The sequence below is a fragment of the Schistocerca gregaria genome, chromosome 11, assembly GCF_023897955.1.
Source record: "Schistocerca gregaria isolate iqSchGreg1 chromosome 11, iqSchGreg1.2, whole genome shotgun sequence".
In the NCBI taxonomy this organism is placed as follows: Eukaryota; Metazoa; Arthropoda; class Insecta; order Orthoptera; family Acrididae; genus Schistocerca; species Schistocerca gregaria.
Window position 1 is genome coordinate 99,066,378 of NC_064930.1, and position 72,089 is coordinate 99,138,466.

Genomic DNA, 72,089 nt, shown 5'->3' on the forward strand with positions numbered 1-72,089 from the left:
ACGATTTGTTCTTTTCTGGACAAATGCTTCTAGGCCCTTTTTTCCTAGATTTCCAGTCAGTAATCTGTCCCTGCAGTTTGTCCACTGTAGTGTGTATTTTTCAATTCTCGTTGACTGCTACAAAGTTTAGCCTATAGTCGCATTTGAAACATTTTTTACTGAGAGACAAGTTGCCTCTTCATACTTAAATTAGTGTGAAAATTACCGAACTATCAGTTTAATAAGTCAAAACTGCAAAATACTAACGCGAATTCCTTAAAGACGAATGGAAAAACTGGTAGAAGCCGACCTCAGAGAAGGTCAGTTTGGATTCTGTAGAAATATTGGAACATGTGAGGCAATACTGACCTTACGATTTATCTTAGAAGGTAGATTAAGAAAAGACAAACCTACGTTTCTAGCATTTGTAGACTTAGAGAAAGCTTTTCACAATATTGGCTGGAATACTCTCTATCAAATTCTGAAGGTGGCAGGGGTAAAATACAGGGAGCGAAAGGCTATTTACAATTTGTACAGAAACCAGATGACAGTTATAAGAGTCAAGGGGCATGAAAGGGAAGAAGTGGTTGGGAAGGGATTGAGACAGGGTTGTAGCCTCTCCCCAATCTTATTCAATCTGTATATTGAGCAAGCAGTAAAGGAAACAAAAGAAAAATTCGGAGTAGTTATTAAAATCTCTGGAGAAGAAACAAAAACTTTGAGGTTCGCCGATGACTTTGTAGTTCTGTCAGAGACAGCAAAGGACCAGGAAGAGCAGTTGAACGGAATGGACAGTGTCTTGAAAGGAGGATATAAGATGAACATCAACAAAAGAATAATGGAGAATGTAGTCGAATTAAGTCGGGTGATGCTGAGGGAATTAGATTAGGAAATGAGACACTTGAAGTAGTAAAGGAGTTTTGCTATTTGGGGAGCAAAATAACTGATGATGGTCGAGATAGAGAGGATATAAAACGTAGACTGGTAATCTCAAGGAAAGCGTTTCTGAAGAAGAGAAATTTGTTAACATCGGGTATAGATTTAAGTGTCAGGAAGTCGTTTCTGAAACTATTTGTATGGACTGTAGCCACATGTGGAAGTGAAATATTGAGGACAAATAGTTTGGATTAGAAGAGAATAGAAGCTTTTGAAATGTGATGCTACAGAAGAATTCTGAAGATCAGTTGGGTAGATCACATAACTAATGAGGAAGTACTGAATAGAATTGGGGAGAAGAGGAGTTTCTGGGACAACTTGACAAGAAGAAGGGACCAGTTGGCAGGACATGTTCTGAGGCATCAAGCGATCACAAATTTTACATTGGAGAGCAGTGTGAAGGGTAAAAAATCGTAGAGGGAGATGGTTCAAATGGCTCTGAGCACTATGCGACTTAACTTCTGAGGTCATCAGTCGCCTAGAACTTAGAACTAATTAAACCTATCTAACCTAAGGACATCACACGACTCCATGCCCAAGGCAGTTCCGGACTGCGTGCCTAGAACCGCTAGACCACCGCGGCCGGCCCGTAGAGGGAGACCAAGAGATGAGTACACTAAGTAGATTCAGAAGGATGTAGGTCGGAGTAAGTGCTGGGAGATGCAGAAGCTTGCACAGGATAGAGTATCATGGAGAGCTGCATCAAACCAGTCTCAGGACTGAAGGCCACAACAACAACTTAAATTAGTTTACTCATATTTAATGTTGCTTTAATTCTGACACAAAATTTACATATAACTGCTTATATAAACTACAGTTAAAGCTTTATTGAAAAACATCAGAAAGAGCTGTTAAGGAACTGTTTAAATGTAAATACACAAACATTCGTTGGAACACAGGCTTTATGTCAACATCTCTATCAGCTGGTCCCTGTTGTTCCGCCTGGCGAGGTCCAGTGGGGTACTCCAGTTGTCAGCTCTGGCCCTCCTGTCAGCTCCCGCCTGCAGCAGCACAGCCACTATGTCTGCGTGGCCACGCTCCGCCGCATCGTGGAGCGGTGTCCTCCTCCACTGGTTCCTGGCGTTGGGGTCAGCCGCAGACGCCAGCAGCAGCCGCACCACAGCTGCGCGGCCACGGTAGGCGGCCGAGTGCAGAGGCGTGCACTGCATGCTGTCCCTGGCGTCCACCTCTGCCCCGGCCTCTACCAGACACCTCACTGCCTGCACCTGGCCCCTGGAAGCTGCCCAGTGCAGGGCTGTCATGTTGTAAAAGTCTACATCCCTCACTCCTACGTCCACCCCTGCTTTCAGCAGTGCACGCAGTTCCTCCTCTTCCCCCTGCTGAGCTAAATAGATCAGCTTCATGCCACACTCTTCCCCAGGAAGTCTCCTGTACGAAACATAAAAGTTCTCTCACTTCACTATGGACACACACATCTAATAGAGAAAACTATCTCACAAGAAAACCAAACATCTCTGAAAGCGCACCTCGTCAGAAACAAATCTAATATGTGTGATCTTAGGCTTTCCCGGCGAATAAAGGGCGGCATAGGATGTTAAACGGGCCGACTTGGAGCAGGAGAGGCACCACTGAACATTTTAATTTCCACTGTCTATACTCTTACAAGAAAATTCATAAAACTTTGTCAGCATGACCAGAAAGGTTTCAGAATTCACACTCTCAGCAGTGGAAGTTCGAAAACATACGAAATAATTTTTTTTACATGTAAAATTTCTTCATTTTTTTCACTTACTAATGGCAGCATTTGTTGCTGTAGGTACACTTTACTTCATACGTAAGAGAGAGTCTTCGATGAATTTTGCACAGCATACAAACCATACTTAAAGGCGTATGAAACTCTAGAATTTTCCAAATCTATTAAAAACTGTGGTAAAATATGAGGTAATTAACTATAAAATTTGTGTTTTTTCTAAAGATGAAGTTTAAAATATAACAGATTATTCGTTTTTTTCATAAATTAAATAAATTCTAGTGTTTCATACACCTGTGAGTATGGTATGTATGCTGTGCAAAATTCATCGAAGAATCTAACTTATGAAGAAAAGTGTACCTATACCAACAAATGCTGCCATTAGTAAATCAAAGAAAGCTTGAAATATCACATATAAAAAAATATTTTATTATGTTTTCGAACTTCCACTGCAATCGACGTGAATCCTGAATCCTTCCTGGTGATGCTTACAAAGTTTGATGAATTTATTTGTAAAAGTTTAGACACTGGAAATTAAAATTTCCTGTGATGCCTCTCCTGCTCCAAGTCGGTCCGTTTGACGTCATACCACACTTAACTATTTCTACTGTTCTCGGGTCTCCAACCGGGTGCAGTCGCTTTCACACCACGATATTTCGACAGCATTTCTTGCCGTCATCTTCAGGTAATACCTGCAGACTGAGCGTCTAAGCTGAATCTCCTCCACTTTATACCCTCATCGCTCCCCACCAGTGCCCATGCGGCGTTGCGTGGAGACGTGGTGGGGAATGTCGGGCTGCTGGTTGCGAACTCTGGACCATCAGATGTCCTGCGACCTTCGTCGGGCGCGGAAGTCGCTTTGGGTCGGCGCTGTGCCTTTACTTGGCTGAGTGCTGGGCCCCTGGCTTTGCTGAGGTTCAACCAGGCGTCTCTGTTGATCAGCCCATCAGCTACACGTATTTCAATCCCCTCCTTCAGAATACAGTCCCAAAAACGCGAGGCCTGCCGCAAAACCTCCGTTTCCGCGTACTCCATAGTATCTCCAGTAGCCATGTAATGTTCCGCAACGGCAGATTTTGTAGGCTGCTTCAGTGGGCTGCTTTCAGGCAGAATGCACAAGCCCAGCAGAGAGAGAACGAAGAGGACGAGAAAACAATAGCGTACCTGCCTTACGCCGGCAAAGTATCCACCAAAATCGGTAGAATTCTTGCTCGCTGTAACATGAAATGTGTCTTCCGCCCATCTCCGAAAACGTGTACCCCGCTAGGTCCAGTAAAAGATGACCTGGGGCTCTGCAAACCGGGTGTTTACTGTATTCCGTGTAATTGCGGTAAGGCATACATCGGGCAAACTGTACGGACAATCGATGAAAAATGCCAGGAACATAGAAGGGACACTGAACTTAAGCAGCCTACAAAATCTGCAGTTTCGGAACATTACATGGATACTGGAGATAATATGGAGTACGCGAAAACGGAGGTTTTACGGCAGGCTTCATATTTTTGGGACTGTGTTCTGAAGGAGGCGATTGAAATACGTGTAGCTGATGGGCTGATCAACAGAGACGCTGGGTTCAACCTCAGAAACGTTTCGAAAAAAAAAGCAGGAGCATGAGGACCACCTCCATAAATATGTGTTGGAAGTCAGTCAGATTCAGGCACACCATCGTCATGGGAAAAAATATGGAGTTGTGATAGCTTCTCCTACTTTTGATCCAGAAGTAGCAGCAATTATCAGTCTCTTTTTGGGTACCACAATTGAAGATGTGTTGGTTTTCATTGATGATGTTACAGATACTGCTGCATTCAGTGGCTTGTCAGATCCAATAAGCCTTTGTGTGGCTAACATGCTTTTAATAGGGGAAGCCATACGTATGTCATTCATCATGAGACCTTCAGTAAAGCCCAGGTGTTTCAGCAGTTGGTCACTGGACATCGCCAGCGTTGCCAAAAACAAACTAGCACACACTATCTTGTGTGAAAAGCTCAGTACTTTGACTCTGAAGCGTGGGTGTATTTTCAGACAGGATTTGCAGAGTCAGTTGTTGTACCTGTGTACCTACCCAGATTGCGGAGGCCAATAAGGTCGTCGCATAAAACAGGGCGCTAAATGTTTTCTTGCTCGTAATTCCCTCAGAAATGTCACAAAGCGTTTGAATTGAGAAACTGAGTGATTTAAAAGCAACTCTTAGAACGGCAGCACAAATGGAGGAAACAGATTTTGCCAAGAAGTAATAGGTACATAGCTGTGTATTCGCTTCAGAGATGAGACTAATAGGTGTGCACATAAGATCCATATGCAAACCAGTGTAAGCAACCAGTGCGTCACTCACGTGGCAAAGAGGGTCACCAAGCGCCTGTCAGAAAAAGAACAACGGGAAGCTCTACTAGGGGAAACAGTCAAACGAGAATGCTGCAACCATCAGAAAGCATTTGTGGTAGACCCTTACACTGCACAAGTAAGTGCACGGACGAAATGGTGCTTAGTGAGTGGTGTGGACTCAGCACTCAGCCAACTAAAAGCACAGCGCCGGCCCAAAGCGACTTCCGCGCCCGACGAAGGCCGCAGGACATCTGATGGTCCACGGTTCGCATCCAGCACACAGCGGCCCGTCCCACCCCACCACCACTCCAACACAGCGCCGAGTGCAGCATGACGCGGGGGAAGGGGTGGGGAGCGATCAGAGGATAAAGGGGAGGAGATTCAGCGGAAACACTCAGTCTGCAGGTATCATCTGAAGACGACAGCAAGGAACGCTGTCGAAATATCGTGGTTTATAAACGACTGCACCCGGCTGGAGACTCGAGAACAGAAGAAACAAATCTACTACTCTACTGCCCATTAAAATTGCTACACCAAGAAAAAATGCAGATGATAAACGGGTATTCATTGGACAAATATATTATGCTAGAACTGACATGTCATTACTTTTCACGAAATTTGGGTGCATATATCCTGAGAAATCAGTACCCACAACAACCACCTCTGGCAGTAATAACGGTCTTGATACACCTGGGCATTGAGTCAAAGAGAGCTTAGATGGCGTGTACAGGTACAACTGCCCATGCAGCTTCAACACGATACCACAGTTCATCAAGAATAGTGAGTGGCGTATTGTGACAAGCCAGTTGCTCGGCCACCATTGACCAGTCGTTTTCAATTGGTGAGAGATCTGGAGAACATGCTGGCCAGGGCAGCAATCGAACATTTTCCGTATCCAGAAAGGCCCGTACAGGACCTGCAACATGCGGTCATGCATTATCCTGCTGAAATGTAACGTCCAGTGTTCAAAGTGCCGTCAATGCGAAGAGGAGGTGACCAAGACATGTAACCAATTTCACCTCATACCAAATACTCCAGGTGATACGCCAATATGGCGATGACGAATACTCGTTTCCAATTTGCGTTTACTGCGATGTCACCAAAATGGATTAGACGATCGTGATGCTGTGAACAGAACATTCATGCAAAAAATTGACATTTTGCCATTCGTGCACCCAGGGGGGAGATAGGGGGGGGTCAGAGGTGGGGGGGGGGTGAGAGATGGGGGGGTGAGAGATGAGGGAGTTGATTGGGGGGGAGAGATGGGGGGAAAATTTTGTATAACATGTTTCCTCATCTTTTCTATCGAATGGCGAGACTGAAAACTTGAGTTTTCAACCACTCTGCATTATTTAACAATCACAGAGTTGTTTTGAACCCCACAGTGCTTTATCACGTGTGGCTGTAGTGAATGTGAAGTGCCTATGCCGTCCTCTGGTGTGTCTACTGGTTCACATGGCCCTACAGACTGACACAGATTACTAGCAATCATAATACTTCAGGATTAGGACAAACACAGTGCCGACAAATGTGAAAAACTAGTTAAAACATTCTTGGAGTGTGTATTAATCAAATCCTAGCATGTGGAATCCAAAACTGATATGGAGCAATCAGCAGTTATGTTGCCTCTTATACAGACTTGTGTGTGTGTGTGTGTGTGTGTGTGTGTGTGTGTGTGTGTGTGTGTGTGTGTGTGTGTGTGTGTGTGTGTGTGTGTGTGTGTGTTGTGTTTTCATGTTTACAGCTGTAGTATGTTAATGGACAGACAACTGGTAACGATCAACGACGTTTTATGACATTTAGCTTACCATGTACTCTTACTAGTTGCTCTTTAATTAGCAGCTGGCCCACTGTCGACACCACTCCCTGTAGCACGAACGCCCTGCTCCATTCCAACACAAGTTCTGGATGGTAGAGTTACTACAACTATACTTTCTGTGTATGTTGTGATATTTGTACAAATGCATCTGTGCCTCAGTGTTTCTGGCTTTTCAGAGGAGAGGCTTAAATTCTACTCTAAAATCAAGAGCTTGCCCATCAGCGTCCCCCACTAAAAAAGTAAATACATGACAATAAATATGGAGTGCCACTGTGCTGCCACATTTTTGTTGGGCGTTACAGCAGAACTAGCAATTCAGGTGCACCAGTGAACACAGCCTGTTGGCGCGAAGGGGTCAACATGCCGAGTGCAGCAACCGGTCTGTTAATACATCACAAAGTGGAGTAGGCCAGGCATTGCAACACTGAAAATTTATTGCTAAGATGGAGCCACTGTACAATGAGACAAGCAGTACCCACAGAGCCAGGCCACAGATTTTTTTTTTGTTCTGAATGCAAGTGGAAACAACATGTCAGTGTAGCAAGTAGGCTGCAAGCCAGTATAAGTATCCATTAATTTTAGCTCAGGCATCTGCAGTCAGTCAGCACCTGCAGGAATGAGAGGGCTATGCCAGGCAACCAAGCAGTATGGGACAGCTTGCATGCATCCCAAGTTTGGACCTCCACCACCACACCATCTTCTGGTGCCAAGATGATGACCTTGTACTAAGAGCTTCCTCATTCTTGTCACTGTGGACAACAACAAAGTCAGGGCGATTCGACTGCTCACCATTCCATGTTTGTGTAAGTGTTTGGATGCTATGTGCTGTCAGTTACAGCGGCGATATCCACCACGTGAATCTGCCATCCCCTGCGAGCACCCCTACAGACATCCACACTGCTGGCTCCATCTGGGAGTGGCTGTGGTGCACCAACAGGGTAACACGCTGCTGCATAAATTCCTGCAGCCACCATTCTTGGCATCAATCTCACGGTCTGCTGGCAGTCAGTTCACTGCCACCAGGCCATAAGATGCCTTCCTCACCACATGCTGTGAGGACTTGTGGCCATTGCCAGCACCAGGATGCTACGACTGAAGCTGCGGGAGGTTTAATAAAATGCTTTTACTTTCGATGCAGTTTGTCTGTGCAGCCATGGGCCTGTACCTGGGTGACAACCCACCTCCCTAACTCAACCTTGCACAGATGTGGCCCTGTACCCTGAGTACCTCTCAGTCTCTGTCGGAAGAGTGTAGGTCCACGCAGCAGGAGGTCATAATTGCAGCTCTCAATGCTATTAAACATTTGGGTGAATGAACGAACCATGATTTTTACTTTCGTGAACAGAGGAGTGGGGCTAGGCACAATATTCGTCGCTCAGGTCTTCCCAGTGTAATTTGTTTGGTCATCCTGCCCCATGTGCCCAGTGGCAGTAGTGTATTTTATTTGTGATGGCTACTGACTAAATAATCCACATGACCAGAGAGCTCATGATGAGGCTCAGAGTGTAAGACAATGTCTTGTAATTGTGTGTATGTGAGCTAGAGTAATCTGATACTTCGGTCTACCTTTTTGTGTATTAGGGATTAAGGTTCTATAACGGAGTTCCATAACGGAGTTCCGTAACGGAGTTCCACAATGGAGTTTTGTGTAGCAGGATACGATGCAGCGTTTACTTAATGAGGTAGCACATTTAATGGAAGATTATTCAAATGGTTCAAATGGCTCTGAGCACTATGGGACTCAACTTCTGAGGTCATTAGTCCCCTAACACTTAGAACTAGTTAAACCTAACTACCTAAAGACATCACACACATCCACTCCCGAGGCAGAATTCGAACCTGCGACCATAGGAGTCTTGCGGTTCCAGATTACAGCGCCCAGAAGCGCACAGACACTGCGGCTGGCTGGAAGATGAGATGGTATGTCAGATCAGTTATGAAAACTTGGCTCTTCCATGATTTTTTGCTAGCCAACTTACCTGCTTATAAACACAGTTCAATTTAGAGATGCATCATGAATAGGCAATGAAAGCATTGTGAGCTACTAGTGAATGGTTTTTGTAGTCAGCAATGAAGGTGTATCTCCTAGCACAATGCATCTGAAGCAACTCAGTGGCAAACATTGTCAGCCTGAAATAAAAACACACACACACACACACACACACACACACACACACACACACACACACACACACACACACACACTTGGAAAAGACAAGTGTCTCGTCTTGTGCTTACCTGGTGTCTGCAGGTGGCTGACCAAGCAGGCGACTGACTTCGACCACATCTTTGGGCAGGATGTGGACCGCCTCAGCCCAACCCTGAGTGGCCAGCACTTGCTGGTTGGCCTTTATAAAGGCGACAGCAGCCTCCATGAGGCTGGCACAGGAGTACCTCAACGCAAGCACTGCCGTGGCCGCCGCGTTGTCCACTGACAGCTGAGATGCCAGCTGCTGCTCACACAGAGCTTTCAACCCCGACACGCCATATTTATCTGCAGCTGCCAGCAGCTCGGGCGTGATGCTGGGCTGGTGGGTGGCCTGAAGGGAATACATGTAGCCGAGCAACTCGCGCAGCACCGGGCCCTCCACATCGGTGATGGTGACGTGCCCACTGCTGGCCTCCAGTGTATCGTGCCGGAACATGCCGGCAAACACGGGGCTCCTGTCTGCCAGGATGGCCCTGTGCACCACCAGCCGTGTGTTGCCGGCCACCAGTGTCACCATAGCGCCATCACCTGCATCTAGGAGGGCGCCCACGTTCACAGCTGCAGTCTCCTGCTTGTCCCTGGTGGCTGCCATCGCGGATGATTCTGAAACACGGTGTCACTGAATAGTCCTCTGCCCTCACACGGGACCCTCAGTACTTGTGTACTCTGAGGATAGCGATATCCACACACACAGCACACAATAGTATCGCATACGCATGGTACAAAAGGGCAGTGCATTGCCGGAGCTGTCATTTGTGCTCAGGTGATTCACGTGAAAAGTTTCCAATGTGATTACGGTCACACGACAGGCATTAACAGACGTCGGATGTGGAAAAGTACTTGCAGGCAGACACAAGAGACTTTCCATTTCAGAACGTTAAGGAATCCAATATTGCAACATCATGTCAAGAGAGTGCCAAGAATCACAAATTTCAGGCAATACCTCTCATTACAGACAACGCAGTGGTCAACATCCTTTACCAAACGACCGAGTGGAACAGCATTTGCTGAGACTTGTCAATGCCAACAGAAAGGAACACTGCAAGAAATAACTGCACAAATCAATTTGGGACATATGGTGAATCAATCCATTACACAATGTAGTGAAATTTGACGTTAATGGGGTATGGCAGCAAGCGACCGATGTGGGTGCCTTTGCTAGTAGCATGGTATCGCCTGCAGCGCCTCGCCTGGGCTTGTGATCATATCAGTTGGATCCTAGATGTCCAGAAAACGGTGGCTTTGGAAGATGAGCCCCAATTTTGATTGTTAAGATCTGATGGGAGCCTTCGAGTGTCATGCAGATTCAATGAACTCATTACACCCAAGCTGTCAAAGAGGCACTGTTCAAGGCGATAGTAGCTCCATAATCGTGTGGGTTGTGTTTACTTTGGAAGGATTGAGTCCCGTTGTCCCAATCAATTACTGACTGGAAAATATTATGTTCGGCTACTTCAAGAACGAAACTTCCTGGCAGATTAAATCTGTGTCCCGGACTGAGACTCGAGCTCGGGTCCTTTGCCTTTTGCGGGCAAGTGCTCTACCATCTGAGCTACCCAAGCACGACTCACGCCCCGTCCTCACAGCTTTACTTCCACCAGTACCTCGTCTCCTACTTTCCAAACTTCACAGAAGCTCTCCTGCGGACCTTCCTGAACTAGAACTCATGGAAAAAAGGGAAATGGCTTAGCCACAGGCTGGGGGATGTTCCCAGAATGAGAAAGCCGAAGGTCCTGAGTTCGACTCTCGGTTCGGCACACAGTTTTAATCTGCCAGGAAGTTTCATATCAGCGCACACTCTGCTGCAGAGTGAAAATCTCGTTCTGGATACATCGAGAACATTTGTAGCCATTCGTGAACTATGTTCCCAAGCACCATACCACAATTATTCGTGATTGGATTGAAGAACATTCTGGACAACTAGCATGATAGTTTGGCCACCCAGATCGCCAGACATGAATCCATCAAAAATTTATGGGACATAATGGAGAGGTCAGTTTGTGCACAAAATTCTGCACCGGCAATACTTTCACAGTTACGCATGGCTATAGAGCTGGCACGACTCAATACTTGTGTAGGCGACTTCTGACAACTTGTTGAGTCAATGCCACGTCGAGTTTCTGCACAACGCAGGACGAAAGGTGACCGAACATGATACTAGGAGGTACCCCATGACTTATCATCTCAGTGTAAAGGCACAAGCTAAGCTGTGTAACGGTACAGTTCGTAAATGTTGTGCATCACAAGCCATTATGGTATCCTTGCTCGTTACAACAGGTGCAGCGAGCGAATAGATGTAGAGCTTCAACAGTACATTATGAAAGACCATTATTTTACTCACATCCACATGAAGGGTGGAAACATTCTGTAATTTCTCCTTACAATGCTGGTCAAACGATCATAACGCCTTTCAAAATAGTGATGTAGTGCACAACAAACAAGGGCAAAGGAAATGCAGTAGCCGGCCGCGGTGGTCTCGCGGTTCTAGGCGCGCAGTGCGGAACCGTGCGACCGCTACGGTCGCAGGTTCGAATCCTGTTGCGGGCATGGATGTGTGTGATGTCCTTAGGTTAGTTAGGTTTAAGTAGTTCTAAGTTCTAGGGGACTGATGACCACAGCAGTTGAATCCCATAGTGCTCAGAGCCATTTGAACCATTTTTGAAATGCAGTGACATTTTACTGAGTGACTTACCCTCCTAATCTCCCAGGTATTCAGGAAAACGATATATTACAGGAAACTAAATTACTCTCTTTTAATAACTAGATCTGTGTGTTGTCATGCAGCAATTGGTTCACATAATCAACTGATCATCTGCTACCAAAGTGTGGGGCGTACCATTAGTCAACTCAGGGAAACTGCCACTGTGACTGCAACATCTCAACCAACATGGCATACTCCAATAGGACAACGCCTAACTTTGCATAGCAAGCAATGTTCAGGCAGTAATAGTGAATATGCCATCCCTTCATCTAATGTGCTATCGTCTTGAAACTGACCTCACTATATCACTGCATTGGAGATGATGATGATGATGACAAAACAGTTCTCACTGATTGTACTTCCTCATTACTGGGTCTAAGTTGGGCTCGAAAAACTCTTAATTACAGTTTGTACAACGAGAGAGGGCAATCAGTCTTCGTTTATTGCTCATTCAGCTACAAGGAACTTCAAAACAAAAATAAACCACGGTACAGTGCCTCAAAATATGTGGTACTCATAGAATGACCACTCAACATATTCACTACATTACGACAGCACGTACGAAAAAAAAATGAAGTCCCATGCTTCTTTACAGAGCACAGGGGAACGATGCGGGAGACCCTCACCGCCTTACTAGGCAAGGTCCTAGTGGAGGTGGTTTGCCGTTGCCTTTCTCCGACCGTAATGGGGATGAATGATGATGATGACGACACAACAACACCCAGTCATCAAAAGGCAGGTGAAAATCCCAGACCCCACCAGATATCGAACCCGGGACCCCGTGCTCGGGAAGTGAGAACTCTACCGCGAGACCACGAGAGGCGGATGACAGCACCTACAGAAACCTATAAAACAATTCTTTGTTTAACATTGATGTTTATAGCAACTTTTAAATACTAATACTGAATACCTATTTTTTTATGTTCATAGTGCACAGACTTTCCAGTTAAGGATTGCATTATGGCAGTCCATCACATCTCTTCACATACACTCCTGGAAATTGAAATAAGAACACCGTGAATTCATTGTCCCAGGAAGGGGAAACTTTAGTGGCACATTCCTGGGGTCAGATACATCACATGATCACACTGACAGAACCACAGGCACATAGACACTGGCAACAGAGCATGCACAATGTCGGCACTAGTACAGTGTATATCCACCTTTCGGAGCAATGCAGGCTGCTATTCTCCCATGGAGACGATCAAAGAGATGCTGGATGTAGTCCTGTGGAACGGCTTGCCATGCCATTTCCACCTGGCGCCTCAGTTGGACCAGCGTTCGTGCTGGAAGTGCAGACCGCGTGAGACGACGCTTCATCCAGTCCCAAACATGCTCAATGGGGGACAGATCCGGAGATCTTGCTGGCCAGGGTAGTTGACTTACACCTTCTAGAGCACGTTGGGTGGCACGGAATACATGCGGACGTGCATTGTCCTGTTGGAACAGCAAGTTCCCTTGCCGGTCTAGGAATGGTAGAATGATGGGTTCGATGACGGTTTGGATGTACCGTGCACTATTCAGTGTCCCCTCGACGATCACCAGAGGTGTACGGCCAGTGTAGGAGATCGCTCCCCACACCATGATGCCGGGTGTTGGCCCTGTGTGCCTCGGTCGTATGCAGTCCTGATTGTGGCGCTCACCTGCACGGCGCCAAAGAGGCATACGACCATCAATGGCACCAAGGCAGAAGCGACTCTCATCGCTGAAGACGACACGTCTCCATTCGTCCTTCCATTCACGCCTGTCGCGACACCACTGGAGGCGGGCTGCACGGTGTTGGGGCGTGAGCAGAAGACGGCCTAACGGTGTGCGGGACCGTAGCCCAGCTTCATGGAGACGGTTACGAATGGTCCTCGCCGATACCCCAGGCGCAACAGTGTCCCTAATTTGCTGGGAAGTGGCGGTGCGGTCCCCTACAGCACTGCGTAGGATCCTACGGTCTTGGCGTGCATCCGTGCATCGCTGCGGTCCGGTCCCAGGTCGACGGGCACGTGCACCTTCCGCCGACCACTGGCGACAACATCGATGTACTGTGGAGAGCTCACGCCCCACGTGTTGAGCAATTCGGCGGTACGTCCACCCGGCCTCCCGCATGCCCACTATATGCCCTCGCTCAAAGTCCGTCAACTGCACATACGGTTCACGTCCACGCTGTCGCAGCATGCTAGCAGTGTTAAGGACTGCGATGGAGCTCCGTATGCCACGGCAAACTGGCTGACACTGACGGCAGCGGTGCACAAATGCTGCGCAGCTAGCGCCATTCGACGGCCAACACCGCGGTTCCTGGTGTGTCCGCTGTGCCGTGCGTGTGATCATTGCTTGTACAGCCCTCTCGCAGTGTCCGGAGCAAGTATGGTGGGTGTGACACACCGGTGTCAATGTGTTCTTTTTTCCATTTCCAGGAGTGTATCATTGTGAAATATATTTTTAGGGTTCCTTACCTTAATTGGTAAAAACGGAAACACTATAGAACCACCTTTTTCTCTGTCTATGTGCCCGTTCGTTACGACTCCTTTTTCTCAGGAACGAGTAGAAGTATCAAACTGAAGTTTATGTAAAGTACTAAGATGTATGGTGCTTTGGTGGTGTAAAAAGTCGAAGCTTCTAGATCAATGCAATCAATAGGTATGGTCACACAAACTCCCACATTAAAACCTCTTGAAGAAATATTTCTACATATGTCGGACCTGGTGGGATAGCGGGAAAGCATATACTTGCAAACCGGAAAGTCATGGGATCGAATATCAGTAATACCATGAATATTTCAGGCTTTGTTTTACCTACCCTTCTCCTCTCAACGTTGTGAGGAGTCTCCAGAAACAACACATGGTTCGGATTTCACATTAAAGTGTAGATACCATTTCCCCGGCCGTGTAATCAGCATAGATGAGGGATACACAAGTCACTGAGGGGGTGTCCAATAGGCAGACCTGCACCAGGCGATTGAGCCACACCAAATAATAATAATAATAATAATAATAATAAACCCGTGGAGGCCCAGGAAAAAAATAGTCCTCCGTTATGATCTGCCAGTCGTAAAGGAGACGAAAAGAAGAAACCACTAACAGGGCTAACCCCCCTTTTAGTGTGATTAGTTGGTTCAGGACAGAAATAAAGACAAGCGCCGTCATGGTTGGGGACGACACTTGAACCCTATGCCCGTCCACAATGGTAACGACACTGCTAGCCACACGGAAAATGATTTAAATCCAAATAGAGGTGTTTTGCAGGATATGCTTCCTGCAACCACCCTAGAAGGAAAACAAAGACAGAGGATGAGATGGTCAGATGAAGCTAATCGACACCTCATGTTCTGTTATTACCAAGCAACAAACCTAGGAACCAACACAACTGGATACAGATCACAAGTATACACAACATTTATTACCAGATACCCTGAATCAAAATTTTTAACAGAACAACGACTAGCTGATCATATCCGTGTAATAATAAAAAATAACAGGATACTCCAGTCAGAATTAGAAAACATCAAACAACAAGCACAACAAATACTAGAACAAAATAATGTACAATCAGAAGAAGAAAATACAGTAATGGACTCAAACATCCCAGAGCAAACAAACAAAGAACAACATGCCTCAATTAAACAATCAGAGGAATACGAAATCTTAAGACAGCCTCCAGAACAAGCACAAATAGAACACGAAGTGACACACATGTTAGATATAGAAGAAAAATTTCAGCTAACATATATAGAATGCAAAGACACAAATATCGACATTAGACCATTCTTGCATAGACCGCCAAATAACCCACAAGTCGAAACATCAATAAAAACTATCAACACAGTCATGCACAACAAAATAAATGATAACACAACTATGGAAGAGTTACAACAACTGGTTTATATAGGAGCACTCAATTCACTAAATACACACACTAGGCAGAGATCAGAACCAACCAACACACAGAAGAAACCCACAAAACCAACATGGCAACACAGGCTACAGATCAGAATAGAAAAACTAAGAAAAGACATCGGACAGCTAACACAATTTATGAGAAATGAAATGCCAGAAAAAAAAACGAAAAAGGTTAGGTAATATCTCACAACAAGAAGCGATAGAGCAAATTGGATGAAAAGAAGCAGAAATTACAAGCATTGGCCAAACGACTTAGAAGACACAAAAAAGTGAAAATAGAAGGAAACAAAATCAAACATTCAACACAAACCGAAAAAATTTTACTGGACAATAGATAACACACACATTAAAATAGACAATCCACCAAACATAACAGACATGTAACACTCCTGGAACAACGTATGGTCAAACCCGGTACAACATAACAGGCATGCACAGTGGATACAAGCAGAAACAGACACATACAAGATGATACCACAAATGCCTGAAGTGATAATTTTGCAACATGAAGTCACCCGAGCAATTAATTCTACTCACAACTGGAAAGCCCCTGGAAAAGATAAAATAGCAAATTTCTGGCTAAAACAGTTCACCTCAACACATTCACATCTAACTAAATTATTTAAGTTACATTGCAGTCCCATACACATTCGCTGATGCACTTACACATGGAATAACTTATCCGAAACCTAAAGATCAAGCAGACACAGAAAACCCAGCAAAATATCGCCCCATAACATGCCTACTAACAATATACAAAATATTAACTTGAGCCATTACACAGAAATTAATTACACATACAACACAGAACAAAATTATAAATGAAGAAAAAAAGTCTGTTGCAAAGGAGCACGAGGATGTAGAGAGCAACTGATAATAGATGCAGAGGTGACATATCAAGCTAAAACTAAACAAAGGTCGCTACACTACGCATACATTGATTACCAAAAAGCTTTTGATAGTGTATCCCACTCATGGTTACTATGAATATTGGAAATATACAAAGTGGATCCTAAATTGATACAGTTCCTAAACAAAGTAATGAAAAATTGGAAAACCACACTTAATATCCAGACAAATTCAAATAATATCACATCACAGCCAATACAGATTAAGTGTGGAATATACCAACGAGACTCATTAAGTCCTTTCTGGTTCTGCCTTGCTCTGAACCCACTGTCCAAAATGCTAAAAAATACAAATTATGGATACAATATTACTGGAACATACCCACACAAAATCACACATTTGCTATACATGGATGATCTAAAACTACTGGCAGCAACAAATCAACAACTCAACCAATTACTAAAGATAACAGAAGTATTCAGCAATGATATAAATATGGCTTTTGGAACAGACAAATGTAAGAAAAATAGCATAGTCAAGGGAAAACACACTAAACAAGAAGATTACATATTGGATAACCACAGCGACAGCATAGACCCAATGGAAAAAACAGATGCCTATAAATATCTAGGATACAGACGAAAAATAGGAATAGATAATACAAATATTAAAGAAGAACTAAGAGAAAAATATAGACGACTAACGAAAATACTGAAAACAGAATTGACAGCAAGAAGCAAGACAAAAGCTATAAATACTTATACTACACCAATATTTACCTACTCATTTGGAGTACTGAAATGGAGTAACAGGGAACTAGAAGCACTCAATACACTTACACGATCACAATGGCACAAATATAGAATACATCACATACATTCAGCAACAGAAAGATTCGCATTAAGCAGAAAGTAAGGAGGAAGGGGATTTATCGACATAAAAATTCTACATTATGGACAGGTAGACAATTTAAGAAAATTCTTTCTAGAACGAGCAGAAACTAGCAAAATACACAAAGCAATCACTCATATAAATACATCGGCTACACCATTGCAATTTCATAACCACTTCTACAACCCTTTAGATCACATAACATCAACAGATACGAAGGAAGTAAATTGGAAAAAGAAAACATTACATGGCAAGCACCCGTATCATCTAACACAACCACACATCGATCAAGACACATCCAATACATGGCTAAGAAAAGGTAATATATACAGTGAGACGGAAGGATTCACAATTGCAATACAGGATCAAACAATAAACACCAGATATTGCAGCAAGCACATTATTAAAGATACCAGTACAACAACAGATAAATGCAGACTTTGCAAACAACAAATAGAAACAGTAAACCACATCACAAGCGGATGTACAATACTAGCAAATACAGAATACCCCAGAAGATATGACAATGTAGCAAAAATAATAATGTATCAACAACTTGCCAAACAACATAAACTAATAAAACACGTTCCCACATACAAGTATGCACCACAAAATGTACTGGAGAATGATGAATACAAATTATTCTGGAACAGAACTATTATAACAGATAAAACAACACCACATAACAAACCTAACATCATACTCACTAATAAAAAGAAAAAATTAACAACTAATCGAAATATCCATACCCAATACAACAAATATACACAAGAAAACAGGGGAAAAAATTAAAAATACATCCTCAGCGAGGAAGACAAGGACATGTGGCATCAGGATAAAGTTGACATACCAATTATACTATCAACTACAGGAGTCATACCACACAATATCCACAAGTACATCAACGCAGTGCAGTTACGTCCAAACGTATATATACAACTACAGAACCTATAATTATTGATACATTTTCAGTTACCCGAAAGTTCCTAAATACAATGTAACATATACCGTACAGTTAAAAGGAAGTCACGCTAGATCAAGGTCCGCGTCACTTTCCATTTTTAACCAGACATAACGTCTGAGAAAGGAAACAAATAATAATAATAATAATAATAATAATAATAATAATAATAATAATAATAATAATAATCTACATCTACATTTATACTCCGCAAGCCACCCAACGGTGTGTGGCGGAGGGCACTTTACGTGCCACTATCATTACCTCACTTTTTTGTTCCAGTCGCGTATGGTTCGCGGGAAGAACGACTACCGGAAAGCCTCTGTGCGCGCTCGAATCTCTCTAATTTTACATTCGTGATCTCCTCGGGTGGTGTAAGTAGAGGGAAGCAATATATTCGATACCTCATCCAGAAACGCATCCTCTCGAAACCTGGCCAGCAAGCTACACCGCGATGCAGAGCGCCTCTCTTGCAGAGTCTGCCGCTTGAGTTTCCTAAATATCTCCGTAACGCTGTCACGGTTACCAAATAACCCTGTGACGAAACGCGCCGCTCTTCTTTGGATCTTCTCTATTTCCTCCGTCAACCCGACCTGGTACGGATCCCACACTGATGAGCAATACTCGAGTATAGGTCGAACGAGTGTTTTGTAAGCCACCTCCTTTGTTGATGGACTACATTTTCTAAGGACTCTCCCAATGAATCTCAACCTGGTACCTGCCTTACCAACAATTAATTTTATATGATCATTCCACTTCAAATCGTTCCGCACGCATACTCCCAGATATTTTACAGAAGTAACTGCTACCAGTGTTTGTTCCACTATCATATAATTATACAATAAAGGATCCTTCTTTCTATGTATTCGCAATACATTACATTTGTCTGTTTAAGGGTCAGTTGCCATTCCCTGCACCAAGTGCCTATCCGCTGCAGATCTTCCTGCATTTCGCTGCAATTTTCTAATGCTGCAACTTCTCTGTACACTACAGCATCATCCACGAAAAGCCACATGGAACTTCCGACACTATCTACTAGGTCATTTATATATACTGTGAAAAGCAATGGTCTCATAACACTCCACTGTGGCACGCCAGAGGTTACTTTAACGTCTGTAAACGTCTCTCCATTGATAACAACATGCTGTGTTCTGTTTGGAAAAAACTCTTCGATCCAGCCACACAGCTGGTCTGATATTCCGTAGGCTCTTACTTTGTTTATCAGGCGACAGTGCGGAACTGTATCGAACGCCTTCCGGAAGTCAAGGAAAATAGCACCTACCTGGGAACCTGTATCTAATATTTTCTGGGTCTCATGAACAAATAAAGCGAGTTGGGTCTCACACGATCGCTGTTTCCGGAATCCATGTTGATTCCTACAGAGTAGATTCTGGGTTTCCAAAAACGACATGATACTCTAGCAAAAAACATGTTATAAAATTCTACAACAGATCGACGTCAAAGATATAGGTCTATAGTTTTGCGCATCTGCTCGACGACCCTTCTTGAAGACTGGGACTACCTGTGCTCTTTTCCAATCATTTGGAACCTTCCGTTCCTCTAGAGACTTGCGGTACACAGCTGTTAGAAGGGGGGCAAGTTCTTTTGCGTACTCTGTGTAAAAACGAATTGGTATCCCTTCAGGTCCAGTGGGCTTTCCTCTGTTGACTGATTCCAGTTGCTTTTCTATTCCTTGGACACTTATTTCGATGTCAGCCATTTTTTCGTTTGTGCGAGGATTTAGAGAAGGAACTGCAGTGCGGTCTTCCTCTGTGAAACAGCTTTGGAAAAAGGTGTTTAGTATTTCAGCTTTAGGCGTGTCATCCTTTGCTTCAATGCCATCATCATCACGGAGTGTCTGGATATGCTGTTTCGAGCCACTTACTGATTTAACGTAAGACCAGTACTTCCTAGGATTTTCTGTCAAGTCGCTTCATAGAATTTTACTTTCGAATTCACTGAACGCTTCACGCATAGCCCTCCTTACGCTAACTTTGACGTCGTTTAGCTTCTGTTTGTCTGAGAGGTTTTGGCTGCGTTTAAACGTGGAGTGAAGCTCTCTTTGCTTTCGCAGTAGTTTCCTAACTTTGTTGTTGAACCACGGTGGGTTGTTCCCGTCCCTCACAGTTTTACTCGGCACGTACCTGCCTAAAACGCATTTTAAAATTGCCTTAAACTTTTCCCATAAACACTCCACATTGTCAGTGTCGGAACAGAAATTTTCGCTTTGATCTGTTAGGTAGTCTGAAATCTGCCTTCTCTTACTCTTGCTAAACAGATAAACCTTCCTCCTTTTTTTTATATTCCTATTAATTTCCATATTCAGGGATGCTGCAACGGCCTTATGATCACTGATTCCCTGTTCTGCACTTACAGAGTCGAAAAGTTCGGGTCTGTTTGTTATCAGTAGGTCCAAGATGTTATCTCCACGAGTCGGTTCTCTGTTTAATTGCTCGAGGTAATTTTCGGATAGTGCACTCAGTATAATGTCACTCGATGCTCTGTCCCTACCACCCGTCCTAAACATAATATGTCACACTTGTCTGATAAAAGAAAGACACGCCATTTCGGAATTTTGCCGTTTGTGAGTAAGTAGAGTTTAGAGCAAGAACGAAAATTTTTAAGCTTTCGCTAGTTTCCGTTTCACATTTTTGGATAAGTGAGGGTTTTCGTGTTTTGTTCTTGTTTTTTACATGTGTACAAGATCTATAACACCTATGTTAGTCCAGGAATTGACTTCCGAACTGAAAAATCAGACATTCTTACGTTGCACCTACACAACAACTTCCGTTTATTGCACACTTCTTCGTTAAATATTCGCTTCTAACTATGCTGCTTTGATTTCGTCACTTTCTCAGTCAACGGATTTGGTCTGGGAGGCCCTAGTTCCGTTGTGACTAACTTTTCCTAGTAATTTATTTTTGTTAGCAATTAAAACAGGTTCAACAGATGTCCATTTTGATTATCCGGGCTGTTATGCCGTGGTCGGTTGATGAATTCTGTGTCAAATGCAACGTTTCGTCAGTTAATTAGACTGTTCGGCATTTAGACGTTTCTCGGACCGTTATCAATTTATCCAAACGTTCGTTATCTGACGGCGAGACATCTGTGCTTGCCAAGGGAGGAAATTTTGCAGTTAGTCCGCGTTTTGTGCCCACGGAAGAAATTATAGCCAGTGTAGAAGCAGGAATTCGCAGTGTGGATTCTGTAACTGGTGAAGAAATCCGTATAGAAGCAGTGAGAATATTAGCCAATGCAAAACCGCCGAAGAGAAATATAACTGAGGGTGAGAGAAGAGCTTTAAAACTCCTGAATGACGAAGACAGTATTTTGATTCTCCGAGCTGACAAAGGAAGCGCAAGGGTGGTTATGGATGTGGCCGACCATCGGAGTAAAATTACTGGTCTACTGGATCCGCAAGCATATAGGAAGATGAATAAGGACCCCACTAACAACGTTCTTAGAACTGGGTCGCGGTTAATAAAAAAAGTCCTCCATTGAAGTGAGTGTACAAAAAGGTCTCTGCAATTTGGTTGCGCTACCACCGAGGCTTTATGGATTGCCCAAAATTCATAAAGAAAATGTGCCGTTAAGACCGATACTAAGTGCCATTGGTTCGCCCACCTACTTGTTAGCCAAGTTGTTGACTACGCTGTTAAAACCACATGTGGGCCGTTCGGACTCTTATATAAAGAATTCGACACATTTCATCAGCAGATTGAATGGCATAGTGGTCCAGCCGGAGACATATTGGTCAGCTTCGATGTGGTATCGCTGTGTACCATGGCTCCACTTAATGATGTATTGGAACAATTGGATCGAATTTTTCCTGCCGATATTTCAGAACTGTCTAAGTGTTGTTTGACGACCACATACTTCAAGTGGAATGAACAGTTTTATGAGCAAATGGATGGTGTGGCTATGGGAAGCCCCCCAAGTCCCGTAATTGCAAACTTCTTTATGGAGAAATTGGAAGAACAGGCCTTAGGTACTGCCGGGAAAAAACCAAATGTATGGGTCCGATACGTGGATGACACGTTTGTGCTGTGGAGACATGGTAGGGAGGAACTAAGCCGGTTGCACGAACATCTGAGTAGTTCAAATGGTTCAAATGGCTCTGAGCACTATGGGACTTAACTTCTGAGGTCATGAGTCGCCTAGAACTTAGAACTACTTAAACCTAACTAACCTAGGGACATCACACACATCCATGCCCGAGGCAGGATTCGAACCTGCGGCCGTAGCGGTCGCTCGGCTCCAGACTGTAGCGCCTTGAACCGCTCGGCCACTCCGGCCGGCTGAATAGTATAAACTCGAGAATTCAGTTTACAATGGAGGATGAGGTAGACGGCAAATTACATTTCCGCGATGTGCTGGTTTTTAGAAACGAAAATGGTAGTTTGGGCCACTCAGTATACCGAAAACCCACGCACACGGACCGTTATTTGCACCGGGAATCGAACCACCACCCACAACAGAAGCGGGGTGTTATCAAGACGTTAGCGGACAGAGCTACAAATATTTGTGAACCTGAGTTGCTCGACGCTGAGATGGAGCATCTCCAGAATGCACTGATGAAGAACGGATATTCGTCCGCCGAAATAAAACGTGCATTGAAACAGCCACGCAGAAATCATAGTGACGTACAGGCTACTGTGAAATCTAAGGTTTTCCTGCCGTTTGTTAAAAATGTAACGGTAAGAATAGGGAAGATCTCGACGAAGCGGAATATTACCGTAATTTACAAGCCCACCAGGAAGATACAGGAAAACCTTAAGCCTGCCAAGGACGCTCGCAAACCACTGGAAAGAGCTGAAGTGTATAGGATCCCGTGCAGCTGTGGAGATGTTTGTGTGGGTACCACTAAAAGAACTATTTCTAAACGTTTGGAAGAGGACAGGGGCAATTGTAGAAGAGGAGAAACTGGACGATCAGCTGTTGCGGTGCATGCTTTCCAGCCAGGGAACCTCCATATTCGTTTCGAGGAGACGCAAGTGTTAGCGGCCACAAACGGATATTACGAAAGTCTCTACAGGGAGGCAATCGAAATCGCCAAACACCCTAATAATTTCAACCGAAAGAAGGAGGGCGTGAAATTAAACGATATATGGATGCCGGTGTTGAAGAAGATGTGTACCACCCGTCCACTACTGGGTGATGGCGACGGCGATCAACGGCAGCAGACAGCGGCCAATTAGACTGACGTTTTCAAAACACGTGACGTCACGCCTCGGCGCTGGAGAGCGCGGACACGGAATTTGGCGGCAGTCAGTAGTGAGCCACCGGGTGTGTTGGACCTTCCTTCGAGCTACAGACCCCCTTGAAGATGTCTCCCGCACTCGGGGGCGAAACGTTGGGAATTGACACAGAATTCATCAACCGACTACGGCATAACAGCCCGGATAATTATAATGGACATGGCATTTCAACATTTTAGTAGGTTCAACACAGTTCATGTCGACACTGCACACGAGAGCTCATTCCTGTGCAATAAACGACCAAATCTACACACAAACTGCCGTTTGTGGAAAAGATTAAATCCTGTCAGTACTGTCTACGAACACGGTCACTTGACCAGAATACAAATGAGATGCTGAGAGCCATAAAGGTCAAGAGCACACCCTCGTCGATCCCGCATTTACGTGTGTATGTGCTATTCAGATTAAAGTGCCTGCCAGAGGGGTCAATGAACCACATTCAAGCTCTATGTCGTTCCACTTTCGAATGGCGCGGGAGAAACGAGCACATAATTTTCCTGTGCCAGCTCTGATTTCTCTGATTTTATCGTGATGATCATTTCTCCCTATGTAGGCGGGTGCCAACAGCGTGTTTTCGCAATCGGAGGAGAAACTAGTGATTGAAATTTCATGAGGAGATACTGTAGCGAAGAAAATTGCCTTTGTTTTAATGATAGCCACTCCAATTCACGTATCATGTCTGTGACACTATCTCTCCTATTTCGGTATAATACAAAACGAGCTGCCCTTCTTTGTACTTTTTCGATGTCATCCGTCAGTCCCACCTGATGCGCATCCCACACCGCACAGCAGTACTCCAGAATAGGGCGGACAAGCGTGGTGTAAGCAGTCTCTTTATCAGATCTGTTGCACGTTCTTAAGTGTTCTACCAATGAATCGCAGTCTTTGGTTTGCTCTACCCACAACATTATCTATGTGATAGTTCCAATTTAGGGTATTTGTAATTGTAATCCGTAGGTATTTAGTTGAATTTACAGCCTTACGATTTGTGTTACTTATCGCGTAATCGAAATTTAGCAGATTTCTTTTAGCACTCATGTGAATAACTTCACACTTCTTTATTCAGGGTCAACTGCCACTTTAGGCACCATACAGATATCTTATCCAAAAAGTTTTGCAGTTCATTTTGGTCATCTGATGACTTTACAAGACGGTAAATGACAGCATCATAAGCAAACAATCAAATAGGGCTACTCAGATTGTTTCCTATGTCGTTAATGTAGATCAGGAACAACAGAGGGCGCATAACTCTTCTTTGGGGAACGCCGGATATTGCATCTGTTTTACTGAATGACTTTCCGTCTATTACTACATAATGTGACCTTTCTCACGGGAAATCACGAATCCAGTCGCACAACTGCGATACTCCGTAGGCACGCAGTTCGGTTAGAAGACGCTTGTGAGGAACGGTGTCGAAAGCCTTCCGGAAATCTAAAAATATGGAATCAATTTGACATCCTCTGTCGATAGCACTCATTACTTCATGAGTATAAAGAGCTAGTTGTGTTTAACAAGAACGATATTTTCTGAAACCGTGATGACTATGTGTCAATAAACGGTTTTCTTCAAGGTACTTCATAATGTTCGAATACAGTATATGATCCAAAACCCTACTGCAAATCTACGTTAGTGATATGGGCCTGTAATTCAGCGGATTACTCCCATTTCCCTTTGTGGATATTGGTGTGACTTGAGCAATTTTGCAGTCTTTAGGCACGGAAATTTCTGGGAGCAAGCGGTTGTATATAATTGCTAAATATGGAGCTATTTTATCAGCATACTGTGAGAGAAACCTGACTGGTATACAAACTGGACCGGAGGCCTTGCATTTATTAAGTGATTAAGCTGCTTCGTTACACCGAGGATGTCTGCTATGTATCTTGGCAGTTGTTCTTGACTGGAATTCAGGAATATTTACTTCGTCTTCTTTGGTGAAGGAGTTTCGGGAAACCGTGTTTAATAAAGCTGCTTTAGTGGCAGTGTCATCAGTGACTTCAGAGAAACAGACAGCTTTTCGTGAATGGTCATACATGCAATGTGGACCTACAGCACAGATAAACCTGACTCAGAGTAGGATCAACGGATGTCAGAAGCGCGAACAAAAGCTGCAATCTCACAATCTGCCATGATGTGTCTTATGGTTCTCAGTGCCTCTATGGATTACTGTATGATAAAATCCAGAATTGAATGTTTTATTTCTGATTCGGAAACCCACAAAATAGGTTTTTCTATCAGTACATCTATGGCATATACTGACGTCCGATCTATACAGTGAGCGAATTCGAGTATACGACGAGTGAGGTACGGCCTATCGAGATTTACGCCAAGCGAACAGGGATGAAAGACTGCTGCAGAGTTCCTACCATCTCGTGGCACTGACGTAAACTTGTAGCTGTGTGGTAAGGGCTAGCTGTGCACGCCATAAATCGTCCACGTTGTTTGTCATATCTGTTTGCATTTGCGCCATAAAAGGCTAAGCGCAAACTGACACGCGTACAGCACGTGAGATGCGAAATTACGTTCCGTACAGGTCGCGCGGGTGGAACGCATATTGAAACTCTTGCGCTGACTGAAACGAAAAGCGCGTACACTGTCATCTTTCTCAAACGATTTTACACAAACTACTCAGTTAAAATATTTCATATTTACGTTGCTTGTAGTGTTACGCGTCAGCTTCGTGAGGAAGTGCCCTTCATCTCGCTGATGGTCATACTTCTTGCGATATACACATTTTAGTATGACGCTACGCAAAATTCGAAACGTTTGCAATGAAAAACAGGGGATGCTATGATTTTTGCGTTTGCTGCGCATTACACCTTATGTTTCTGCGTATGAGACTTAGCTAACATGTTCAATTTTTGTTTCGACTTGGGAGGACGTCTCTATCTGACTCCGATCTCGAGAAAATGGATCCCATGCAGCTCGCTCACTCTCGATCTCACGCCCGCAAGAATGAAATACTCGCAACGTCTCTCACATCTCCTAAACCGCTCGAGACATCGAAACGAGAGTTCGGCGAGTGACAGCACACAAGGAGGAGAGTATTTTGCGAATTCGTAAACACACAACACAAATGCAAACGATGAATGGGTGTTCATTGGACAAATTTACTAGAATAGAGTTGTGATTACATTTTCACGCAATTTGGGTGCATAGATCCTGAGAAACCAGTACCCAGAACAAGCATCTATGGCAGCAATAACGGCCTTGATACGCCTGGGCATTGAGTCAAACGTGTCCAGGTACAGCTGCCCATGCAGCTTCAACACGATACCACAATTCATCAAGAGTAGTGACTGGCGTATTGTGACGAGCCAGTTGCTCGGCCACCACTGAAAATACGTTTGCAATTGGTGAGAGGAGAATGAGCTGGCCAGCCGGCCGTTGTGACCGAGCGGTTCTATGCGCTTCAGTCTGGAACCGCGTGACCGCTACGGTCGCAGGTTCGAATTCTGCCTCGGGCGTGGATGTGTGTGACGTCTTTAGGTTAGTTAGGTTTACGTAGTTCCAAGGGGACTGATGACCACAGATGTTAAGTCCCATAGTGCTCAGAGCCATTTGAACCATTTTTGTGCTGGCCAGGGCAGCAGCCGAACATTTTCTGTACCCAGAAAGGCCCGTACTGGACCTGCAACATGCGGTCGTCAATTATCCTGCTGAAATGTAGGGTTTCGCAAGGATCCAATGAAGGGTAGAGCCACGGGTCGTAAACACATCTGAAATGTAACGTCCACTGTTCAAAGTGCCGTCAATGCGAACAAGAGGTGACCGAGACGTGTAACCGATGGCACCCCATACCATCACGTTCACCGCGATGTCGCCAAACAAGGATGCGACCATCATGATGCTGTAAACAGAACCTCGATTCATCCGAAAAAATGACGTTTTGCCATTCGTGCACCCAGGTTCGTTGTCGAGTACACCATCGCAGATGCTCCTGTCTGTGATCATCTGCTGTCTCAGGGATCGAGATGTGGCTGCACGATCCGTTACAGCCATGTGGATAAGATTCCTGTCATGTCGACTGCTAGTGATACGAGGCCTTTGGGATCCAGCATGGCGTTCCGTGTTACCCTCCTGAACCCACCGATTCCATATTCTGCCAACAGTGATTGGATCTCGACCAAAGGGAGCAGCAATGTCGCGATACGATTAACCGCAATCGCGATAGGCTACAATCCGACCTTTATCAAAGTCGGAAACGTGATGGTAGGCATTTCTTCTCCTTACACGAGGCATCACAACAACTTTTCACATCAGTGTATTGTCAGCAGCGGAGGATAATGCGAGAGACAGGAATGCAGAAGCTAACCATATGCACCTTGGGAGCTGGATTTCGAAAAACATTGTCATGAAAGTAGATCTGCCTTTATCAGTAGTACATTTCAACAAATGAAATATATCTATTCACCACACCCTTTTAGGATATTCCTACTTTCGTAATAATACCATTTTTGTATTTGTGTAGCATGTTGAATAATTAATTAATGCTGATAATCTACATTCAACAATTGAAATGCTTTCTCTCATCATGGCGAGCCAATTTCAACTTTGTTATTTCTAACTGCTTTTCGACTGTTTCTAGCTTGCAGTGGAAATGTGATGTCCACATGTACATAGTATAATGTGTCTTATTATTTCCACGTCTCAGTAACGATAGTGAAACTTATGTACTTCATGTGTTGTTGTTGTTGTTGTTGTCTTTAGTCCTGAGACTGGTCTGATGCAGCTCTCCATGCTACTCTATCCTGTGCAAGCTTCTTCATCTCCCAGTACCTACTGCAACCTACATCCTTCTGAATCTGCTTAGTGTATTCATCTCTTGGTCTCCCTCTACGATTTTTACCCTCCTCCCTGCCCTCCAATACTAAATTGGTGACCCCTTGATGCCCCAGAAGATGTCCTACCAACCGATCCCTTCTTCTGGTCAAGTTGTGCCACAAACTTCTCTTCTCTCCAATCCTATTCAATACTTCCTCATTAGTTACGAGATCTACCCACCTAAACTTCAACATTCTTCTGTAGCACCACATTTCGAAAGCTTCTATTCTCTTCTTGTCCAAACTATTTATCGTCCATGTTTCACTTCCATACATGGCTACACTCCATACAAATACTTTCAGAAATGACTTCCTGACACTAAAATCTATACTCGATGTTAACAAATTTCTCTTCTTCAGAAACGCTTTCCTTGTCTTTGCCAGTCTACATTTTATATCCTCTCTACTTCGACCATCATCAGTTATTTTGCTCCCCAAATAGCAAAACTCCTTTACTACTTTATGTACCTCATTTCCTAATCTAATTCCCTCAGCATCACCCGACTTAATTCGACTACATTCCATTATTCTCGTTTTGCTTTTGTTGATGTTCATCTTATATCCTCCTTTCAAGACACTGTCCATTCCGTTCAAATGTTCTTCCAAGTCCTTTGCTGTCTCTGACAGAATTACAATGTCATCGGCGAACCTCAAAGTTTTTATTTCTTCTCCATGGATTTTGATACCTACTCCGAATTTTTCTTTTGTTTCCTTTACTGCTTGCTCAATATACAGATTGAATAACATCGGGGAGAGGCTACAACCCTGTCTTACTCCCTTCCCAACAACTGTGTCCCTTTCATGTCCCTCGACTCTTATAACTGCCATCTGGTTTCTGTACAAATTGTAAATAGCCTTTCGCTCCCTGTATGTTACCCCTGCCACCTTTAGAATTTGAAAGAGAGTATTCCAGTCAACATTGTCAAAAGCTTTCTCTAAGTCTACAAATGCTACAAACGTAGGTTTGCCTTTCCTTAATCTTTCTTCTAAGATAAGTCGTAAGGTCAGTATTGCCTCACGTGTTCCAGTATTTCTACAGAATGCAAACTGATCTTCCCCGAGGTCGGCTTCTACTAGTTTTTCCATTCGTCTGTAAAGAATTCGTGTTAGTATTTTGCAGCGACGCTTTTTACCAGACGCACAAACGGGTCACATCTGTGGAAATTACGCCTTTTCGACTTTTTGAAACAGATCGTAGAGATATACATCAGCATAAAAGGCAGCAAGCAGATAACCTTGTTTTACTTTCTTGCCTTGCTTATACATCGTGTGACTCTATAACTACTCCTTACTTTCTTATTCGCTGCCCTCAAGTTGAATGGTCTGTCCCTTCTTACGATCTGATAACATGGTGGAGGCAGAAGATGTAATCCCTGTGGCTAATGGGTCACCAGTTACAGAACTGTGCATTGTTCTTGACAAAAGAAGAAATGAAAGAAAAGAACTGTACATACATTTGCAACCACAACGCCGCGCGACCTGGCGCAGACGCGAGTCGCGTCCCAGTCGCGTCGCGTCGCAGTTTGCGCCGCGGCCCCATTTGACCCTGTGTGAAGTTACAAAAACGCCCGCTGGCTGCGCTGCGTCGCGCCACACGCGTTCCATTAATCACGTGACGCGGGTTGCACATGCGCGAAAACCCCTTGAAACGTTCACAACTGAAGGTGTGCTCGCGACCCTGTTGCCAAGTTTCATGGGGTCTAGAGGAGCAGTAGTATCGTAGATAAAAGTGCCGTATGTTTCAAATTGCAGCATCCATGTTACGTTTAACATTATTCAAAGAGAAACAGCCAATAAATCCGCAAGCTGTCTAAAGTGTACGTGTTGGGCTTCTACGCAGCAGCCACCACTGATTACAAAGTATGACGAAGCCGTCGCTGCAGTGTTCACGGTTCCTTTTTGTCACAACTAGGTTAGCGTCCGCTGCTTCGTTCGCGGGCACTGTGTGGTCTGCACATATTTTTTTTTCTTTTTTCTTTAATCGAATTTATGTCGTTCACAAATTGCAACACATGAACTTCTCACGCTAACTAAAGCCATTTTCCGAATTTACGTCTGACCAGAAGGCTATTGTGGTAGCAACATTTTTGTGACTCACACCTTCTGTGTTCTTGTGGTGATATTTCCACACAATCTTTCCTGCCCTAACACATACTTCTTTACATCTAACCAAGAAGTGTAATACCTACTTTCGTAGCTGTAGCGATAATTTTGTAATTCAACAAATAATTTTATTAAAATTTTCATCCTCTATTTCACCCCTTATGGGTTGAATTTCCAAGAACACAAACATTTTTTGTTGTAACTTCCAAATCAAATACCAATTTTTACAGATGTAGCTTCACAAATACTTTAGTAATTCTTTAATCATTTGTTTTCAAAGAAATTTTCACCTATGGCACCCCCACAGAAATTAAATTTCTAAAAATGTCGAAACAGTTGTTTATTTCTGACCGAGAAACCAAATAGCAGTTTCCGTAGGTCTAGCTTCAAACCTGCCTCAATAGCGACATATTTCCAAAAAAAAAAACTTCGATCCTCTGTTTCACCCATTTAGCGTGGAATATCGAAAAATATCTTCTAAAACGAGGACTACAGTATAACCCCCTCTGCAAATTTCCTTAGCGGTTTGGGCTGGGCAATGATAAGTCAGTCAGCTGAGACATTGCCTTTCATATCTACATCTACTTTGCGAATCACATTTAAGTGCGTGGAAGAAGATTCATCGAACTACCTTCATAATTGTGTATTATTCCAATCACGTATAGCACGCCGAAAGAACGTACACCTATATCTTTCCGTATGCGCTCTGATTTCCCTTATTTTATCGTAGTGATCGTTTCTCCTTGTGTAGGTCGGTGTCAATACAATATTTTCGCATTCGGAGGAGAAAGTTGGTGATTGGTATTTCGTGGGAAGATTCGTCCCCAAAGGAAAACGCCATTGTTTTAATTATGTCCATAGCAAATACTGTATCATTTCAGGGACACTCTCTTCTCTATTTTTCGATAATACAAAACGTGTTCCATTTCTATGAACTCTTTCCATGTGTTCCGTCGGTCCTATCGGGTAAAGATCCCAGACAGCGCAGCAGTATTCTAACAAGGGAACCTCCCCGTCGCACCCCCCTCAGATTTAGTTATAAGTTGGCACAGTGGATAGGCCTTAAAAAACTGAACACAGATGAATCGAGGAAACAGGAAGAAGTTGTGTGGAACTATGAAAAAAAAAGCAAAATATACAAACTTAGTAGTAAATCCGCAAGATATGCAATATCAAGGATTATGTGAACTCGGCAGCGCCGTGGTCCCGTGGTTAGCTGTCGTTCGAGGAGGTCCATGGTTCAAGTGTCCCCTCGAGTGAAAAGTTTATTTTTTTTATTTTCAGACAATTATTATCTGTCTGTCCGATGCGAGGTAACTGCGCCGTAGTATGGGGACGCTACACCTAAACAAACATCGAAACACACGACGTCAGTCGACTACAGCGCAAAAACGTTAAAAACGTGTGTTTTGACAGAGTACAGGGAAAACTGAGCGACTGTGAAACTGTTGCATTCATTTGTAGCAGTTTAGGTGACAAACTCTTATGTTTTCATCACTTTCTTAGCAGTGATTATCACATCCACAAGAAAACCTAAATCGGGCAAGGTAAAACCCATTCACCAAGTGTACAAGTTAGGTGGATCGACAACATATTGCTGTCATGTTCTGCACATGCCGTCGCCAGTGTCGTATAGAATACATCAGACGTGTTTTCCTGTGGAGCAATCGGTTGACCTATGACCTTGCGATCAAATGTTTTCGGAACGCATTGGAGAGGCACGTCCTTTCGTCTACTAATCGCATGGTTTTGCGGTGCGGTCGCAAAACACAGACACTAAACTTATTACAGTGAACAGAGACATCAATGAACGAACGAGCAGATCATAACTTAGCGAAAATAAAGAAAGTAAACTTTCTCTCGAGGGAAGATTTGAACCAAGGGCCTCTCGTTCCGCAGCTGCTCACACTAACCACGGCCCTTCTGAGCTCACACTGTCCTCGATGTTGCCTATCTTGCGGATGGACTAGTCAGTTTGTATTTTTTGCTTATTTTTTTCATAGTTCCACACAACTTCTTCCTGTTTTCCGATTAATCTGTGTTCAGTTTTTCAAGGCCTATCCACTGTGCCAACTTATAACTAAATCTGAGAGGGGTGCGATGGAGAGGTTCCCTTGTAAGTATTCTAGAAGAGGAATAACGCCACGTGCTATACCGCGCCGCTGACGGCGTTTCTATGGCAACCGCTGCCGCGCCCTTATTACACCGTGTGCTATGTGAGTGGTCAAATGGGAAACGCGGTGCGTTGCCAGGGCGCAGGAGAGCGAAGCGGTGCTATTCAGGAGTTATGTCTGTCCTATGTGAGCTGTCAGCTGCGCGGCGCATGTCACCAGTTCAGGAGGAAAAAGTGTTTTTATTGCAGTAAAAAATACTGCTTGTTAATGAAGCAAAGCTACATAAACTCATCTACACTCCTAGAAAAGGAAAAAAGAACACATTGACACCAGTGTGTCAGACCCACCATACTTGCTCCGGACACTGCGAGAGGGCTGTACAAGCAATGATCACACGCACGGCACAGCGGACAAACCAGGAACCGCGGTGTTGGCCGTCGAATGGCGCTAGCTGCACAGCATTTGTGCACCGCCGACGTCAGTGTCAGCCACTTTGCCGTGGCATACGGAGCTCCATCGCAGTCTTTCACACTGGTAGCATGCCGCGACAGAGTGGACGTGAACCGTATGTGCAGTTGACGGACTTTGAGCGAGGGCGTATAGTGGGCATGCGGGAGGCCGGGTGGACGTACTGCCGAATTGCTCAACATGTGGGGCGTGAGGTCTCCACAGCACATCGATGTTGTCGCCAGTGGTCGGCGGAAGGTGCACGTGCCCGTCGACCTGGGACTGGACCGCAGTGACGCACGGATGCACGCCAAGACCGTAGGATCCTACGCAGTGCCGTAGGGGACCGCACCGCCACTTCCCAGCAAATTAGGGACACTGTTGCTCCTGGGGTATCGGCGAGGACCATTCGCAACCGTCTCCATGAAGCTGGGCTACGGTCCCGCACACCATTAGGCCGTCTTCCGCTCACACCCCAACATCGTGCAGCCCGCCTCCAGTGGTGTCGAGACAGGCGTGAATGGAGGGACGAATGGAGACGTGTCGTCTTGAGCGATGAGAGTCGCTTCTGCCTTGGTGCCAATGATGGTCGTATGCGTGTTTGGCTCCGTGCTGGTGAGCGCCACAATCAGGACTGCATACGACCGAGGCACACAGGGCCAACACCCGGCATCATGGTGTGGGGAGCGATCTCCTACACTGGCCGTACACCTCTGGTGATCGTCGAGGGGACACTGAATAGTGCACGGTACATCCAAACCGTCATCGAACCCATCGTTCTACCATTCCTAGACCGGCAAGGGAACTTGCTGTTCCAACAGGACAATGCACGTCCGCATGTATCCCGTGCCACCCAACGTGCTCTAGAAGGTGTAAGTCAACTACCCTGGCCAGCAAGTTCTCCGGATCTGTCCCCCATTGAGCATGTTTGGGACTGGATGAAGTGTCGTCTCACGCGGTGTGCACGTCCAGCACGGAACGCTGGTCCAACTGAGGCGCCAGGTGGAAATGGCATGGCAAGCTGTTCCACAGGACTACATCCAGCATCTCTACGATCGTCTCCATGGGAGAATAGCAGCCTGCATTGCTGCGAAAGGTGGATATACACTGTACTAGTGCCGACAAGTGCATGCTCTGTTGCCTGTGTCTATGTGCCTGTGGTTCTGTCAGTGTGATCATGTGATGTATCTGACCCCAGGAATGTGTCAATAAAGTTTCCCCTTCCTGGGACAATGAATTCACGGTGTTCTTATTTTAATTTTCAGGAGTGTAGTTAGTTTTTCGGTAGAGATTCTCCTTTTTCTTTAAAAAAATTAAAACCGCTTCTTTCCGTTTTGGGAGTTTTCTCCACAATATAATACTTCTCATTCGATTATAAGAAAACTAATTGTTGCCAAGAACTGATTTTTTCCGTATCTTACAGTATCATATCGCAGCTTGATGATGAAGTGTCAATTTTTTCGATATTTGTCAGTCACTGTGATAATCAGTTTCTAAGTAAGTTACCTCATCAGATTTTGAATGTTTTCAGTGAAAAATGTGGTCGCTGGCTACTTTACGTTTGCTTAATTTTAGGTAATATATTCCTGCGTATAAAATATAGCCGACATATCGAAACCGTTTTTAAAGCTGAAACAAAAGCAATATCTCACTACAGAATGGAGAGAGATGTGCTGAAGTACTTTTATTCGAGGACGCAGTGCCGAGCGCGATGGCTGCAGCTCAGTCGTGAATATTTGTGGAAGCAGATGTGTTATTCTGGGGTCAGCACACACGCCCTTTCAGTACACTGCATTCATTATGGACAGAAGGAAGATATTTTTAATGGAAAACTCTTTATCTCGGGTATCAAATACTGAAGAAAGTACTGAAACTAATATATTTGGAAAGGTATATCCATGGAGAATCTGACCATTTCTATGAAGAACTGAAATGTCAACTTTTGATATTCAAGGAGTATGCTTCAATGTTGCCTAACTTTGATTATATCGTGGGCACCATAAAACCTGTTCTGCCATTGAATTCAACTAATTTCCAGCGACCTGTTTCAGTTGAACGGTTGATGGTGACTAAGGCAAGAACACAAACAAAATTAATAAATCAGTCCTTTTACTTCTTTATTCACATACCTGTATGTACTTATATTTTACATTTCTCAGACATTAGTGAGATCTGAATGATCAACTTGTGGCACCTATGACATATTCAGCTTCGACAACTCCTTCAATGACAACTCCTGCATTTGTGTTCTAAAATGTAATTTATTTCATGATGCCAACTGTTTCGCATATGGCAATATTGTCTTGAGCCACAGAAGGTCTTCATCACTGTTATCTTCTTCGTCGTGACGCATTATTTTAATTTTCTCTCTCTCTAATTGGAGAAATGCATACACCCCATCTTCTTTTCGCTTACGTTTATTTCTCGTTGCATCCGGTGGATTTATAGAGCCTGAAGGGATGCTACCATTGTGAGTAGCTACAGGAACCTGAAGATCAGGCTCGTATTTGTCAACACTACTGTCATTGAGAGTCTCCTAACTGACGCTTACAGTAGCACTTTCAAAGGCATTTTCTGTGTCCCTCACATCCATGTCGTCTTCCGGAGTAGTAGCACATGTAGAGTTCCAAACGATCCGAAGACGTGCTCACTGCCGAGTGTTCTGGCTGAATGTTCCCTTCTGTTTTTCCTTGTGTCAAAATATCTTTTAAAAATGGCTTGGTTCACTGTCGGCGTCAGCTCCAGAACGAGACTTAGAGGTATTTTTTTCAATTCTTTTCCAAACGCGTCCCTCATATTTTTCCATTTTTCTTTTCCGCATCACCTGAAGCAAAAATTTAAAAAGAAAGACTTCAAAGCATAACGGTACTAAAAGGTTGTTATCCTGTCTCTTTAACAATTGCCATTTCAGTGGGCAACGGTACGAATTGTTGACTTGTTTAGAATTCATGGCGAGCCGTATATCCGCTCTCAGTGAAAACGGAATTTTCCATACACTATATGAGCTGAGCGAACATGAGACAAATTTAGTATCAAACTGTCCATACTACCGATTCATCCTTATACATAGAAACTTAGGAAATTAATGCGCCTGTTTAAAGAGATAACAACTTACTGTGCTGGTACTGCGAACGGCTGAAAGCAAGGGGAAACTACGGCCGTAATTTTTCCCGAGGGCATGCAGCTTTACTGTATGATTAAATGATGATGGCGTCCTCTCGGGCAAAATATTCTGAAGCTAAAATAGTCCACCATTCGGATCTTCATGCGGGGACTACTCAAGAGGATGTCGTTATCAGGAGAAAGAAAACTGGCGTTATACGGATCGGAGTGTGGAATGTCAGATCCCTTAATCGGGCAGGTAGGTTAGAAAACTTAAAAAGAGGAAGTGAATAGGTTAAAGTTAGATATAGCGGGAATTAGTTAAGTTCAGTGGCAGGAGGAACAAGACTTTTGGTCAGGTGAATACAGGGTTATAAACACAAAATCAAATAGGGGTAATGCAGGAGTAGGTTTAATAATGAATAGGAAAATAGGAATGCGGGTAAGCTACTACAAACAGCATAGTGAACGCATTGTTGTGGTCAAGATAGACACGAAGCCCACGCCTACTACAGTAGTACAAGTTCATATGCCAACTAGCTCTGCAGATGACGAAGAAATTGAACAAATGTATGATGAGATGAAAGAAATTATTCAGGAACTGAAGGGAGACAAAAATGTAATAGTCATGGGTGACTGGAATTCGGCAGTAGGAAAAGGGAGAGAAGGAAAAGTAGTAGATGAATATGGATTGGGGGTAAGAAATGAAAGAGGAAGCCGCCTGGTAGAATTTTGCACAGAGCACAAATTAATCGTAGCTAACACTTGGTTCAAAAATCATGAAAGAAGGTTGTATACATGGAAGACGCCTGGAGATACTGACAGGTTTCAGATAGATTATATGATGGCAAGACAGAGATTTAGGAACCAGGTTTTAAATTGTAAGACATTTCCAGGGGCAGATGTGGATTCTGACCACAATCTATTGGTTATGAACTGTAGATTAAAATTGAAGAAACTGCAAAAAGGTGGGAATTTAAGGAGATGGGACCTGGACAAACTGAAAGAACCAGAGGTTGTACAGAGTTTCAGGGAGAGCATAAGGGAACAATTGACCGGAATGAGGCAAAAGAAATACAGTAAAAGAAGAATGGGTAGCGTTTAGGGATGAAGTAGTGAAGGCAGCAGAGGATCAAGTAGGTAAAAAGACGAGGACTAGTAGAAATCCTTGGGTAACAGAAGAAATATTGAATTTAACTAATGAAAGGAGAAATTATAGAAACGCAGTAAATGAAGCAGGCAAAAAGGAATGCAAACGTCTCAAAAATGAGTACAACAGGAAGTGCAAAATGGCTAAGCAGGGATGGCTAGAGGACAAATTTAAGGATGTAGAGGCTTATCTCACTAGGGGCAGGATAGATACTGCCTACAGAAAAATTAAAGAGACCTTTGGAGAAAAGAGAGCCACTTGTATGAATATCAAGAGCTCAGATGGCTAAGCAAAGAAGGGAAAGCAGAAAGGTGGAAGGAGTATATAGAGGGTGTATACAAGGGTGATGCACTTGAGGACAATATTATGGAAATGGAAGAGGACGTAGAGGAAGATGAAATGGGAGATATGATAGTGCGCCGGCCAGAGTGGCCGAGCGGTTCTAGGCGCTACAGTCTGGAGCCGCACGACCGATACGGACGCAGGTTCGAATCCTGCCTCGGGCATGGATGTGTGTGATGTCCTTAGGAAGTTAGGTTTAAGTAGTTCTAAGTTCTAGGGGACTGATGACCTCAGAATTTGATTCCCATAATGGTTAGAGCCATTTGAACCATTTTTTTGAACGATACTGCGTGAAGAGTTTGACAGAACACTGAAAGACCTGAGTAGAAACAAGGCCCCGAGAGTAGACAACATTCCATTAGAACTACTGACGGCCTTGGGAGAGGCAGTTCTGACAAAACTCTACCATCTGGTGAGCAAGATGTACGAGACAGGCGAAATACCCTCAGACTTCAAGAAGAGTATAATAATTCCAGTCCCAAAGAAAGCAGGTGCTGACAGATGTGAAAATTACCGAATAATCAATTTTTATATGTCATGGATGCAAAATACTAACGCGAATTCTTTACAGATGAATTGAAAAACTGGTAGAAGTCGACCTCGGGGAAGATCAGTTTGGATTCCGTAGAAATATTGGAATATGTGAGGCAATACTGACTCTACGACTTATCTTAGAGAATAGATTAAAGAAAGGCAAGCTTTCGTTTCTAGCGTTTGTAGACTTAGAGAAAGCTTTTGACAATGTTGATTGGGATACTCTATTTCATATTCTGAAGGTGGCAGGGGTAAAAAACAGGGAGCGAAAGACTTTTTACAATTTGTACAGAAACCAGATGGCAGTTATAAGAGTGTAGGAGCATGAAAGGGAAGTAGTGGTTGGGAAGGGAGTGAGACAGGGTTGTATCCTTTCCCTGATGTTATTCAATCTGTGTATTGAGCAAGCAGTAAAGGAAACAGAAGAAAAATTCAGAGTAGGTATTAAAATCCATGGAGAAGAAATAAAAAGTTTAAGGTTCGCCAATGACATTGTAATTCATCCAGAGACAGCAAAGGACCTGGAAGAGCAGCTGAATGGAATGGGCTGTGTCTTGAAAGGAGGATATAGGGTGAACATCAACAAAATCAAAACGAGGATAATGGAATGTAGTCGAATAAAATCGGGTGATGCTGAGGGAACTGGATTGGGGAATAGGACACTTAAAGTAGTCAATGAGTTTTGCTATTTGGGGAGCGAAATAACTGATGATGTTCGAAGTAGAGAGGATATAAAATGTAGACTGGCTATGGCAAGGAAAGCGTTTCTGAAGAAGGAAAATTTGTTAAGATTTAAATGTCAGGAAGTCGTTTCTGAAATTATTTATGTGGAGTATAGCCATGTATGGTAGCGAAACATGGGCGATAAATAGTTTGGACAAGAAGAGAATAGAAGCTTTGGAAATGTGGTGCTACAGAAGAATGCTGAAGATTATATTGATAGATCACATAAATAATGAGGAGGTGTTTAATAGAATTGGGGAAAAAAGAAATCTGTGGCACAACTTGACTAGAAGAAGGGATCGGTTGGCAGGGTATGTTCTGAGGCATCAAAGGATCACCAATTTAGTATTGGAGGGCAGCGTGGAGGGTAAAAGTCGTAGAGGGAGACCAAGAGATGAATACACTAAGCAGATTCAGAAGGATGTAGGTTGCAGCAGGTACTAGGAGATGAAGAAGCTTGCACAGGATAGAGTAGCATGGAGACCTGCATCAAACCAGTTTCTGGACTGAAGACCACAACACTAAATAAAGCCAGCAGTACTATTTTTGTATCACGCAAAAATCACATTCTTTTGTGAAGCTTTTTCAATAGTACACATAAACGAACTGTTAGAGAGCTGAATTTTACATTCTGAAAAATTATGGTATCTCTGTAGAAAGCAAATTTTCTCATAAAACTAATTTCCAGGGTTTCAATTTGCATACAGAAACTAACTCGACAGACAGAAAATTAATATTCAGTACTGAGATCTACATCATCCTTTACCACCACTCTGAAAATATTTAATTTTAACTAACACTAAGTATTTTGTTTGTGCTCATCACATTTGTCCTGAAGTTCCTCTGAATGGTCATGTTCAGTAGCAGAATTCTGATCACTTGCTATTGAAAAGTCATTATTTCCTCTGTCTACTTCTCGTTCTATGTCACTGATATCATTCTCCATCCACCGACTAAAAATTTCGTCGAATCGAGTGCGTAGAATTGTCACATTCTTACGAACTCATTTTGTACTGAACTGACGAAAACAGGGGTCGTTTACGAGGCGCGGTCTTGGAGACCCCATCATATGTCAACAACACAGGTCGTCAGTAACAATCAGATACGACGATAATAATCTGTAGGGTTGGTGATTAAAGTAAGATAGGCGGTGTATAAAACCATTGCGCCATAACTGACCTACGAGAGCGACTTAGAAAATTCTGGCGTGGTCTGAGAGACCACACCTCGTTACGGGTTAGTTGAATTTATGGCCTTCAGACTTTTCTTGCAACCAAAGTTCAACGGATGCCTTTCAGCACTCATGTGGATGACCTCACAATTTTCATTATTTGTGGTCGACTGCCAATTTTCGCAGCATTCAGATATCTTTTCTAAATAGTTTTCCAATTTGTTTTGATCTTCTGATGAGTTTTCTAGACAGTAAACGACAGCGTAATCTGCAAACAACCTAAGAGAGCTGCTTGGATTGTCTCCCAAATTGTTGCTCGAGTAGTAGATCCTTTTTTTTTCTTTATTGTGATTTTAATACCCGTAGAAAAACAGGTAGGCTGGCAGCAGCACAATACGCCGCTCTTCAGCCAAAGATATTACAATGGGAAAACAGAGAAGATATGTGAGTTGGAACAAAACGGCGGGGAAAAAACAGGAGACACATGAACATAAAAAACATGAAGTCGTTCACACTCGATGACAATCCACACTACAAAATGTTGATACGACACACAAGCACTGAAGATGTCGATGGCACTGGTGAACGATGGAGTGTGGCGGCAAACACTGAACACTGAACACTAAACACGACGACACACACGAGACACTAATGCGATGGTCTCCAGTGCGCGAATGTGTACATAGTGGGTGTGAGTCTGGAGACCTGCCAAAAGGGGAAGAATGGTGACGGGGGAGCGGGGAGAAAAAAGATGCCAATGGCTGAGGAGATGGGAGGAGGAGAGGGACAGGAGAGGAGAAGCCTAGAGGAGGAGTGGGGAGAAATGGAGGAGGGAGGGAAGGGGGGAGAGAAGGGAGGGAGGCTGCCCAAAGCAGCAAACACAGGAAGAGGGAGGGAGGATCAAAGTTGGTAGGAGGGGTAGATAGAGGGGAGGAGGGCATCATCAGTGAGGGGGAGCTGGCGGAAGCCACCTTGGGAGAGGGTAAGGAGGGTGGAGAGATGGAGACCGGGTGGGTCGTGGGAATACAGTCGCGGCAGCGTGAGGGGGCGGGAGAGGATGGGCGAGACAAGCGGGTGACGAGGATCGAGTTTTCGGGAGGTGTAGAGGATCCGTATCCTTTCAAGGAAAGGAGGAGGTGGGGGAACGGAATGAGGTCGTACAGGATCCACATGGGGGAGGAGAGACGGACGCGATATGCGAGGCGGAGAGCATGGCGTTCAAGGATCTGAAGGGATTTGTATAAGTTAGGAGAGGCGGAGATCCAGGCAGGATGTGTGTAACAGAGGATAGGGCGGATGAGGGATTTATAGGTGTGGAGGATGGTGGAGGGGTCCGGATCCCACGTACGGCCAGAAAGGAGCTCGAGGAGACTGAGTTGGCAGCGTGACTCGGCTTGGATTGTCCGGAGATGAGGGGTCGAGGAGAGGCGGCGGTCGAGGGTGATGCCAAAGTACTTAAGGGCGGGGGTGAGGGCGATAGGACGGCCATAGATGGTGAGATAGAAATCAAGGAGGCGGAAGGGAGGGGTGGTTTTGCCGAGTAGTAGGTACTTCGATATTTCACTTAATAGTTTCAAATCTCAAATGTGTGTTCAGGAACAAAGGTGTTGAGCAAGGCTGACCAAACGATACTCGCGCTTGAACGGGCTCGTACTTTCCCGCTGCACTGCAGCTTTCGATACAATATCGAGCTTGTCCGACCAATCACTCGACATTTGACAAGCGGCGATGTGAGCAAGGGCCACGTTAGAAACTACGAACTAGCTGCAATAGTAAGCCACACGTCTGATTAACCCTTCATTTGGCAAATGGTGAAAACAAAAACAAACAAATTTTTCAGTGCTTATACACTCCTGGAAATTGAAATAAGAACACCATGAATTCATTGTCCCAGGAAAGGGAAACTTTATTGACACATTCCTGGGGTCAGATACATCACATGATCACACTGACAGAACCACAGGCACATAGACACAGGCAACAGAGCATGCACAATGTCGGCACTAGTACAGTGATATCCACCTTTCACAGCAATGCAGGCTGCTATTCTCCCATGGAGACGATAGAGATGCTGGATGTAGTCCTGTGGAACTGCTTGCCTTGCCATTTCCACCTAGCGCCTCAGTTGGACCAGCGTTCGTGCCGGACGTACAGACCGCGTGAGACGACGCTTCATCCAGTCCCAAACATGCCCAATGGGGGACAGATCCGGAGATCTTGCTGGCCAGGGTAGTTGACTTACACCTTCTAGAGCACGCTGGGTGGCACGTGATACATGCAGACGTGCATTGTCCTGATGGAACAGCAAGTTCCCTTGCTGGTCTAGGAATGGTAGAACGATGGGTTCGACGACAGTTTGGATGTACCGTGCGCTATTCAGTGTCCCCTCGACGATCACCAGAGGTTTTACAGCCAGTGTAGGAGATCGCTCCCCACACCATGATGCCAGGTGTTGGCCCTGTGTGCCTCAGTCGTATGCAGTCCTGATTGTGGCGCTCACCTGCACGGCGCCAAACACACATACGACCATCATTGGCACCAAGGCAGAAGCGACTCTCATCGCTGAAGACGACCCGTCTCCATTCGTCCCTCCATTCATGCCTGTCGCGACACCACTGGAGGCGGGCTGCACGATGTTGGGGCGTGAGCGGAAGACGGCCTAACGGTGTGCGGGACCATAGCCCAGCTTCATGGAGACGGTTGCGAATGGTCTTCGCTGATACCCCAGGAGCAACAGTGTCCCTAATTTGCTGGGAAGTGGCGGTGCAGTCCCCTACGGCACTGCGTAGGATCCTACGGTCTTGGCGTGCATCCGTGCATCGCTGCGGTCCGGTCCCAGGTCGACGGGCACGTGCACCTTCCGCCGACCACTGGCGACAACATCAATGTACTGTGGAGACCTCGCGCCCCACATGTTGAGCAATTCGGCGGTACGTCCACCCGGCCTCCCGCATGCCCACTATACGCCCTCGCTCAAAGTCCGTCAGCTGCACATACGGTTCACGTCCACGCTGTTGCGGCATGCTACCAGTGTTAAAGACTGCGATGGAGCTCCGTATGCCACGGCAAACTGGCTGACACTGACGGCGGCGGTGCACAAATGCTGCGCAGCTAGCGCCATTCGACGGCCAACACCGTGGTTCCTGGTGTGTCCGCTGTGCCGTGCGTGTGATCATTGCTTGTACAGTCCTCTCACAGTGTCCGGAGCAAGTATGGTGGGTCTGACACACCGGTGTCGATGTGATCTTTTTCTTGTTTCCAGGAGTGTATTTATTTATTATGCTTAAAGAAATAGAATTCAGTCAGTTTTAGAAATTTTTCATAAAAATTATGAAATGTTGCTTACAAGCAACATTGCCAGCAGTAGACCACATTTATAAATACTATAGAAAAAAAGTGTTTGCCAATAACCTCAAGCAAAAGGTTTCCTGTATGTGAATAATTTAATTTATAAACACATTTATGCATTCCTGCTCTGTAATAGAACTGTTTCATTTTCCCTTCTAATTCTTCTTGCAATGGAATTTTTGGAAACAGTTCCTCTTTGGAACGAAGCACAATACTAGATTGCATGTTGAACATATGACTGTAGAAAATCCAGATGGACAATAACTACAATGACCTTTGGGACCGTATGCAGGCCAGTGCTCCATATTATCAAAGCAGACATCTTGTGTAGCAGTTGGAGCTGTTGGTTTCCTCCTCTTCTTTTGTGGTGGTGTTATGTCTATTGAGGGCCTTCCTACTTTCCTGTTCCCTGAAAACATCAAACCACTGGCAATATCTGCCCTGAATGACTTCAGTGAGGCCTTCTTGTCCAGAGATTCTCTTTGAAATACCAGCCAGGCATTTACAACACTCAGATCCAGCATAAATCCAAACAATATCATGTACCAACACCTAGTTTTCATTGGTACTCTGTAGAGTTCTATCAGCATACCAGCAAGATCAACTCCTCCCATATGCTTGTTGTACTGCCGTACAATACTGGGACAGGGCACATCAATTCTTCTTTTTTCATTGCTGTCCCATCATTTTACTGTTGAGAGTGGTTGGACACCACAAAATGAGCTTGCAAGTGTCACGATTTTATTGTTTTGAATATCCGCCGTAAGCATATGTAATATTCTAATGGCACATGTTCCAGCTATGGGCAATGTTGCTCACAGGCAACATAAAAGTTTTATACTATTTACGTAATTCAAATCAATGTTTGTTTGAAATATTTCTGCTCTAAGCTCACCTCTGGGTATTTCTTGAAGAAACACTGCTAAGATTACTGCCAATTTATTGAAATCCACTCTTTCAGGACCAAAATAAGACACCCCTGTTGCTCACACGAGGAGATCTCTGTAACACCTCTGCACAAACTGCCATCTCGTGTGGAAAACCTTGAACTATTACAACAACTGGCATTAGCAGTGTGTAAAGGAACGTTGCCTGGAGGCAACAATGCCAGTAAAAAGCACTGGGGAGTGTTTGTTGTCCCATAAGGCCAACGTAAATTTGCTGTTGCTTGAGAGCAACATTGCCAAATAAAGGGTTAAAATCTGACAACTTCGTGAACGACTGGAGGAAAGAGCATTAAATCCTACCACTACACAAACTCCTATTTTGTTTGAACATATTTACAATACGAATTCTCATACTGTGCTGTAAAGCCTGGGTATCTAAACATTTAGGCTGATTTTTAAGTAAAAGAACATTTTCCCCAAAATACATTATCTGCCTGAATCTAGTACAACATTTTACTTGTTTGTGAGATGCGGTAATGATTTACCAAGTAGGTTGCAAATGAGCAATTCAGTACCTGTTCACATATCAGAATAACTTAAAAACTCTACTAAATTGTAATCAGTTTGACAAGACGGCAACATTCAGATGAAAATCAAGACAATAAGTTGGTGAGAACACAGAGTATTAAACACAGTCGTTTTAAACATAGTGTCTGCCCAGCTGACAAACAGAAATTATGCGAAATGAAAACAGTTGTCAGAAGGACTCTTAACGAATTTGAAAGCAATATTTTATCTGCAAATTCTAAAAATAACCCCCAAAAATTTTGGTCGTAGGTACAATCTATGAACGCCACAATTATTCAATACCCTCTCTTGCTGAGAGTACGAGTAATGTCACGTTGATAAACAGACGGCCGAAATTATAACCCTAGCCTTCAAAAACTCGTGTACGATAGAGGACTGCAACACCATACCTCCTTTCAATTATCGAACAAACGAAAGGATGGCTGACATAGTGTTTAGTTTATCTGGGATTGTAAAACAGTTAAGATCCTTAGACGCCACAAAGGCTTCTGGCCCAGACGGTATCCCCGTAAGATTTTATGTTGACTATGCTACAAATATATCACCATTTTATCCATCATCTATCAGAAATCATTGGAACGGCGAAAAGTTCCACCGGACTGGAGGAAGGCCCAGGTTATAGAAATCTACAAAAAGGGTAGGAAATCAGATGCACATAATTACCGGCCAATTTCACTGACGTCGATTTGTTGTAGAATCATGGAACATAATTTGTGTTCAGACACAGTGACTTTTGTAGACTCTGAGAAGCTCATCTGCAGAAACCAGCACTGTTTTAGGAAACAGCTGGCCCTCTTTGTGCGTGATATACAACAGGCTCTAGATACCGGCTCCCAGGTTGATGACGTATTTCTCGACTTTCGAAGGGCGTTCGACTCAGTTCCGCATTGCCGCTTGCTACAAAAAGTGCGCGCTTACGGTCTATCCGATGACGTATGCGGTTGGATAGAAAGTATTCTAACAGACAGGGAGCAGTATATCGTCCTGAACGGGATAACTTCAACAGAAACAAGAGTAGCTTCAGGTGGTGCTCCAGAGCAGCGTAATAGGTCCTCTGCTCTTTACGATTTACATAAACGATCTGGTTGATGGTACTTACTGCGGCATTAGACTGTTTGCCGACGATGCTGTAGTCTACAGGAAAGTATTATCACACGAAAGTTGTGAACAAATCAATGAGGATTTGCAGAAAATAAATGCGTTGTGTAATGACTGGCAGTTATCTCTAAATATTATTAAGTGTAACCTACTGTGTATAACAAGACGAAAATCCTCATTAATGTATAAGTACAAAATAAATGGCCAGTCTTTGGGAGCGGTAACATCCGTCAAGTACCTGGCTGTGACTATTCGAAATGATCTCAAATGGAATGACCAGATTACACACGTAACGAGTACGGTGAACTCTAGATTGCGGTTTATTGGTAGAATCCTGGAGCGGTGCAGTCCTTCAACATGGGGAATAGCTTACAATACGTTAGTTCGTCCAGTCTTAGAGTATTGTTCGTCTGTATGGGACTCTTACCAGTTGGGTCTGATTCAAGAGATTGAGAAGGTCCAAAGAAGAGCGGCAAGATTCGTGACATACATTTAGCCATCGCGAGAGCGTTACAAATCTCATAGAAAGTTTGAAGTGGGACACATTTGCAGATAGACGGCGCGCTAAACAGAAGGGACTGCTCACTAAATTCCGAAATCCGATCTTCGCCGAGGATGGAGAGCATATATTATTACCACCAACTTTCAAATCGCGCAATGATCACCATTCAAAGATAAGGGAAATTACAGCTCGCACTGAGGCGTTCACACAGTCGTTTTTTCATCGCTGGTAATAAAACTTTGACGCGAATTGTGCCCTCCGCCACACACCGCTTGGTGGCTAGCGGAGAATATTTGTAGATGTAGTGTAAACCTAACTAACCTAAGGACATCACACACATCCATGCCCGAGGCAGGATTCGAACCTGCGATCGTTAGCAGTCGCGCGATTCCGGACTGAAGCGCCTAGAACAGCTCAGCCTCCGGGCAGGTCTGAAGACAAGAATTTAATGCTGAACAAACGGTATGAATCGTAATAAAGTGACTCACTACATGTAGATGCGACATCTTCCCAAAGACGAAAAGCTGATTTCGGAAACTGTTTCTCGCTGTTGTGTTTACAGTCTGGAGCGGATTTGCTAGCCCAATTAAACATGGCGTCTGGAAAACAGTTGTTGCAGTTTATGATTTCGTCAACACAACAGCAATTAGACGAGGTGTAAACAGCTGCAGTCTAATATTTCAACTTATCCTTCACTGTGAAAAAAGCCACGCCCTCCGTATGAGACGAAAATTTTTAACAACCAGATGATACCTGACAGCCCAAGAGCGTTTCAAACCCGGTTGCGTTTGCTGTAAGCGAAAATCGATTGCGGAATTGGAAAACAGGCAACCAGAAGCCGATTTCCAGAGTAGATTCTGGAGTTACGTGACCAACTGGAAGCGGTATTGGGAAATCTGTTTACAAAATCCAGATTTGGGAGCCCCCAGGTAAACGGGTGTTACTTTTATCGCGAGAATGAATTACAAAAAGACTCCATCTGGAAGCTAGTACCACCAGAGTAGGATGGACTAAAGTAAGATTTTCCGATTTCAGTGAATGCTGTTTTTCGATAACTGCGTTTCTTAATTGCAATTTGTCGCAGTTAACAATCGCAGGTAACGAATTCAGAACTTTTATCCCTCCGCTATTTCTGCGATTCTTGCTACTCCTGCAAGTTACGCAATTTCTGCGACTTACGCAATTTATTACCGTAGATGTTACACTGTCATAAGTCGCAAGTGAGAAGTGAACTGTGTCAATGCAACCCAGAAATACGTTCTCGCCTGTTTAGGCAGTTATTTGAGAGGGCCTAATGTAATGTTTCAGTAACCCAACCGACAAAAAGTTATCTGAGATGATATTGTTGATACTTCCAACGATTCTTCCTCAGTTGTTACATGATATACGAAAGATGCGCTTACCCACAGACAAAAATCAGTATTTAGTATGTTTTACCTATGTTCTTCCCTTGACTTCACTTTAAATTAATGGAACAAGTGTGAAAATATTGATAGCGTAATGTTGAGAATCGTAACACAAATTACCACACAGTACCATAGGAGTTCATAGTTAGAATACGGAATCTAACCACGCTGTTACGTACACAAGTATCTGAATCACATTAGATTAGATTAGTACTTGTTCCACGGATCACGAATACGACACTTGGTAATGATGTGTAAAGTGTCAGGTTAACAAAAGGTGTCTATACAAGATGTTACATTACACAAAATATCACATGACACTTAATATTTTTATTGATTTATTTGGTGGGGGTTGGGGAAATTACCGACTTACTATATCCAAAAAGTCATCTAATGAATAGAAGGAGTTGTCATTAAGAAATTCTTTTAATTTCCTTTTAAATGCTATACGGCTGTCAGACATTTGACGCTATTAGGTAAGTGTCAAAGACTTTTGTGGCAGCATAATTTTACCCCTTCTGAGGCAAAGTTAGATTTAACCTTGACTAGTGAAGGTCATCCCTTCTCCTAGTGTTGTAGGCATGTACATTGCTATTACGTTCGAATTCGTTCGGATTGTTAAAAACAAATTTCATAAGTATATATATTGAGGCTACAGTGAAGATCCCTAGCTCTTTAAATAAGTGTCTGCAGGAATATCTCGGATGAGCTCCAGCAATAATGCTGATTACACGCTTTTGTGCAATGAACACTCTTTTCCTCAATGATGAGTTACCCCAAAATATGATGCGACACGAAAGCAGAGAATGGAAATAGGCGTGGTACGCTAATTTACAGCTATGTATATTTACAGATATGTATATCGCTGAAATTTGTAATGGCCCTAATAGCATAACAAGCTGAAGTCAAAAATGTTTCAACAGATCTTCAGTGGGTTTCTTCCAGTTCAACCGCTCATCAATGCATACACTTAGAAATTTTGAATGTTCTACCTTAGCTACCGATTTCCGATCGAAGTCTTATATTTATTAATGGGGTCATTCCATTTACTGTGTGGAACTGTGTATACAGTAGAACCCCTCTAACCCGACCTTGGATGGTCCGTCACCCCGGTCAGTCCGACCACGCTGAGGCTCTCGAGGCTGTGCCGACTCGTCACTGATGGGACGCCTGTCATTGTTGCGGTGTCTATCGCTGTGCGTATTGTTATACTGCACGTTACTGTGCAGTTTTATCCTTTGTTGGGATTAAAAAAACTGGATTCGAACGTAAACACGTAACTCAAATTTCACTAAATGAAAAATCAGCAGTGCTACGAAGACTGGACGAAGGAGATTCGCTCCAAAAAAAATTGCGAAGAAACTGAATGTAGGCGTTACGACAGTTAAGGATTGGAGGAAGAATCGGAAAGACATTGACTCCTATACAGTTAAGATTGATGGTGATAACTCTCTGAAGAATCGCAAAATCAGCAGTGCTACGAAGACTGGACGAAGGAGATTCGCTCCAAAAAAAATTGCGAAGAAACTGAATGTAGGCGTTACGACAGTTAAGGATTGGAGGAAGAATCGGAAAGACATTGACTCCTATACAGTTAAGGTTGATGGAGATAACACTCTGCAGAATCGCAAAACATTAAAAAAAAAACAGCCTAAAGTTGAACTGCTTGATAACCCATTGTGGATGTGGTTTTGTCAAGAAAGAAGGAAAGGAACTCCAACATCTTGACCAATTCTCAAAGAAAAAGCAATAGTTATGCACAAAAAACTGGAAGCCGAAAGTAAATTTGCTGCCAGTGAAGGCTGGATTTATCCTTGGAAAACTTGTCAAAAATATATCCCTGACTTTTTTCCCAAGTAATTTGTTTTCGTTTTTACTGTAAAAAAATGTATAATCATTTCTTAGTTTATACAAACAGTAGTTTATTTCTTTGTAAAAAATTTCTTTTTTATATACAGTGCTATCAACATTTTTTACTTTACTGTATATATCGTTTATACGTTATTATGTACAGTACAGTACTATAATTTGTCGTTTTTTCCTTTTAAAACAAATACATATTATAGTGTGTGTAGACTTTTTTTTTAGGTAATATACTGTTTAACACTGCGTAAAAAGCATCTTTTTCTATTACTGTAGGCATCTTTTAGTTCTTAAATACTTTAATTTTTGTACTAAAGGTATTTTTATATTTTTTGCAATAAATATTGGATTTTTCGGATAATCCGACCTTTTTCTCGTTCCGACCATGGTCCCGGACCCGTAGGTGACGGATTAGAGGGGTTCTACTGTACTGTGTTTTGTCAAAGTTTAATGAGAGCCCATTTGCTGAGAACCACTTCATGATTTTCTAAAAAACGTTGTATACAATTTCACCATTAATTTTTGTCAGTTGGGTGTGATAGCTATACTTGTTGTCATCGGCAAAAAGTACCAGCTTTGCATCTTCGTGAATATAGAATAGCAACATTAAGAACGATCGCAATTTTTAATTTACTTTTCTTGTTGCCGTTAATACACATGACCAACACCACAAAGGTTATTTCAGTCCATTTGTTACGGTTATCTTTCTTATTAAAATCGGTGGCGCATTAAAAGCATTACGACGGGGCATTATTACAGTACCGACAACGGTCAATAGATGGCAGGCCGAGCAACAGATCGAACAGACATTTCACGAGCTGTGACGTAAACTGTTCAAGTCGCACTGAAACGCTGCCCTAGTGTTCAGTAAGAGCTGCTCATACCTGCTGTAAAAAATGCACGGACCGTACGCCTGCGTTGCTGTAGAGATGGAACACGCCGTTTCCTGCTCTGCCTCTCCCACCGTTACCCACCTCTCGCAAGCGACTGTTCCGCAACAGCTGGGAGGGGCCGCAGTTCTGACGTCATCCGACCCCCACTCCTCGAGTAATGTCAGCGGGCTTGTGCGCATGCGCACAGACGAATTCGCGTTTGAGCAGTGCCTTCCTCCCGCTTCTGGTTACTTGAAACGCGGCTGCCGTATGAGCGGCAGCAGCTAGTAGCCAGATGCTACCCGGAAAAACTTTTCCGGCGCGCCCAAGCTGCCAGTTTCGCACATGCCCAGAGCAAACTCAGTTATAGAGGGACGTAACCCGTGTATATGTTTCGTGTCTTTGTAATATTGCTGGTCTCGCCGTTTACAGCTCCCATGTCATATGAAATCAAAACAGATTTCTGTGGCCGGGAGCCATCAAGTGAATTAATATACATTCTCATCACTAGACCGCGGATTTTAGGTAAGAAACTATTTTGTTCCTGAGTTCCTATCTGCATAAAAATTTGTACTTATCCGTTTCATGACTATTTACACTTAATAGCGTTAATTCTACAGGACCTAAAAAAGCCTATTTCGGCGTCAGTGCCTATTTTTGCCTATTTCGGCTTAAAAAGGTGCGTATTTCATCATGTAATACAGTGGCTCCAAGTTTTTGCACACTATACTACAGCAGGAAAAAATACTTTCTGTCCAGCGTGCAGCAAGGTGGCCAGTTGATATGCGCTCATGCTTCGTATTTACCTAACACTTCGGTCTTTTATTTCTTTATATCGCTATCTACACTCCAGGAAATTGAAATAAGAACACCGCGAATTCATTGTGCCAGGAAGGGGAAACTTTATTGACACATTCCTGGGGTCAGATACATCACATGATCACACTGACAGAACCACAGGCACATAGACACAGGCAACAGAGCATGCACAATGTCGGCACTAGTACAGTGTATATCCACCTTTCGCAGCAATGCAGGCTGCTATTCTCCCATGGAGACGATCGTAGAGATGCTGGATGTAGTCCTGTGGAACGGCTTGCCACGTCATTTCCACCTGGCGCCTCAGTTGGACTAGCGTTCGTGCTGGACGTGCAGACCGCGTGAGACGACGCTTCATCCAGTCCCAAACATGCTCAATGGGGGACAGATCCGGAGATCTTGCTGGCTAGGGTAGTTGACTTACACCTTCTAGAGCACGTTGAGTGGCACGGGATACAAGTGGACGTACATTGTCCTGTTGGAACAGCAAGTTCCCTTGCCGGTCTAGGAATGGTAGAACGATGGGTTCGATGACGGTTTGGATGTACCGTGCACTATTCAGTGTCCCCTCGACGATCACCAGAGGTGTACGGCCAGTGTAGGAGATCGCTCCCTACACCATGATGCCGGGTGTTGGCCCTGTGTGCCTCGGTCGTATGCAGTCTTGATTGTGGCGCTCACCTGCACGGCGCCAAACACGCATACGACCATCATTGGCACCAAGCCAGAAGCGACTCTCATCGCTGAAGACGACACGTCTCCATTCGTCCCTCCATTCACGCCTGTCGCGACACCACTGAAGGCGGGCTGCACGATGTTGGGGCGTGAGAGGAAGACGGCCTAACGGTGTGTGGGACCGTAGCCCAGCTTCATGGAGACGGTCCTCGCCGATACCCCAGGAGCAACAGTGTCCCTAATTTGCTGGGAAGTGGCGGTGCGGTCCCCTACGGCACTGCGTAGGATCCTACGGTCTTGGCGTGCATCCGTGCGTCGCTGCGGTCCGGTCCCAGGTCGACGGGCACGTGCACCTTCCGCCGACCACTGGCGACAACATCGATGTACTGTGGAGACCTCACGCCCCACGTGTTGAGCAATTCGGCGGTACGTCCACCCGGCCTCCCGCATGCACACTATACGCCCTCGCTCAAAGTCCGTCAACTGCACATACGGTTCACGTCCACGCTTGTCGCGGCATGCTACCAGTGTTAAAGACTGCGATGGAGCTCCGTATGCCACGGCAAACTGGCTGACACTGACGGCGGCGGTGCACAAATGCTGCGCAGCTAGCGCCATTCGACGGCCAACACCGCGGTTCCTGGTATGTCCGCTGTGCCGTGCGTGTGATCATTGCTTGTACAGCCCTCTCGCAGTGTCCGGAGCAAGTATGGTGGGTCTGACACACCAGTGTCAATGTGTTCTTTTTTCCATTTCCAGGAGTGTATGTTAGCACCAAATACTCCTTGTAGGTGTTTTATTATTCATATGTAAAAAATAGATCGCGGATCTTGAGGTTAAAACCAATTTTTTTTTCCTAAGCTCCAATTTGCATATAAGTTGGTACTTACGCGTTTCATGACTAACTAAACTGAATACTGTTAGTTCTATAGGGCCTAAAATTACGTATTTCGACGTTGACGCCTAATTTTGCCTATTTCGGCATCAAAAATCGTAAAATGCACCTATTTCGTTAATCTGACATATAGTTCTTGTGTTTTCAAAGATCAGAAAAAGGAAGTAAACTTAGGGCTTTCCGTCTCGTCGAAGGCGAAGGTCGTTAGAGACTGTTTACAATTCCTTTGCTTGTCTTACTACCAACTGCACTCGGAACGGTTGAATGTTCATCCATTCAAGTACGCGCCTAGCGCGACAGTGCTTAAGGCTAAATTTACACTGCCCGCGATGCGATGCGATGCCGATCCGAGCGGAGCGATGAATCGCTGAAATCGCGTGAGAATGGTCGGGCGAAGTTTAACAGCGGCAACAGAGCAGTGCCCGTTTAGACTGCAGGCTGGGCCGAGCGATGTGATGCGGTGCGGTGCGATACTCCGCTGTAGTCGCCACCGAATTTGTGTTTCGCGCGAGTGTTTCGAGCGATTGCTTGTTTGCGCTTGCGTCTGGAGTAATTGCTGGCTTGCGATGGACGTCGAAAGACTAATTAGCAATGTGCGTGAACGCTCCTTGTTGTGGGACCAGAAAAATAAATATTAGCACACTCGCGAGTTTGTTCGTCAAGCATGGAATGAAATAGCTGAAGATTGTGGAACAGACAGTAAGTACAAGAAAGTAAAATAAATAGCTACAATACTCCAAAAAATAAGTAACAGAAACAAGTTCGTTTATTTTCTAATTTTAATTGTGTATGGATACTATTACAGTATTTTGTTAATCAAATGACGTTCTACATCTACATTTATACTCCGCAAGCCACCCAACGGTGTGTGGCGGAGGGCACTTTACGTGCGACTGTCATTACCTCCCTTTCCTGTTCCAGTCGCGTATGGTTCGCGGGAAGAACGACTGCCGGAAAGCCTCCGTGCGCGCTGAATCTCTCTAATTTTACATTCGTGACCTCCTCGGGAGGTATAAGTAGCGGGAAGCAATACCTCATCCAGAAACGCACCCTCTCGAAACCTGGCGAGCAAGCTACACCGCGATGCAGAGCGCCTCTCTTGTAGAGTCTGCCACTTCAGTTTGTTAAACATCTCCGTATTGCTATCACGGTTACCAAATAACCCTGTGACGAAACGCGCCGCTCTTCTTTGGATCTTCTCTATCTCTTCCGTCAAACCCGATCTGGTACGGATCCCACACTGATGAGCAATACTCGAGTATAGGTCACAATAGTTACAGTATTTGATAATTTCGACACAAAATGTATTTGCATTAATGGCTGTTGACATAGTTTTTTTTAAGGCCTCTCTGGCACTCCTCGCTCTTCTTGAAGCACTACTGGTTGCTCTGTCATTTTGGAAGCATGCTGCTAAAGTACTGCGTTCTGTTATGTCCTGCTCAATAGGCAACTGAAGGGAAATGTCAGGCTCATCTTTATCGATAATTAAATTGTGCAAGTTGCAGATGCACTGAATAATAATGTCTGCATGTTCTACAGAAGTTTCAGTTTCCTTTCGGAGAAGACGGCATTTGCTGGCCATAATTCCGTTCCAGCCCTCGATAGCCTCCTGTTAAATAACCTCTCTTCCTCAGTCAGTGACAGTCCAGGGAAAGGGCGCTTTAAGTTTTCCAGCAGTGGAAAGGCTTCATCTCCAACCAACACTAATGGGGCTCTCCCTGAAGTACCTGGTAGTTCTTTCGGTGGAGGTCAGTTTTCAGTTTCGTTCAAAATATTGCTGTACAAGTTACTTGCTCCAAATGTGCCACCATCAGATTGCTTGCCATAGCCTCCAATGTCAACTGCTATTAATCTGCAGTTAGCATCTGCTACAGCTAGTAAAGCTAGCGAAACATATTTTTGTCATTGTAATACAAATAAATAGCTACAATACTCCAAGAAATAAGTAACAGAAACAAGTTCGTTGAAGAAAGAAACACAGCCAAACAGATAATTGCAGCATCCAAGAAGAAATCTTGGCAAGACTTTGGAAGGAGATTGGAGACTATGGGTCAAGCTGCAGGAAAACCATTCTGGAGTCTAATTAGCAGTCTTCGAAAGGGAGGTAAGAAGGAAATGGCAAGTATTTTGGACAGGTCAGGAAAATTGCTGGTGAATCCTGCGGATGCCTTGCGCAGATGGAGGGAATATTTTGAAGAGTTGCTCAATGTAGCTGAAGATACGATCAGTAATGTTTCAGATTTCGAGGTAGAATGGGATAGGAATGATGATGGAAATAGGATCACATTTGAGGAAGTGGAGAAAATGGTCAACAGATTGCAGTGCAATAAAGCAGCTGGGGTGGATGAAATTAAGTCGGAACTCATCAAATACAGTGGAATGTCAGGTCTTAAATGGCTGCACAGGATAATTGAAATGGCGTGGCAGTCGGGACAGGTTTCATCAGACTGGACGAAATCAGTAAGCACACCAATCTTTAAACATGGAAACAGAAAAGATAGTAACAACTACAGAGGTATCTCTTTGATCAGCATTGTGGGTAAAATCTTCTCAGGTATTGTTGAAAGGAAAGAGCGAGTATTAGTTGAGGACCAATTGGATGAAAATCAGTGTGGATTTAGGCCTCTTAGAGGTTGTCAGATCTTTAGCTTACGGCAGATAATGGAGAAGTGTTATGAGTGGAACAGGGAATTGTATCTATGATTTATACACTCCTGGAAATGGAAAAAAGAACACATTGACACCGGTGTGTCAGACCCACCATACTTGCTCCGGACACTGCGAGAGGGCTGTACAAGCAATGATCACACGCACGGCACAGCGGACACACCAGGAACCGCGGTGTTGGCCATCGAATGGCGCTAGCTGCGCAGCATTTGTGCACCGCCGCCGTCAGTGTCAGCCAGTTTGCCGTGGCATACGGAGCTCCATCGCAGTCAATAACACTGGTAGCATGCCGCGACAGCGTGGACGTGAACCGTATGTGCAGTTGACGGACTTTGAGCGAGGGCGTATAGTGTGCATGCGGGAGGCCGGGTGGACGTACCGCCGAATTGCTCAACACGTGGGGAGTGAGGTCTCCACAGTACATCGATGTTGTCGCCAGTGGTCGGCGGAAGGTGCACGTGCCCGTCGACCTGGGACCGGACCGCAGCGACGCACGGATGCACGCCAAGGATCCTACGCAGTGCCGTAGGGGACCGCACCGCCGCTTCCCAGCGAATTAGGGACGCTGTTGCTCCTGGGGTATCGGCGAGGACCATTCGCAACCGTCTCCATGAAGCTGGGCTACGGTCCCACACACCGTTAGGCCGTCTTCCGCTCACGCCCCAACATCGTGCAGCCCGCCTCCAGTGGTGTCGCGACAGGCGTGAATGGAGGGACGAATGGAGACGTGTCGTCTTCAGCGATGAGAGTCTCTTCTGTCTTGGTGCCAATGATGGTCGTATGCGTGTTTGGCGCCGTGCAGGTGAGCGCCACAATCAGGACTGCATACGACCGAGGCACACAGGGCCAACACCCGGCATCATGGTGTGGGGAGCGATCTCCTACACTGGCCGTACACCTCTGGTGATCGTCGAGGGGACACTGAATAGTGCACAGTACATCCAAACCGTCATCGAACCCATCGTTCTACCATTCCTAGACCGGCAAGGGATCTTGCTGTTCCAACAGGACAATGCACGTCCGCATGTATCCCGTGCCACCCAACGTGCTCTAGAAGGTGTAAGTCAACTGCCCTGGCCAGCGAGATCTCCGGATCTGTCCCCCATTGAGCATGTTTGGGACTGGATGAAGTGTCGTCTCACGCGGTCTGCACGTCCAGCACGAACGCTGGTCCAACTGAGGCGCCAGGTGGAAATGGCATGGCAAGCCGTTCCACAGGACTACATCTCCATGGGAGAATAGCAGCCTACATTGCTGCGAAAGGTGGATATACACTGTACTAGTGCCGACATTGTGCATGCTCTGTTGCCTGTGTCTATGTGCCTGTGGTTCTGTCAGTGTGATCATGTGATGTATCTGACCCCAGGAATGTGTCAATAAAGTTTCCCCTTCCTGGGACAATGAATTCACGGTGTTCTTATTTCAATTTCCAGGAGTGTAGATCTAGAAAAGGCATATGACTGGGTTCCTAGGAGGAAGTTATTGTCTGTTCTACGAGATTGTGGAATAGGAGGCAAACTTTTGCGAGCAATTAAAGGACTTTACATGGATAGTCAGGTAGGAGTTAGAGTTGACGGTAAACTGAGTTCATGATTCAGAGTAGCTTTAGGGGTAAGACAAGGCTGCAACCTGTCTCCACTGTTGTTCATATTGTTTATGGATCATATGTTGAAAACAATAGACTGGCTGGGTGAGATTAAGATGTGTGAACACAAAATAAGCAGTCTTGTATATGTGGCTGACTTAGTTGTGATGGCAGATTCGATGGAAAGTTTGCAAAGTAATATTTCAGAGCTAGATCAGAAATGTAAGGACTATAGTATGAAGATTAGCATCTCCAAAACGAAAGTAATGTCAGTGGGAAAGAAATATAAACGGATTGAGTGCCAAATAGGAGGAACAAAGTTAGAACAGGTGGACGGTTTCAAGCACTTAGGATGCATATTCTCACAGGATGGCAACGTAGTGAAAGAACTGGAAGCGAGGTGTAGCAAAGCTAATGCAGTGAGCGCTCAGCTACGATCTCCTCTCTTCTGCAAGAAGGAAGTCAGTACCGAGACTAAGTTATCTGTGCACCGTTCAATCTTTCGACCAACTTTGTTGTATGGGAGCGAAAGCTGGGTGGATTCAGGTTACCTTATCAACAAGGTTGAGGTTACGGATATGAAAGTAGCTAGGATGATTGCAGGCACTAGTAGATGGGGACAATGGCAAGAGGGTGTCCACAATGAGGACATCAAAGAAAAACTGGGAATGAACTCTATAGATGTAGCAGTCAGGACGAACAGGCTTAGATGGTGGGGTCATGTTACACGCAAGGGATAAGCAAGGTTATCCAAGAGACTCATGGATTCAGCAGTAGAGGGTAGGAGGAGTCGGGGCAGACCAATGAGAAGGTACCTGGATCCGGTTAAGAATGATTTTGAAGTTATAGGTTTAACATCAGAAGAGACACCAATGTTAGCACTGAATAGGGGATCATGGAGGAATAAATTATGAATAATCCGCCTCGATTGCGAAAATTCCTGGTGTTTACCCAGATTTCAACGTGGATAACCACGCCTTCTTCAAAGGTTATCCAAGTTGAAACCTGGGTAAACACTAGGAATTTTCGTAATCGAGGCGGATTATTCATAATTTATTTGGATAATTACGATTGCTGACGCGCTGCAATGCTGAAAGTTCTTAGATCATGGAGGACTTTTATAAGGGGGGCTATGCTCCATACTGAACGCTGAAAGGCATAATCAGTCTTAAATGATGATGATGATGACGATGATGTAATACATTGTCCAAGAATGAGGGGTACGTTTATCCCGAACATGCATATCATCAATGGCCCCCACACAATTCGGAAAATTCCAATTGGCAAGCATGTGTTTTGCAGCGGTTTGAAGCAGTGGTACAGCAGGAGAAGGCAGGTGCACTGGGCTCAGAATTTCACATATTGTGGCGCACGTTTCACGCACACGTTGTGCGACTGTGGTTAGACCCATCCGAAACGAATGTGACAGTGGATGGAAAGTGCATCTGAAAAAGAATGAATTGAGCGTAACTGAAGGATGTGTAGGATCTTCGTAGGATTTACAGTTAATGTGCTAAGGGCAAAAAATTATTTACGCATTATTTTCACGTCTATATTTTCAGGCGAGGTGCTGAAGAATAAATGCAAGAACGTACTTCACTCTTTCCGCTCTGAACTCAAAAAGAACTCGTGCTGAATGTTCAGGAGACGAAGGTGGCATGCCGCCTTTTCAATCCAATTCGCCGTGGTACGAGCTAATGATCTTCGTGACTGACATAATGACGCCACGGAAGACGAAGACGGTAAAAGAACAGCATCGCAACACGACGACGCACACGACTACGTACCATTCTCACCAGCTCTTACAGAGAAAGAGAAAGAGAGAGAGAGAGAGAGAGAGAGAGAGAGAGAGAGAGAGAGTGTTTCACCTGATGAAACCAACCAAGCCAGCTCTTCAAGACTGTAAGTTAAGAGGGTAGCGTTTCGATGCCTCCTCCCTCGCCCACCCTACACACAAACCAAAACCAGAGATCCAAGAAATCGACAAACTCTGAGTTGCTAAATATAGAGAAGTAAAAGTTGCAAGCTAATTGAGCAACAAATGTCGAAATCAGAAACGCAAGACGACACCTATCATTTTGTAGTGAGTCTGCTGCCAGCGATGCGAAAACTATCACCAGCAACTCAGTTGAGAGCCAGGATAAAAATTCAGCAGATTCTTTTGGAGGAACTGGACCACTTCCACTGCAAAATGGTTCAAATGGCTCTGAGCACTATGGGACTTAACTTCTGAGGCCATCAGTCCCCTATAACTTAGAACTACTTAAACCTAACTAACCTAAGGACATCACACACATCCATGCCCGAGGCAGGATTCGAACCTGCGACCATAGCGGTCGGGCGGTTACAGACTGTAGCGCCTAGAACCGCTCGGCCACTCCGGCCGGCCTTCCACTGCACATTCGTTAATGTCACCCTATGCACCTGAAAATCGAGTTGAAATCGTAATTGCTGGAAATGCGCAAAGTGAAACAATCATTTCTGAAATTCAACCTGATGACTTTGTTATTTCAAGCCACAAAGATTCTGACAACTTTGATACATAAGTGAGTGAACTAAGGTGTATTTTACTTCTCATTGTCAACTACGTCCAAATTTATTAAAAGAAAATAATAGGGGGAAACATTCCACATGGGAAAAATGTATCTAAAAACAAAGTTGATGTGACTTACCAAACAAATGCGCTGGCAGGTCGATAGACAAACAAGCAAACACAAACATACACACAAAATTCAAGATTCCGCAACCGATGGTTGCTTCTTCAGGAAAGAGGGAAGGAGAGGGAAAGATGAAAGGATGTGGGTTTTAAGGGAGAGGGTAAAGAGTCATTCCAGTCCCGGGAGCGGAAAGACTTACCTTAGGGATAAAAAAAGGACAGGTATACACTCGCACACACACAAATCCATCCGCACATACACAGACACAAGCAGACATTTGTAAAGGCAAAGAGTTTGGGCAGAGATGTCAGTCGAGGCGGAAGTACAGAAGCAAAGAAGTTGTTGAAAGACAGGTGAGGTATGAGTGGCGGCAGCTTGTAATTAGCGGAGGTTGAGGCCTGGTGGATAACGAGAATAGAGGATATACTGAAGGGCAAGTTCCCATCTCCGGAGTTCTGACAGGTTGGTGTTAGTGGGAAGTATCCAGATAAATCTGTTACCCCTGGAAACCATCCTTGTTACCATTGATGCCACTTCCTTATACACAAATATCCCGCACGTCCAAGCCGATCACCTGCCACCCTACCTAAAACCTCTTTCCTCATCACCTTAGCCAGCTTCATCCTGACCCACAACTTCTTCACTTTTGAAGGCCAGACATACCAACAATTAAAGGGAACAGCCCCTAAAGTAAGTCTTTCCGCTTCCGGGATTGATTAGATTAGATTAGATTAGATTAATACTTGTTCCATAGATCATGAATACGACACTTCGTAATGATGTGGAACGTGTCAGGTTAATAAAAGATGTCTGTACAAGAAATTACATTACACAAAGTATTGCATGACACTAATGATTAAGTTTTTTTTTTTTTACTTAGTTTATATCTAAAAATTCAGTCAATGAGTAGAAGGAGTTGTCATCTAGAAATTCTTTTAATTTATTTTTAAATGTTAGTTGGCTATCTGTCAGGCTTTTGATGCTGTTTGGTAGGTGCCCAAAGACTTTTGTGGCAGCATAATTTACCCCTTTCTGTTCCAAAGTCAGATTTAACCCAGCATAGTGAAGATCATCCTTTCTCCTGGTGTTATAGGTATGCACACTGCTATTACTTTTGAATTGGGTTGGATTATTATCAACTCCTTACCCTCTCCCTTAAAACCCACATCCTTTCGTCTTTCCCTCTCCTTCCCTCTTTCCTGAAGAAGCAACCGTTGGTTGCGAAAGCTTGAATTTTGTGTGAATGTTTGTGTTTGTTTGTGTGTCTATCGGCCTGCCAGCGCTTTTGTTTGGTAAGTGACATCATCTTTGTTTTTAGAGTTATTAAAAGAAAGTTTGACTCCATCACAATTTGTGAACTTTTCATAATAAAATGATTGCTGTAAACTTAATAATGTGTGCCGGCCAGAGTGGCCGAGCGGTTCTAGGCGCTACAGTCTTGAACCCCGCGACCGCTACGGTCGCAGGTTCGACCCTGCCTCGGGCATGGATTTGTGTGATGTCCTTTGGTTAATTAGGCTTAAGTAGTTCTAAGTTCTAGGCGACTGATGACCTCAGATGTTAAGTCCCATAGTGCTCAGAGCCATTTGAACCATTCTTGAATTTAATATCGTGTACTTATCTGATGGTGACCGTAACTATCTCTTCAGGGGTAACAGCCATTCTGAAATTTGTGTTTTGCTTCTGTAATCTATTTGAAACAGACGACACTATATAATCAAAATGTCTCTGTACTCATGCTGAAATAATTCCAAAATTTATCATCAGCTTTTCTCAAGTCACTGTACAAATGATGAAATTCTCCTAAAGCCCTTCTCTCCTTGTTGATTTCATGCACTCATTCACGACTGCGTTGAATTCTCAGAGCACTGTTTCCTAATAAAAATGAATTTACTGAGTCGATGAAAAACGACACCGTGCCGAGACTGCTCAATAACTGCTGCCCAGGTCGCGCGCTGTATCGTGTGCAACGTGAACGCTCCATCGCATTGCTTCACTTTGGCCATTATGCCTCGGATCGCGTCGCGTCGCGTGGCATCGCATCACAGGCAGCGTAAACGTAAACGTACACTGAACTTCGGTGAGCGAATGGGAACCGGTCGAAGATTTTGAGTTACACATCAGAATCGAACGTGGGAGTACTAAATATTATATTTGAAAATATTTCGTTCGTAGGATTCTGGCCAGATGTGTATTTTCGCAAAGAAACGGTTTCATAGGCCTTAAGCTGAGCACGGATTGAAAAATCACAGTGTTAATCGTAGACGCCCTCTACAGCTAAATTACTGCCCTGCGCGCATTTTCTCGCTGCTCTCTACAGGCAGTCCTATCAAAGTACTCTGTTTCGTGAAAGGTATTATAGGGGAATTTTCCGGTTCGAAAAATAATTTGCCAGTAGTGAGATGTTTTTATCTGAAGCACCGGTGTAATCGTTCACTTTTTCCCAGCGAAAACAAATCAACACACTGTGTAGCGACCGACTGGGTGTTGTGTGATGTCCTTAGGTTAGTTAGGTTTAAGTAGTTCTAAGTTCTAGGGGTCTGATGGCCATAGATGATAAGTCCCATACTGCTAAGAGCCATTTGAACCATTTTTGTAGCGACCTACGTGTTAAGTGTTACTGACGTTCTAAATGCAAAATAAATTCTAGTTTCTGTGTGAGAGTGCTACGCCACGCCGAAAACAGCTAGTTCAAAGTCTACTCATCAAGTCTGTAGTTCCTTCCCTAGATTGTCGCACAGATGGCAAAACGGTAAATATCGAAATAGACGACAGAGGGATAGAAAAACAATTAAAATCGCTCAAAAGAGGAAAGGCCGCTGGACCTGATGGGATACCAGTTCGATTTTACACAGAGTATGCGAAGGAACTGGCCCCCATTCTTTCATCGGTGTACCGTAGGTCTCTAGAAGAGCGTAGCCTTCCAAAGGATTGGAAAAGGGCACAGGTCATCCCCGTTTTCAAGAAGGGACGTCGAACAGATGTGAAGAACTATAGACCTATATCTCTAACGTCTATCAGTTATAGAATTTTGGAACACGTATTATGTTCGAGTATAATGACTTTTCTGGAGACTAGAAATCTACTCTGTAGGAATCAGCATGGGTTTCGAAAAAGACGATCGTGTGAAACCCAGCTCGTGCTATTCGTCCACGAGACTCAGAGGGCCATAGACACGGGTTCCCAGGCAGATGCCGTGTTTCTTGACTTCCGCAAGGCGTTCGATACAGTTCCCCACAGTCGTTTAATGAACAAAGTAAGAGCATACGGACCATCAGACCACTTGTGTGATTGGATTGAGGAGTTCCTAGATAACAGAACGCAGCATGTCATACTCAATGGAGAGAAGCCTTCCGAAGTAAGAGTGATTTCAGGTGTGCCAAGGGGAGTGTCGTAGGACCGTTGCTACTCACAATATACATAAATGACCTGGTGGATGACATCGGAAGTTCACTGAGGCTCTATGCAGATGATGCTGTGGTGTATCGAGAGATTGCAACAATGGAAAATTGTACTGAAATGCAGTAGGATCTGCAGCGAATTGACGCATGGTGCAGAGAATGGCAATTGAATCTCAATGTAGACAAGTGTAATGTGCTGCGAATACATAGGAAGATAGATCCCTTATCATTTACCTACAGAATAGCAGGTCAGCAACTGGAAGCAGTTAATTCCATAAATTATCTGGGAGTACGCATTAGGAGTGATTTAAAATGGAATGATCATATAAAGTTGATCGTCGGTAAAGCAGATGCCAGATCGAGATTCATTGGAAGAATCCTAAGGAAATGCAATCCGAAAACAGAGGAAGTAGGTTGCAGTACGCTTGTTCGCCCACTGCTTGAATACTGCTCAGCAGTGTGGGATCCGTACCAGATGTGGTTGATAGAAGATATAGAGAAGATCCAACGGAGAGCAGCGCGCTTCGTTACAGGATCATTTAGTAATCGCGAAAGCGTTACGGAGATGATAGATAACTTCCAGTGGATGACTCTGCAGGAGAGACGCTCAGTAGCTCGGTAGGGGCTTTTGTTAAAAGTTTCGAGAACATACCTTCACCGAGGAGTCAAGCAGTATATTGCTCCCTCCTACGTTTATCTCACGAAGAGACCGTGAGGATAAAATCAAAGAGATTAGAGCCCACACAGAGGCATACCGACAATCCTTCTTTCCACGAACAATACGAGACTGGAACAGAAGGGAGAACCGATAGAGGTACTCAAGGTACCCTCCGCCACACACCGTCAGGTGGTTTGCGGATTATGGATGTAGATGTAGATGTAGATACAACAAATGGGAAAATTATTTTCTGCCAAGCATGCAACAAGGAAGTTAGTTGATATTTTTCTTAGACTTCTTATTTTCGTGTCACTTAGGATTCTTTTTTTATCGCAATCCTTTAGTAATACGTAATACTCTTTATATGCGATTCTAAACTGCATTTCCCTTTTCTCTCGTATTAGGTTTCGAGTGTCTAGAGATCTCACTTAACTCAGCATGCAGATGGAATCGCACATTGAGCTAATGTTGAACGAAACTTGAAAATTGAAGCAAACTCTTTTAACCAATAAACCTGGTGAATCCTCCGAAAACAACAAGTTGTGCAGTGATTTGTGTCATGCACTTGTGGCAGCAATCATCCCCTTTAGAAAATCCTATTTTCAGAGGTTTTCTTGAGAAGCACTGCCATCAGTCTATTGCTGCAGAGCCAACTTTACGTAAGAATTATGTGGATTCAGCTCACAATGCTGCATTGCACAGAATCCGAGAAGATGTTGGAGAATCTTGTATATGGATTTCTGTGGATGAAACTACTGGCAGTCTTGGCCGTTACATTGCGAACCTGATTACTGGCAAGCTAGATCCAGATGCTCCATCCAGGGCTCATTTGATTTACTCAAAACAGCTCGCAAAACCTAACCAACAAACAATAGCACAGTTTGTGAACAGTGGACTTAAGGTGCTATACCCAAACGAAGTGGATGAGAACAAGGTGTTTCTGGCCGTCACTGATGCTGGTGCATATATGATAGCAGCGTTTCAACTATTAAAAGTATTCTACCCACTGATGCTGCACGTAACTTGTGTAGTGCATGGGATGAACCGCACAGCAGAGCAAGTATGGCTACAATTTCCTAAAGTAAATAAAGTAATATCTATAGTGATGAAAATTTTTGTTAAGGCTCCCAGATAACAGCTTCCAGATGACCCATTGCCGCCAGAACCTGTTTTCACCCGCTGGGACACGTGGTTGATAGCAGCAGAATACTATAGTATGCATCTCTCAGCTGTCCAGAAGGTGGTTGAAAATATACCGGAGGATGCTGCATCCGTAACTGCAGCAATGGAGTGACTCAAAGATTCTTCTATAAATCGGGACTTATCTTACATTAGGGCCCACTACACATTTATGGCAAGAATAATTTCACAATTAGGAGGCTCAGGGAGACCTATCTACGACAATATTTCTTTGCTTCAAGATGTCAAAATGAAAATTAATGAAGCGCCGGGTGAAGTAGGGGAAAAAGTACGAGCAAAAATGCAAACGGTTTTGCGGAAGAAAACTGGCCTGGAGGAGTTGTGTGCAGCTGCCGACATACTTAGTGGAAAACCCAGCACTCCTGACTGCAGCATTCCTGTCCAACATGTGCCGAAAATGAAGTAAATCTGTTGATGTAGAACGTTCTTTTTCAGCGTATGAATTGATTCTGACTGACAAGCGCCACAGCTTTTCACTAGAAAACCTAGAAAAGATTTTGGTTATTTATTGTGAAGCCAACTATGGTCAGAATATTTGAAACTACGAATGTATTAATTAAACCATTGCCACATCTTTTTTTTGCGGTGATATTTATCTTGCAGGAACTCAAAAATATTTGGAGTTGCGATCAACATTAATGTTGTAGATTGCTGTGCTCTGTAAGTGAGTAGCCGGCCGGTGTGGCCGTGCGGTTCTAGGCGCTTCAGTCGGGAACCGCGTGACCGCTACGGTCGCAGGTTCGAATCCTGCCTCGGGCGTGGATGTGTGTGATGTCCTTAGGTTACTTAGGTGAAAGTAGTTTTAAGTTCTAGGGGACTGATGACCACGGATGTTAAGTCCCATAGTGCTCAGAGCCATTTTGTAACTGTGTAAATATTCATTCTCCTTGTTTTAATGACTAATAAGATGTTCATACTGTCAGCACTGTTTATTTTAATTTATGTTTATTGTCTCTGCATCATTTTTTATTAGAGCCTATTTTAGGTTTTATATAGCCAAAATGAACTACTGAAGGAGCCTATTTTAAATGCCTAAAACACACTTTTTTACCACCTAAAATCCGTGGTCTACTCATAACCATGAAATACTGAAATAAGTAAGTAGTTTCAATTTTCTGATTTATATTATTTCCACGTTATTAGCAATCAACCATTACTGTCGTAATGAAGCTATTTCTGTCAGTTTTGTTGAGAAATCTGCTTCTATTAATTTATTTTCCGCTGAGGCAGTTAGTTTATTTGAAACGAAATGTTTCATTCCGCACTATTGGCTACTTTCAACTCCGTTCAATGTCAAGGGCAAATTTTCATTTTCTGAGACGAATGACATTATACCACAGTAAAGAACCAAACATGAGAATACAGTACTGGATCCCCAAGAAAATTGATATCGCGAAATCCAATTGAAAAGCTGAATATCAGGTACTTCAGAGTGCATCTGGACATACAAATGTGCAACTAGAGCGGAATGAAGCATTTTACTGTGGTTTACGAAATGCCCATGCTGGCTGGAGTAGACTCTGGTGTTCTGTTCCTTTTATGGCACTGGAAGATCTCTTAATGCTATATACGTACGAACATACGTAAACATTGGCGTGAAGCTAGCTAAGCAGCCAAACTTGGTCAGTACTTCTGAACTAAATATTTTGTTTCAAATATAATGACAGCTGTAGCAGAATTTTACAAATCTGCCTTCTGTGAAACTGTGTTTTTCGATCACGAGGCACTTGTCTAGTACTTCCTCTGGGCCTGAAGTTACTTCTTAATTTGTGTTTACGTCTTAAATTTATAGAATGCCATTCTATGCTAAATTGTAGACTAGCAGCATACCGTGTTTTATCGTTTTAACTCCCCACATGGCTTCGTATTTATACCTAGAGCACAATATAAACTGTCAGTTGTACTGTTTCTCTGATTCACAGACAACCTTGTTAATTTTGTTACAAATTATGAAATAGAAATGAAATTTATTGTCCTTTATTCCGGTGTAAGCTACACAAGAAACTTTTTTCTTCTTTGCAAGAAATTTGTATTCCATCCTACTAGCTTTTTGCAGTGCTGTGTAGATGTAAACCTGTTGGAAATGCTACATAACAATATTGCAGAGTAAGAATTAAAAAAAAAGTGTCAAAGTCACCCAATAGCTAAATGTTATAGTACCTCGAGGTCTGGAGTCTAATTTTGAAATGATATTTTGCCAAGAACTGCTTCCTTATTTGCATCCTTTATTTGGGTGGGGTATGATCAAACAATTGCTCTAACAACATCGCACCGCCCTCAGATTTAGTTATAACTTGGCACAGTGGATAGGCCTTGAAAAACTGAACACAGATCAATCGAGAAAACAGGAAGAAGTTGTGTGGAACTATGAGAAAAAATAAGCAAAATATACAAACTGAGTAGTCCATGCGTAAGATAGGCAACATCAAGGATAGTCTGCGCTCAGGAACGCCGTGGTCCCATGGTTAGATTGAGCAGCTGCGGAACGAGAGGTCCTTGGTTCAAGTCTTCCCTCGAGTGAAAAGTTTCATTTTCAGACAATTATTATGTGTCCGACCGATGCGAGGTGAGAGTGTGTCAGTTATCAAAGTTCAGGCACTCACACATTAATCAACTTCGCTCTCCAAAATGCTAGGACATGTTCAGATTTGCTTGAACATATGCAGGATTTGACGGTGTACGCAGGGAAAAATTGGAAAACGTTAAAAACATATGTTTTGACAGAGCACAGGGAAAAGTGTGCGACTGTGAAACTGTTGGATTCATTTGTTGCAGCTTAGGTGACAAACTCTTATGTTTCCATCCCTTTTTTGGGAGTGATTATCACATCCACAAGAAAACCTAAATCGGGCAATGTAGAAGGATCTTTACCCATTCGCCAAGTGTACAAGTTAGGTGGGTCGACAACTTATTCCTGTCATGTGACGCACTTGCCGTCACCAGTGTCGTACAGAATACATCAGACGTGTTTTCCTGTAGAGGAATCGGTTGACCTATGAGCTTGCGATCAAATGTTTTCGGTTCCCATTGGAGAGGCACGTCCTTTCGTCTACTAATCGCACGGTTCTGCGGTGCGATCGCAAAGCACAGACACTAAATTTAATTCAGTGAACTGAGACGTCAATGAACGAACGGACAGATCATAACTTTGCGAAAGTAAAGAAAGTGAACTTTCCACTCGAGGGAAGACTTGAACCAAGGACCTCTCGTTCCGCAGCTGCTCACGCTAACCACCAGACTACGGCGTTCCTGAGCTCACATTATCCTTGATGTTGCCTAACTTGCGTATGGACTAGTCAGTTTGTATATTTTGCTTATTTTTTTCGTAGTTCCACGCAACTTCTTCCTGTTTTCTCGATTGATCTGTGTTCAGTTTTTCAAGGCCTATCCACTGTGCCAACTTATAACTAAATCTGAGGGGAGTGCGGTGGGGAGGTTCCCTTGTAAGTACAACTCAGTATGTCCTCTCAACAGGGTTGCACATGGTCACGTGTTGCCCCACCACGCACAAAATTCCACCAGCAATGCGGTAAAAGCGTATGAGCCGAGCAAGCACCAAGCACGGGCTGCCTACGTCATCATAGCTGCGCAAGCGCAGTACACCCCGTTGTCTGGCGCTGTCTGCTAACTGCTCAAACGAACCTCGGAGGCGCGGCCTTTGCTCTGTGCAGCGTAATTCCCAAGAAATTAGCCGACTTGACACTTGTTTCAGTGTCCTTTAAACGCAGCAGCCGCCGGACGAAGATTCCTTATCGGGATGTCGTCCGGGTAGAACCAACCGACAGCCGACTCCCCTCCACCCAACATATTGTTACAAGTTCGTCATTTGTCATCGCGTGTGGGATAAAATGCTGTTCTAATGTAGGTGGCACATTGTGAGGCAGTCGAAACATTTACGAGACAGTGTCTGGAGAAACTACAGATGTTGTTTGTGGGGCAGGTCATGCCGATGAGTATGAGTCTAGCAATACGGAAGTAGGAAATGAAGCAGATTTTATTTATTTTTGCTAGTCGTTGATGGTTTTGTGTGATACATACGAGGGTGGCACCCAAAAGAAACCAGGTTGTTTTCATAAAAAATTTATTGATGAACCTTTTTACAAAATTATTTCTGTCACCTTCAAAATACTCTCCATTACATGCGATGCACTTGTCAAGTCTCTTTTCCCACTGTTGGAAGCATTTTTGGAACTCTTCAAGTTTGATATTGTCCAGTGCCCTTTGCGAAGCTGCTTTTACCGCCTCCACATCGTCATAATGCTCACCTTTTTTCGTTTTTTCATTCGTGGAAAAAAGGAAAAGGTGCACGGGGCTAGGTGCGGCGAATACGGAGCGTGGGGAATGCAGACCATCTCTGAGATGCCAAACAGTGGGTCACTCGTAAGGCCGTGTGTGCTGGAGCGTTGTCGTGATGCAGAAACCAGTCACCTGATCGCCAAAGTTCCGGGCGTTTCCTCCTCACATCCTCTCGCAGACGCCCTGAAACATCCAAGTAAAAGTGCTGGTTAAAAGTCTGGCCAGGCGGTACGAACTCCCGATGCACAATTCCACGAACATAAAAAAAAGACAGTGATCATCGTCTTCACATTTGACCTCACTTGCCTTGCTTTTTTTTGGTCTCTGAGAGTTGAGAGTCCTCCACTGGCTTGACGCTTGCTCGGTTTCTGGGTCATAACCGTAACACCAACTCTCATCCCCTGTAATGACTTTGTTCAGGAAGTTTGGATCACGTGCAATCACTGTTTTCAAGACCTGACACACTTTCATGCGGGTGATTTTTTGCTCCTGTGTGAAAAGGCAAAAGAACAAATTTAGGAGCAACACGTCACACGTGCAAATCCTCATTCAAAATCCGCTGGCACGAGCCCCAACTGATTCCTGTCTCTGCTGAAATTTTGTCGATCGTTTGGCGACGATCCTCGTTGACCTTCTGGCGGACATTTTCAATGTTCTCCTCATTTCGCGATGTTGAAGGGCGTCCAGAACGAGCTCGGTCTCCGACACACATCACGTTTAAAGCGCCCAAACCACTCGAAAACCTGTGTGCGGCTCATAGCATCCTCCTGGAAAGCTTCCTGAAGCATTTGGTGTGTCTTCATTGCAGTTTATTTTGAGCAGGAAACGAAATTTCACATGTGCTCTTTGTTCTTTTAAAGTTGCCATAACGACTTCGCAGAGGTAACACGCCAACATTCAGAAAAACACAATACCACACTTGCACATTCAGCTCTACACTGACGCCGTGTGCACAGCTGTTCCATGAAGGTCTCTACTAACACCATCTAGCGTGAGAACCCTGCACTGCGTCTACGAGCGGCAGCGCCCTCGGAGTCCGGTTTCTTTTGGGTCCCCCCTCGTATAGAGAACGAAAGTTCGCCGACCTTCTGTATTTCTGTTTATATAATCCGTTAATCACAGAAATAAACCTGATGTAAACAAACACAAACGCGATGACTGGTCAGAAGTCGTAGCACACGTACCCTGGTGTTGTTACATGCTTGGAAGTAGGTCCTATTTATGTGTTAGATATCTTATTACTAAGTAACGTTACATGTAACTTTTAACGTGGCAGTTTTATTCTTCGTCGCGTGTGCTCCAAGTGGGTTTTAAGTGTGTTGTTCTGGAGTGTTTTTACTACTGTGGCCGAATTTTAACCTGTACCTGCGCAATCAGTGTCTTCTCTGTGTTTTAAGAATCGCCAACTGTGTTTTTAACTTTCTGGTGACTTTTTAACTGTCCCCCATGAACGTCTCCATGTCAGTGTATATTTTACCTCCATTTTCTCCCCTTACTCTGTTTTATGTTCCCTATTTTATCGCCTTACATGTGTAACATTTTATTCTTGTTTTAGTTGTCGTGTCACTCGGCTGAAGAGCGGCGGATTGTGCCGCTGACAGCCCTCCCCTGCCCATATGGTGCAGCGGAATGAAATCACAATAAAGGTAAAAAATGTAACTTTTAGATATTCGAATGTATTAACAGCCATCAACGTTTTTCGTAATCTCACTTTGGCTACGTAGTTTTCACTTCAAAAATCGTGTACAGTCTCAGCCTGTGCAGCATTGCGCTCTGATTGTCGCGCTGTTAATATGAAGTATGAAAATGGCGGAGGTTGCTTTCTGTTCCATAGTGGAATACGGTAAAAAAGTGCCGAGAAATAGGCTGTTCTTAATGTTTGTCATAAATTTACACAGATAATCAGCATTGAAGTTCCCCCAGCAAGTATATGTAATTCAGTTGATACGTTCACCAATAATGCAAGCGTAATGGAATGTTATCCAAGTACAGTTTAAGGTTCGTTGGTTCGAATCTCTCCATTAACATTTTTTTTAACTTTCAATTTGAAATACCTACATCTCGTAATTATAAAACACATCATCATTTTGTATGAATAATGCACATCTTCTTGTTTCTAATTGCACATTAGATGCGAAATTCCGGTTTTCATTCCAAATACAAATTCTTAATTGTCGATGCTTTATGAAAGACTGTTCATAAAAGGTGCTTAAATTAAGAAAAAATAACAATTTTTAAGGCAAAAATGAGAAATCAAATCGTCTTTGTTTGGACTATGTCCATTGTTTTATACCACAGAGGTAGATAAGAATCGTAGAAACGTGAAAAACAACAATTTTCACAGCATTGTGCACATTATAGAAATGCTTCACTTTTACATTTGCTACAGTACCATTACAATATGAACCCAACAGAACTTATTTGGAGCCAAGGTGCGGGATTTGGCCCGAGAAGCGACAAGACTTAAGGTGCCAGACGTACAGGAACTAATTCACGCAGCTTTTTCACACGTCACTGCCGAATGCTGGCGGGATATAGAACGACTTGTCATAAAAGAAGAAGAGAAAATATCCATGTTTTTGGTGTGCAGCTCCTTGTATCAGCCGTGTTTGCAGTTAAAAATTCTGGATGTGAGGTCCACCA

At 44.0% G+C, this 72,089-nt stretch overlaps 1 protein-coding gene across 1 annotated transcript; it reads right to left on the reverse strand.

Moving 5' to 3' along the window:
* Positions 1-1,659: 1,659 nt before the first annotated feature.
* LOC126295166 (ankyrin-3-like) lies at positions 1,660-50,710 on the reverse strand. The gene is made up of 3 exons (XM_049987462.1): positions 50,606-50,710; positions 9,006-9,579; positions 1,660-2,304 (listed from the first exon to the last, which is right to left on the reverse strand). Exons 2-3 carry the CDS (start codon positions 9,566-9,568, stop codon positions 1,818-1,820), a joined length of 1,050 nt encoding a protein of 349 aa, XP_049843419.1. The 5' UTR covers positions 9,569-9,579; positions 50,606-50,710; the 3' UTR covers positions 1,660-1,817.
* Between the last annotated feature and the right edge of the window lie 21,379 nt (positions 50,711-72,089).

Excerpts from the sequence above, each read along its gene's own strand:
- LOC126295166 (XM_049987462.1), bottom strand. The coding sequence starts at position 9,568 with ATGGCAGCCACCAGGGACAAGCAGGAGACTGCAGCTGTGAACGTGGGC. Across the intron at positions 2,305-9,005 it reads CAGCCACCTGCAGACACCAG|GAGACTTCCTGGGGAAGAGT; the intron begins GTAAGCACAAGA and ends TGTTTCGTACAG.